Here is a 72,089-nt window from a genome sequence, read left to right as displayed (position 1 = left end):
TCACAAAATTTCAGCACTTCATTTGGTTCAAATCAACCAATTTTTCAGCACTTGTAACATATTGTGTTAGTTATTGATTTGATCTCTTCCTGAATATATAGACCTTAGACAATTAACTTAAAACTAATCAATTATTCAAATAAACATAATTTTGTATGAAAAACTTACAAAAAAATGAAAAAAACAATATGATGAAGCGGAAACAAAATTCTTGTTTGTGCTTCGTTTTCGAAATACCCTAATACACAAATAAGGATAAAAAACGAAACAGCAAAAATAAGGAAGAAACATGAGAAACAAGCATTACTTTGACTTATAATTGTTTATTTTTTACACATTGTGACTTGAATGGATAGTTGTCTCATTGGCATTCATACCACATCTTCTTATTTATATTAGGAAATCATAAAGTTCACATGGATTCTAAGGAGAATAGTGTTTTGAGACTAATAAATCAATAAATTCAATTTTCCTCCTCGTGAATCTCGTAGAAATCGTTAAGTTGCCTACGAGTCTACGTAACTGACATCTAGACCAAACATCGTCAAATTCGGGGACGTTCAATAGAGCAAAATCATTTGCGAATCGGTATATTGCTATACATATGAAACATATATCAATAATAGGATATTACTCAACTATAGTATAGAAAGATCTGGTAAATGTCACTCCATACAATAATAAAAACTACAAACCTTTGTTTTTGTTACTATGTCCTATGAATTCTCGTTCATACTTAAAAATCATGTTTGGTTTACTATTGCTGTATGTCCGTTTACTAGTGCCTTTTTATAGTGAAGACAAATTATTTGTGCGCTTATAAGGTACTTTTTCAAAACGATAAATCAATACGGAAATAAAAATCAGAAATTTATCCTGTATATTTGATAGTGGAACGTTTTTAAACTCCCAAATAACGGAAATTAATCAGGAAATTAAACGAGAAAATAACATATTTAATTGAACTATGAAAATAAGTACTATAGAATATAGAATCTATATCATTAAAAGAATAAGGGAATATTTCACATTGAGGCTTTGCATGATTAAATGAGGATTAAAAAATCAAAACCTTTAAAATTTCCAGATACACACTGTGACAGTTGTAACCGATTTAATATAAGGAAGCTTATTAACTGGAAAATATTAATATATTCCCTTATATCTCATTTCTATAGTTGACATTATTTGTAAATTTATAATGAAATCTTAGTTTCTATTTAGGGAGGATGACAGCTTTTGTGAATTTTATGTATTGAATTACTACACAATACCAGTTGCACAAATATTTGGTACAAATATATATTATAATTTTGAAAATCACACCTGGTACCGTAAGCCATATAATACATAAAAGTGTATAAAAATGTCATTCCGAGCGTGGAAATGATAAGTCGATAATCGATGCCTCTCATTAGCAATGGCAAGCGAAAATTTAGAGAGCTTGTACAATAAATGAATATATTTGTTTGTTGATATTTCTATCAAGAAAAATGGCAGGATAAAAATAGGCCATCTACCTACGTCATGATGTACACCTTAAACACATTTTGACGTTTAAATGTACACAACGATGGTGCATAAGCGACATCTAAATCAATCAACTAGCGAAAGTTATATTCTACATAACCTAGTTGGTATATTGGTCTAGGTGATTAGAGACATCGAAGGCCGAGCTGTCACATGCAGAATCCTGTGTTCATATCCCGCGGAGCGAAGAACAAAATTTGTTAGCATTGTTGGGCTGAATTTGAGTATAAAATAATTCATCAATTATTAATTTGATACGAATATGTTGGATCTGAGTCTTTGAACATAGAAAAGAAATTGTCGTTTATTTCTTAATTTATATTATTTCATATTTGATAATTTCTGATAATTTCTGATAGTTAATTTATTTGCTTTTAATTATGTACAAGTATTACCAATTATATATATAGGTATACAACTTTGATATTTTTTTCTTGTCGTAATTAAAATAAATGCCGCTGTTTCCTTCTCTTGATGGTCAACATAATAGGGTAGTACAGGGAGATATGCCATTATTGAAGTAACGTTTGCCCGAATAATTCAGTCGTAACATCCCACGGCGTTACAATGACGAGTAGGAGAGATCGTTAACAAAGAGGGTCTGAATTATTCGAGTTATTATTGTGTCGTGAATTGAGATCATTTTTAAAAGTTCTATACGACAAAAAATTACTTCATGTTTTTGTTTACGAAGACTAGAATGTAAAGATGCATTAATGGAATTTTGTCTGAATTAGAAATATGTTTCAACCTATTTGAGTTCAGCATTACTAGTTCATGGAGTTGTATTGCAACTGTTTACAATGCATACTTATATAAATTGTTTCAACAACGTGTAGCCGAATAATAAACCAAAGGATGCTTTGAATGTGGTGTTCAGCGCTTTGTTTTGGGGCACATAACGTCACGGTACCCAAATTGCACCGAGTTCCCAAATTGCAACAATTTAGAAAAAAATAGCAGCAGAAATCTTACAAGTTTTCTTAGAGACTAAACAATCAGTGTTTTTACGATTTGACGTTGTGCATGTCTTTCAACATAGCTTAATATGTTTAAAAATACACAAAACGGCCACAGTATGTATCAACAGATGATGTATTCAGTGAAAAATTAAAATCTACGGAAACGTCGCTATGCGACGTCCACAAAAAGTCAACTTTTAACAATTAGAAATTAAAATATGTCACAGACATTTATTTCTTAAGAAATGAATATTAACCATGGACTATTGTCAAATTGTTCTAATTATTTGGCAAAAATAAAACTAAACATTAGTTTTTTGATTTTTACGGATGTGAAGTTAGGCATGGTTTGGGTACATGCAATTTGGGTACTCCTCATTATGGAATCATGGGTCGTTTGGGGTCGGTTCAAACCCATTTTTCTATGATTCAATATGGATTCAAAATTAAATTGGTGGAACTATATAGTAAATAATGATACATCTACAAAATAAACACAGAATGGAAACTTATGTCTGGATCATAAACAAACGTAGGTGAAAAAACTATCAAAATAGGTGCAATTTGGGTACCCTCACGTTACCTGCATCAACACCTGATATGACTACGTGTAGTTGTTTCGGATTTCGTATTTCCTAAAATAACGTTTTTCAAGTTACAAATTAAAATGTCATTGAAATGCATTTCTGCACTGCTTTGGTAAGATAGATAATTTTTTCAGCGTTTTACTAAAAAAATCACCATTCGATAAAACACGGAAAGCTATATCATTGGCTTTCAAATATTCGGCTTTGAGCGTTCCTGATGAATGTAAATCAAGAAAAGTGCGTCGGACGCATGCAATTTATAAAGAGTCGATTTTATTTTTCAGTTACATTATTATACATCTGTCGGGAAAAGTATAAATGGGGTAAGAATAAGGGAAATTTTAATACCATCAGACGAAGATGAAATAAAAGTGAATTTATTTTATCCGTTATAAAGAGAAGGTTCAATTTTGGACAAAACTGGCCCAAAATTTATTATATTTCAAAATTTCTCCAAAAATTGAATATAATAACGTATGTCCTTCTGTAGAACATCTTTTTGTTTTTGTTTGGTTTTTAAACATTTCCTTTTCATAGGTTCTTTGCATAAAATGAAAGTCGATTGAATGAAGTTACTAATGCACAATATTTTTTTTACACACGGAACGTGTATTTGTCATTTTCTACAAGCTATGAACATTCTTTTTGGCAACTTTTGTTGTTGGAATGTCTTCCGAACAACATATCAATTTTTTTATTTGTAGCCTTGCACCGATCTCAAGTCATTTTCATTTTAAATTAACCGCTTCAACAATCGGCAATTCTCGGGTGAATCCGCTACTCTCCTTCTATGAAGGTACGAAATCGGCCGAGTTGTGACGAATGACCGCTTCAACTTACTATTCCAAGAAGTACAACTCTTGTTGACCTTCACAACAAGTACAAAATGTTTTTCCATAATATAAACTGCATATTTTGGCAAACAACAAATTAGAATATTTGTAAATTGATAACTTGGTAAAAGTGCACTTGTTTATCATGTTAAATAGGATAGATTAATGATTTTTATTAATTATTATTGTTCTGTGCATTTTGAACGTTGTTTACAATCACCACTTCCGGTTCTGCTTGACTACATGTGAACGATGTTGTTTATGCAGCTTTCTGCAAAGTAATTCAAGTTGCGGTCTTTACTTACGTCACCCTAATGACTCAACTTTTATTAAGCTTAGTTTGTGTCAATATCACTTGGAATTAATCCTGATCCTTATTAAGGAGCTGTTGGGATGAATGTGGAAGTACATCAGTACATTTTATCTGAATCTGGTTTTAATGAATCAGTGTGGTGTGAAGTGAAGTTAGAAGAAACTGATAAACTTTGATTAGGATTATTTATAGGAGTCCGTCGTCTGTACCATAAAATAATAAGAAATTGAACGATTTGATATGTCAAGCTTGTAATTTAAAGTATAGCCATTATTTAATTATGGGAGACTTTAATTTTCCTGAGATCAAGTGGGTTGATAATGAAGTATCAAGTGGTATTAACACAGATCCTTTTAAATTTTATGAGTGTATGCAGAACAATTTTCTCTTTCAACATATATGTACACCAACACGTTTTCGTACTGGTCAAAATGCTAATTTACTTGACCTGGTTTTTACAAATGAAGAAAATATGATAGCCAAATACTCAATAAAAACTGATTCACCAGTAGGGAAGAGTGGCCATTGCATGATAAATTTAAGAAAATAAGAAGGTAAAAAACAAAACAAATATTAAAATTAAGACAGTATTCATGCAATAACTACAACTTGGATACATTGATTGGTTGGTTGATTGATTGATTGATTGATTGATTGATTGATTGAACAGGGATTTGCTCATGTTACTCCGAACGAAAGTCATGTTTGTTGTTGTTATCATAATAATTATTTGTATTGCCGCCTTAATTTCACCAATGAAACTTTTCATTAAAGTTTGCCTTTGTATTAAATTAATTTATAAACTTCTTTGAACTCTACAACAGCCGTCTGATTACAATTCGACCCGCAATAATGTGAAATATGCAAATTCAATTGGCCTTCAATGCCTCAACTCTTCTAATGTGGGAATCCTATAAGAAAGAACATTGACATAATTTTCTAAACGTTTTTGGAACCCAATGACATTGCAAAGTGTTGCAACCTGTAATGTGAAGATGTGCATGAAATTACGGAGGGTATGGGAACTTCGGTCTGGTCAAACCAAAGATTTTAAAATTAGTTTGTGCTGCTTCTCTTCAAGCACGTGGCATTATTAAGTAAAATTAGAGACTGGTCGGCTCCGAGTCAAAATAATAAATCCGCGTAGGATGACATGTCTTCCTGCGAACTATAGCATCGCGAACTAGCCCGTCCGGCTCAGTATGTCGATCTAATACAAAGCAGGTTAATAATTCATATTAAAATAACATGTTATCGTCCTGAATATGCATTTAATTTGCCACTGGACATAAAAAAAGCCATTATTTGTTACCACCGCAGGAACAACATTGCATAACAGAGTGATTTTGCGGTCGTTTAATGGTATTACGTTTGTCGTCGTCTTCCGAAGACATTTGGTTTCCAAATAATAACTTGAGTATACATGTAAGTGTATGGATCTTTATAAAACTGTACCTCAAGGTTTTGTACCACAACAGGAAGGTTGGAATTGATTTTGAGGGTTATTGTCCTATCTTTGTAGGAATTAAGGACCAATAACAAGCGTTTTTCTTGTTTCAGGACAATAACTTAATTATAAGTGTATGAATCTCTATGAATGTGTACCACATGGTTCCATACTTCATGAGGAATGTTGTGACTGATTTTGGGGGTTATGACCCAAAACGTTCAAGAATTACGGCTTAAAAAATTAGGATTTTCTGGTTTCAGGACAATAAATTAAGTATAATTCTAAAATGAATCGTTTTAGAAAAACAGGCTCAAAACAATACTTTTATTATACTTTGCATACTTGCTCATTTCTTGACCAATTTCAATGGGGTTTAATTCAAAGTGTTAAATTCTTTTGTTTTTTTTATATGCATAATCTCACCGTGTATTTATACATTTTCAATTTGGTCCACATGAAGGTCCAAAGGGTCCAAAATTAAACTTTGCTTGATTTTGACAAAAAAAGAGATTATTAAGGTTCTTTGCTATGGTGAATTTAACCGTGTATTTTGATTTTTGATTTTGGGCCCGGTTTTCATATTGGCCCACATTAATGTTCAACGCGTTCATAATCAATTTAGTTTGATTTAAAAAAAAAAAAGAATTCAAGGGGTCTTTTTATTGCTTAATCTACACCTGTATTTGTATTTCGGGTATTGGATCATGATAGGTAAATATCCAATTTCATTGTATAAGTTCTTAGACCACATTCATTCTGTGTCGGAAACCTATGATATGTCATATTGTTGATCACAATCAAAATTCAGAGTTGTATTGCACACCTAATAGAAAGTGTAAGTAGATTTACAGTAAAATAGATACCGCATTAAATTTTAATTTTATATAAGAAATTATGTATAAGTATAGTTTGATATTTTCTATTCAATATTATATCTTTTTAAAAAATAATTAAAGGTACTAAGTTTTATGGATTTTTTAAAAATATATTGTATTAATGATGAATGATATTTTGTGAATTGTCTTTATTTTCATTTCCTCTGTAAAGATTTTTGAGAACTTGGTGGTAGGTTTGTGTTTATTCCATTTAAATTGATTTTCAGAATGCTATATATATATATATATATATATATATATATATATATATATATATAATTTTTTTATGAAGCTAACCCCTTGACAAACTAACCTGTTATTGTCCATTGATAAATACTAGTAGATTAAATTATTGCATTTGGTACTGAATCTAACCTTGTACAAATGTATTTAGATTTTGGATATTGGACCACATTCTGTATGTGCCTGTCTCAAGTCAGGAGCCTGTAGTACAGTGGTTTTCGTTGGTTCTTGTCTGTCATGTTTTCCGTTAATTGTTTTGTTAAAAATTAGGCCGTTAGTTTTTTCAACCGAATTGTTTCATATTTTTCATGTTGGGTATTTTTATAGCTGACACTATGTATGGGTTTTTCTTACTGTTGAAGGACTTATGGCTAGTACCTTTAATTGCTTATATCAACTTTATTTAAACATTGGTGGATAGTTGTCTCATTGGCAATCATACGGTTTATTACCACATCTTCTTATATCTATTTACCCAGATTACAAAACTATAAATGCCTAAAGAGTCTGCAGATAGTCAAAACCGGAAAATTTTGGAAAGATTTTGGCAACGTTTAAGTATTTATCGGATAAACAAAAATAAAATATTAAACAAACCACAACTCTATAAAATAGATATAAACATAGTGAAGCTGTTATATGTATTGTCTTTCGGATACAAATTATTTCATTTTGGTCAACGTCGCCTGCCGATGTAAAAGTCAAAAACATTTAAAAAGGGTAGAGCCGATTACCCCTTGATTTATTTCAAACCAGGGCCATTTACAAAAAGTCTTTCAATCTTAAAGTTTCCTAAGGGTTTTACAATAATTATATTATAATTATGATCGCTAAATTTTAAACGTACCACCAACTTATAAACGCCTAAAGCAAATTTTTGCTTTCTAGTATTTATTCCTAAAACGAATAGGAAGGTCATCATTAACCAAAACAAAAATTGTGTTAGAAGTAAAGCTATATATTGTCTTTCGGACATTAATTCATTTTGCCTATCAACGGCCTTCGATGCAAAATTTTACAAAAACATGTAAAAGCAAATTTGTATCTTCAACAGCATGCATGCAACATGTAAAGCTGAGTAGCATTTTGAGTTGATGGCAATTTATGTGTAAAATTGTTAAAAAAATTAAGAATTGAAATTGGGAATGTGTCAAAGAGACAACAATCCGACCAATGAGTCAAAAACAGACCAAGGCCACCAATTGGTTTTCAACACAGCGAGGAAATCCCGCACCCGGAGGCGGGCTTCAGCTTGCACATACACAAAAAATGTGTACTAGTTCAGTGAAAATGGGCGTCACACTAACTTCGAAACATATAAATGAACTAAAATTCAAAAATGATATTTTAAAATATATAATTTTAACTTTTAATATTACATTTCAAGCATGATAAATGTATGAAAAACACATGTTGGGCCCTGTGAGTGAAAAAAAAAGATATTGAGAACTAGGCTCCAACCGTTGGCAATTGTGTATTACATTGCCTTTAACAGAAACATATATATAGCACTTAGTATAGTATTTTGATTTCAGGGGAATATGTAAAACATTGTTGCAATATATAACATCATCTTCAATTTTCTATGTGCAGACCAATTTTAGATTTTTGACCCTATGAGTGAAATTTATAGGTCCAGGGAAAATTGGCCTCGACGCTTTCAAAGACCCCCCTTTTTTCCCCTTTTTTCCTCTAAAAATTGGAGGAAAGCCAAATGTTTATCAAGTGCATTTGGCTATTTCTGTGGTTGACCTTACCTGCTGCCAACAATTAGGTTTCGATGCTTTACTGCTTGAATGGTTAAACAAGTTCACGGTTATGAGTGATTATCAAAATATCTTTATTGCAATCACGCAAAGTTGAAACCAACAAAATATACCACCAATTACTGAGGCAAAATAATAAGAAACTGATCAAACTCAATAAGTCTCACAACCTTATGTTTTGTGATTTACGAATTCGTAGCAATTGTATCACATATTTTATATTTTGATATAAATCAAGTAAGGCGAGAAGTACAATAATGTGCCGAGCATCGTGATAGAAATCTTCTTTTGGACTGCTTCCTAGTGACTCATAATATGGCCTACTAAACGACGACTTGGAGTGGGACCTTTTTTAAAAATAATCTAAATAACGTATACATATTATCGTCTTGAATGTTCGTGTAATATGTCTAATATTGGCTGATTGGCCTCAGTCATCATGCAATTCTAATAATCTTTCATAACCAACCTTTCCAACTTAAAAGTAAAGATCATGCATCCTTATTGTTCAGATTGATAATATATTTTCCATTCGTCGACCTTATCTCCGAATTAAAAAATACTATTGATCTGGATAACCGCTGTGCATACTTTAATGACAGGGCTAATTTTCCTACTAGATAAGTAGTAACCTCCCTTGTTAATGTGATGTTGTAATTAATCGTTTAATTTTCACCATCTATATAATATTTCATTGTTTTATTTAAATTTGTGATTCATTTGATATTTAAATATAATAATTTTATATTTTTTTATAGATAAAAACAAGGAAATTTGAAAGTCTTTGATTCAGTAATCACCGATCAAATCATAAGTCAGGCGGTCTATTCTGTCTACATTAAGTAATAAATACACCGGGGTATCAATGGCTATCAAAAAGGAAAGGAAAACATTGTATAACGTAAAACGAGAATTAAAGAGAGAAAAATGCAGAAATCAAATGCAAATGTTGATTCTTTTCTTGTTTAGAGAAATCAAAAAACGAAAAACAAAAACACTTATGATATTCATTTTGGTTTTTGAAAAATCAAAAACGAAAAATGAAAAGACTTCCGTTTTCCGTTTTGGTTTTCTTGAAATCAAAAATGAAAAACGAAAACACTTTTGTTTTTCATTTTGGTTTTTAAGAAATCAAGAACGAAAAATGAAAACACTTTCGGTTTTTGTTTTTTGTTTTTTGTTTTTGATATTTCAAAACGAAAAACGAATGGACGCAAATAAATACGGACCTACACCTACGTGAAATGACAAGAATTGATAGTTAGCTAACAAAACGTCTTTTTAAGTCACACCATTCAAGAAAACTGCTGAGATTTTTTTATCCTTTTTATTAAACGTTAGTGTTTAACATTTATCTCTTTAACGTCTAAAAATGTACAATCATTGATGTGTATATACATAAAACCATCATAAATATAAACACTGACTGCAATGGAGATAACAGGAATTTATGTAACAATAGTTGCAGTAATACTATTTACCCTTTGTTTATGACGACACTAGTAAAGGTTGGGCAGAAATAATTCTCTCAATATTTGTTTATTTTTATACGATAGTATACTATAAATAATCTAAATAATTTAATAAAACTATCTGTATCGTATATAGATATGTTATCAGTTTCAATGCACGAATCTCTTAATTAGTATATAATTGATAACCTGATGTATATACATGTATGAGTCAATTAGAAATGTCAGATATAATATAACCTTTGGATAAGAAAAATACCAACCTGATTTACAACAATTGTGAGCCGGATTGTTGCCATCCTCTCCAATGTGGTTCACGTTTGCACCAGCCTAAATAAATTTTTCTGCAACCTCAAACAAATTGTTTTTAAGGGCTAAAATCAGGGATGAATCTTTTCCATCTCGACCCAGGTTAGGATTGGCACTTAATAAAAGTAGTTTTGATACTTTTTTGGCATTTTCAGTAGTTTAGAGCTTGTTAATGTCACTTTTAAAAGTGTTTCTAAAGTTGATACTCCATGCCTGGTCTCAATTTCATCCACAGAAATACCAGCTTTTATGAATAAACGCAGCTTACCTGAAATGTGAAAATGAATTACAGATAACATATGTATTAGCCATTACTATTTTTGTAATTGTTAAATTATCTTTGGAATTGGACAAGTTACAATGACTTCATTTTATTATATAAGTTTTGTATGCATCAAGCAACATTCCTCTTTTATTTGCATGTAAAGTTATATATTTTTAAAAAAATCCATGGAAGGTTGGTGTGTCCTGAGTAGTTCCTTCATCAAGAAAAATCAAAATCCCAAAAAGTGAAAGCTGATGATTTAAAAATACTTGAAGGCATTAGGAGCTATATGACCAACATGGAAATAAAAAGAAGATTATGAGCTTTTCTCTAGTTCTTGGCAGTTTAACCCTTTTTGACCCCATTGTTTAAATCAATTTAATCAACTTGTGGTTACCACTGATCTCAGAAGATGATTGGATGAGTTATAAGGTCATAACTTTTAATAGCTTACTGGTTGAAGCAAAATGTGCTAACAGGAGTAAATGAAATTGCCAACTTTGTTGAATCTGGAAGGCACTTGAATGAGATTTTCATTTTTCCTGAAGTACTCATCAGAGAAGCAGATTCTTGCATAGTTACTAATGGATTATCGGATTTATCAAATGTCGATATTTAAATTATGAATTTCAAAGTCCTTGCCGAGGCTCGTACTCTTAAATTTTATAATTTAACCATCTCGATTGGATAAATCCGATAATTCACTGGTACCAATGTAAGAATCTATATATAACATTTGTTGTTGCTTCTTTTTATATCCTGAGCTCTGCTTCAAGAATAATTTATACCTGCAAAAAAATTATCAAAAAGAACAGGGGAGGTAACTGCTTTATTCTAAATATCCGGTGTACAAAAACAGTGGTACCAAACATCACAAACAAATAAAGTTATGTCCAGTAAAAACGACAAAACCAAACAACTATTGAATCGTTTAGATAATTTAGCCTTATAGATCAGATATCCGTTTTTCATTCGAGGTCCGATGTGAATTTAATGACGGTTCAATTATGCGAAGCTAACAGCACTGAAGATCTCAAACTTATAATTATCTGGTGTATTTATTGGTAAAATTGCAAGAAAATAATAAATATAAAATTGTGTGGTATCGAAGAAATCAACTAAACTTTAATCGACTATTATATTCATACATCATATTTGTTACTTACTGTAAGATTTGCAGCACAGTATGGCTGTTTTGTCGTCCTTTCCTTTACCAGCACCTACCTTTATCAAAGCTATAATGTATTTTTTCGTTGCGCAGTTGTCAAAAGCAATCATTTAAAACAGAACTGTCTTCGTGCTCCACATTTGGGTTTGCTCCATGCTTCAGAAAATCTTGTAGTAGAGACGGACAGTAAAATCGTAGCCAACCAAGCAAAACAGTCTACCCAACCGATTTGTGTATCTCGACCGTAAAATGATATTGCCCCCTTCGCCAATAAAAGTCTGGCATTTTCACTACACTTATGTTTAAGAGCGATGAAAAGAGGCTGATAACCATACGGTGGTTTCCCCCAGTGTTCATTCACATTAGCTCCATAATCCAGCAGCAGTTTTAACATGTTTGTACCGCCTTTTTTCTGAGCCAAAAAATGAATGGGACGGAGATGTCGTCCATGAAAGCCAAGGTTTACATCTGCTCCAGACTGACACAATATCTTTGCTGCTTCATATTCATTTTCCTTCACAATTGTAAACAAAGCTGTACTCTTATTTGGAAATACCTCGTAAATGTCTAATCCCCCATTATTTTTTAAACATTGAACAATACTGCTATTACCAGATATAGCCGCATAGTAAAATGTATTTTTGTAAACTTTGTTGTCAAAGTTCGTTGTAAGTGCTGATTTAAATGAACTGTCACTAACGGTTTGCAGTAAATAGTCAACAATATTTACTTTGCCTTCTTCACATGCAATATGTAATGTGTTCTTACCAGTTCTAGTTTTTTCTCGTACATTAGCACCTAAATCAATCATTATTTTTAGCAGTTCAACAGAGCAAAATTCTGCAACATAATGAACTAATGTTTTATCATCGTCATAAGATCCTTTGAAATCTAATACGACAGTCTTCATTGTCGCTTCGTCACACAAAGATAAACGAGTTTCAATGCTTTTTGAATTAATTGCCTTGCGTATCTCAATTTTAAACGAATCCTCCATTTTGTCATATATATCAACAAAATATCTGCGCAGGTTTATTGAATGATAAAATTTGTTTGAATATTCAACGATTTAACTGATAAGTAAATGATTATAGGTTTCATAACTAGTGAGAATGGGACATTTTCCTATCACGCTTCCGTATTGCAGTTGGTATCTTATTGTTCGTTTCTGTGTGTGTAGCATTGTCGTTTCTGTTTTGTTTCACTTAAGTGTTTCTGTTAGTTCGTTGTTTTCCTCTTAGAGTTGATGTGTTTCCCTCGGTTTTGGTTTGTGGCCCGGATTTGTTTTCTCTCAATCTATTTGTGACTTTTGAACAGCGGTATACTACTGTTGCTTTTGTTTATTACTCATTTCAGTCTGAAGCAGGAAATATATCTACATGCAGGAAAAAGATAACAGGCTACAGTGATAAGAGAAAAAGTGTACAGTTTTATAATATTTATTGAATTAAACATACCCTGCATTATTATAATCAGCGAATTTATTTTTGTTAAGAATTAATTTTGCAGTAGTGAAATAGAATATTGATTTAAGATTAAACTATTTTAATTCAGAACTATTATACTATATGCAGAAGAACTCCGATCACAAACATAAAAAATCAATCTTATTAAAAGGATCATACATGTATTTTTGTATATTGAATCATGACTGCAGAACAGATTTAAAAACAACGAAAAGTAATGATTGATTGTTATCATGGTTATTAACCATACGCTTAGTGACAACTATTTCATGTATGTGTAAGTAATAGTTATCAATCTAATATATCTACGTTTTGGAAATTTTATATGGATAATCCTTTATGATTTCACCCCGAGGATTTAGTTAAAACATATTTTATTGTTCAAATTTACTAATGGATCAGACACAAATGTTACAACTTAGGTCGTGTTCACACCAAACGTCATGTACAGTAAACATGTTTACAATTAGTTCAATATAATGTACACTGGTTTCATAGAAATTGATCCAATATCCACCCATTTAGGTGCGAATCATATCTCTGACCTAATTACATTAAATTTGTTCACATCTATACACTTGGTTTAATTACCTGTGCATTAGATTTGTTCACACTTGTAAACTATATGTCATTTAAATGCTCATTACATAGAATCGAATTCAAATTTCTCGGATAACTTTTTAGCAGTTATGAAAGCCATTTTGATAATTAGCAGTACTTTAAAGTGAAAGAGAAGAGGAAACAGGATTATACAATATGCATGCTTAGCATACAAATATGCAAGCAAATTTTGTATATATACGCACGCATTCGCATAGACACAATATATATTATAGCGAGTTGATGAGTTGGTGAAACATATTTGCGAATTTTCGCAAATCATTACGGTTTTACTTGAATAAAACGGTCACGTTTTTGAACCAAGAGCAATGACCCATCACTTCTATGCAGATACTTCCTAACGACTACGAGTTTGGCTTAAAAATAACAGTTCGTTCGTTGCAAATTAATACTTTTTTATTTCTAAGTTCATTTTGCCGGATCTGAGATACTAGGCAAACAATATACCTTACCGCACAATATTTTAGTAATGCATTTATGATAAAATCGTTGATTGAGTAAAGACCAGTGGCAAATATTTCCTGCATATTTTAAACGATGTACTTATAATATCAGTAAAAGGTAAAAGTTTCCTTTCCTGAGTTAATCAAGGAGGGATGAACTGTACTTAGTATGGGTGGAATCTTTTACTGGTCCTAACTTGTCCCCAACACTTTATCCAGTTGCTAAAAAAAGGGACAGAATTTAGGTGAAGCTCCACTCTCTTTGTTTGCCTTAAGGTAGATTCATGGTATACCGCCATCTTGGATTGTACTATCGCAGTACACAATCAGTCTAGTTATTTGCCCAAAGCTGCAAATTTGTAGACAGATGTGCAATTTTATTGGTTAGACTATTTATTTATATGAAGAAAACTTGCTGATTTATTGCATTATTCAAAATATTTGAACAGATACCAAATATTTGTGTTTTAGAATCAATTTTTTCAACTAAGCCATTTAAGGGCTTACTCTTTTTGTAATAAATTTATACTGGACTGATAGGGAATTTTTTTATTTTTACTTGTAGCAAGGAAACAAGTTCGGTGACACCAATATTTCTTTTTATTTTCTTAAAACATATTATAATACCTATCTTCTCACAATTACTTTCAAAATTCTATCTCATAGATTTCTTTTTATGCACAAAAATGTGTTTTTTCATGATCATTCTAAGCAATTTTAGACAATTTTCAACGACCCATAGCTTGCAAAATAGCACGGTGACCCATCCTTTTTATTATATTTTTGAAAAGAGCATTGTGAAATCTTCATTTTGGCAAAGTATAAGAAAATTCTATCTCAAGAAACATATACCGATGATCTACCTTAACAATTTTCTGGTGCTTCGTTTTTAATGTAATAATTCTAACTTCACACTGTTTCCTGTTCTTTCAATGCCCTTTATTTTTAATTGAAAAAAAATAAGATATGGTATGATTGTCAATAAGAAATCTCTCCACAAGAGACCAAATGACACAGAAATTAACGGCCTTTAACGGCCTTCAATAATAAGCAAAGTCCATACTGTTGAACAGCTTCTGCATGAATAGGGTCCTGTTGCTATAGGCTTATCAAAGCGCTTGTTTCTGTGTACGTCCAGTCGATTCTGCAAGAGATTTTCAAATGAATTATGTGTTTGGCAATGATGATGCTTTGAGTCTTGAAAACGGGTTAATAAAGCTAACTAAAGTTTTTTTTTTTATATCAAAGCTATAAATCGAGTTAAGACAAATAGTTCGGTTAAGAACTTTATTAGTATCAATTTTTATACATGTAAATATCAATTTTATAAAGATCAATTTTAATTCAAAAAACGTTTCTTCTTTTAATATACATTGTAAAATTCATGTTCTAAGTACCTGGTTTTGTAAACAATTAACCCACACAAGGCCTACATTGACTATCGACTGCATGTAGACAAAACACGATTCAAACTACATGTAAACATTGAGTTTTATCAATGGGAACGTAATTGTGTTTAGTTTACGTGTGCATTACACTAACACAACACAGAGTTTAGGTCAATGCTAACACGGCTTTAGTAACGTTTTCTTCCGAACAATAAGAAATAAATAAATTAATTACTAAACACATCAAATATCTTAAAATAACAAATAATTTAAACATAAGGAAATGAAAAAGGAAACTTATAGAAAGTAACCACCGCGGATGCCAAAATTATGTAGCGGGCAATGGCTTGAAATGCCTGACCTAAAGTTTAACTCAATGTATGAGTAGTTTTGTAGATTTCTTAGTTAGTATGACAAGATATGATCTGGTCAGCATAATATAGGCATTTGTTAAACATATATATGTTTCTACATTTTTTCAATTTCGAGAATCATATATTTTAATTAATATTTTGACATTTGATAATGGAACTTCTGTTTTGAATTTTCCTCGGAGTTCAGTATTTTTGTGATTTTACTTTTTGTCAATATGTAATAAACACAATCTCCTTATTTGTCATATTGCAACTTATATTATTTGCAAAACTTAAAACTCAAATTGAACTAACTAAAAAGTTTATATTGTTAACAGAAAAGACATGCAATTCAATTTCCTACTTTAGAAACGTGAACTTTAAATATCCTAGTCAGTTTTGGTTTAAATTTTTGAGTGTGTCCAACTGCTCTGAAAGACGTTTTACAACCTAAAACCATGAGTTTAGTAAAAATTCATATGGGATTGCAATTGTCCCCATCTTTTTTCTTCAGGTGACAGTAAAGTACCACTAATCAAGTTGATCAGTAAAACAATTATGGTGATGCAAAATTCATCATTTCAATGATATTTTAAGTAAACTAAGGCTTTTTTTTTGTAGACAATTAGATGAGATTCGGATGCATTTATTCAGGTTTTTTTTTATATCAGCCTATGCTGTCTGGCAAATACGCGGGATGTCTCAGAAGTATAATAGGCAAAATTCAACTTAATAATTATTGTTGAATACTACAGAAATAACAAACTGTGCATTGCTTGCAATTTCTGACATTAGTTTTCATTTCATACTGTTATACTAGAAAGGCGCAAAATATCACACCAGTTCAGGTGCTGGAATCATGCAATATGTGACTTCTTTGCCATAACATTGAGATGTGGGTTCCTGTATTGCATACGATCAATCACGAAAACTGTATCAATCGATTCTTGATTTTTTTTTATTCACTGTTCTCTCAATAAAAGGCACGTTTAAACAAGTTGTAAATTATCTAGATCTTGTTTTTTTTCAAACATTTTTAATACAATTTCAAAGAAGTCTTCCAAAACACAAATGATATTATTTTTGCGCCTATGTTGTCTCATGGAAGCTTTCTGACCTTGAGAGCGGGAGGTCGTGGGTTCATACCTCAGCTGGGTCTAACTTAATACATTAACATATGTATATCTGCTACTCATTCTCCGTATTTGGGAGTACGAGCTAAAACTAGTCGAGTCGGTTTCATGATAATGTGTGCGGTTCTGGTAACTTTTTTCCTGTTGTCTGTGGTAAACTTGTAGAAGTTAACAATAAGATAATTGTTTCGATAAAGTACACAGCAGGGTTAATCCTCATATTAAATTACCATCTCGGCCTGAGATGCATGTGCAATTTGTAATTGGACGTTTAACACCAATTCATCATCATTATCATTTTAATTTTATTTTAAAAACTCCTAGCGAAGTTTTGGAGCTTCACCATAATATGTTTTATGTACCCTGTCGATTATTATGTAAGATTCATATACATACTACACTACTCTTACACATTACATGAATCTGATAAAACTATAAGCTTGGTAAACTTATTACATAAACAAATCAGTCTATTATCATTTCTTAATTTTTTTCCTTTAGAATGTTAACCATATTGTTTAAGTAATTGGAGATATCAAAATCATGTTTGAGGTTTGCGGAGACATGTTTAAAACTTTTACGATTTACAAGATTTGGGCATCAGTAAACTACTGTCAGTTTAGTTTGACAATATTTTGTTTTCGCTATAACAATATGATCGTCAAAGCAGATTCATAGGTGTACTTACTATGCGTCTTTGATTGTCGATTCCTTTTTCATGGCAAAAATTTCGAAATGCATTGAAGGAAAGCTACTTCTTCTGACACAATATTTGACATTATTTACAGCAGATTCCTTCATAATGAGTTTATTGATATTAATTCCTAGTTTGTTCATATGCTGAATGTATTTGATTTAAATATAAACCTGGTGTTTTAAACATGCTTTAACATTCGTTATCGGCATATTATCTAATAATATAATGCTTCTCATACAAAATTAATATGTGTTAAATCTCCTTACACAGTATTTTTCCCAAGGATTTTAAAACAATCAAACAATTAAAAAATTGATATATAAAAATTATATATTCTATCTCAGGAATTGTCTTACGTCTTTCAAAAGCAAAGTGATACGCACGTAGCTTCAGAAATTATTGCGTAGATTTTTTATCGCGATTTTTGAAGAATGGACACAAATGCGATATTGGATGGTGTGATTTCAGGGAAATCTGCATACAGATGTATGTTTCAGATATCAGAATGCGAGTTCTAATTATTGCGATACTAACTCAGTCGCAATATTCGCATTAATAAAAACCCAACAATAATATGTCATTTAAATGCTCATTACATAGAATCGAATTCAAATTTCTCGGATAACTTTTTAGCAGTTATGAAATCCATTTTGATAATTAGCAGTACTTTTAAGTGAAAGAGAAGAGGAAACAGGATTATACAATATGCAAGCTTAGCATACAAATATGCAAGCAAATTTTGTATATATCCGCATGCATTCGCATAGACACAATATATATTATAGCGAGTTGATGAGTTGGTGAAACATATTTGCGAATTTTCGCAAATCATTACGGTTTTACTTGAATAAAACGGTCACGTTTTTGAACCAAGAGCAATGACCCATCACTTCTATGCAGATACTTCCTAACGACTACGAGTTTGGCTTAAAAATAACAGTTCGTTCGTTGCAAATTAATACTTTTTTATTTCTAAGTTCATTTTGCCGGATCTGAGATACTAGGCAAACAATATACCTTACCGCACAATATTTTAGTAATGCATTTATGATAAAATCGTTGATTGAGTAAAGACCAGTGGCAAATATTTCCTGCATATTTTAAACGATGTACTTATAATATCAGTAAAAGGTAAAAGTTTCCTTTCCTGAGTTAATCAAGGAGGGATGAACTGTACTTAGTATGGGTGGAATCTTTTACTGGTCCTAACTTGTCCCCAACACTTTATCCAGTTGCTACAAAAAGGGACAGAATTTAGGTGAAGCTCCACTCTCTTTGTTTGCCTTAAGGTAGATTCATGGTATACCGCCATCTTGGATTGTACTATCGCAGTACACAATCAGTCTAGTTATTTGCCCAAAGCTGCAAAGGAGTAGGTTCAGTAAGACCCCTTTTTGGCCCCAAAATATAGCAGTTTTACAAAATTGTGAAAATGTAATCTTTAAGCTATTTATTGTAAAGAAGAATGCTTCTGCTACATAAATATGGGCTGTTTTTTACAATACAATGCACATATATCGGGTACTAACATCATGAAGTCATGCTAAATTACTGAAATCTTCAAAATTTTAGCATTTTAGTTAAATTTTAGACGGTTTTCGTCTTAAATGAAAGTGGCCGCATTCGTGTTCATTCATAATATTGAAATGTAAGTTGCATTTGATGATAATACATAATATATATAAAGGTTGAGGATGAACACGGATGCGGCCACTTTCATTTTTGACAAAAAACATCTGAAAAGTGACGTTTTTTGGCATATTTGATAGATTTTTCATATTTAAGCTTGAATCGGCGCGTTTTTAATGACTAAATCAGTTAAAATCTTTCACATAAACTAATCGAATCAATTGAAATAGACACTTTAGTGTTTAAAAAGTGTCTAAAATCTTTCGTAAGATGAACTTGAAATTTGAGGCCAAAATCGGCCCTTACCGGACCTACTCCTTTGTAGACAGATGTGCAATTTAATTGGTTAGACTATTTATTTATATGAAGAAAACTTGCTGATTTATTGCATTATTCAAAATATTTGAACAGATACCAAATATTTGTGTTTTAGAATCAATTTTTTCAACTAAGCCATTTAAGGGCTTACTCTTTTTGTAATAAATTTATACTGGACTGATAGGGAATTTTTTTATTTTTACTTGTAGCAAGGAAACAAGTTCGGTGACACCAATATTTCTTTTTATTTTCTTAAAACATATTATAATACCTATCTTCTCACAATTACTTTCAAAATTCTATCTCATAGATTTCTTTTTATGCACAAAAATGTGTTTTTTCATGATCATTCTAAGCAATTTTAGACAATTTTCAACGACCCATAGCTTGCAAAATAGCACGGTGACCCATCCTTTTTATTATATTTTTGAAAAGAGCATAGTGAAATCTTCATTTTGGCAAAGTATAAGAAAATTCTATCTCAAGAAACATATACCGATGATCTACCTTAACAATTTTCTGGTGCTTCTTTTTTAATGTAATAATTCTAACTTCACACTGTTTCCTGTTCTTTCAATGCCCTTTATTTTTAATTGAAAAAAAATAAGATATGGTATGATTGTCAATAAGAAATCTCTCCACAAGAGACCAAATGACACAGAAATTAACGGCCTTTAACGGCCTTCAATAATAAGCAAAGTCCATACTGTTGAACAGCTTCTGCATGAATAGGGTCCTGTTGCTATAGGCTTATCAAAGCGCTTGTTTCTGTGTACGTCCAGTCGATTCTGCAAGAGATTTTCAAATGAATTATGTGTTTGGCAATGATGATGCTTTGAGTCTTGAAAACGGGTTAATAAAGCTAACTAAAGTTTTTTTTTTTATATCAAAGCTATAAATCGAGTTAAGACAAATAGTTCGGTTAAGAACTTTATTAGTATCAATTTTTATACATGTAAATATCAATTTTATAAAGATCAATTTTAATTCAAAAAACGTTTCTTCTTTTAAAATACATTGTAAAATTCATATTCTAAGTACCTGGTTTTGTAAACAATTAACCCACACAAGGCCTACATTGACTATCGACTGCATGTAGACAAAACACGATTCAAACTACATGTAAACATTGAGTTTTATCAATGGGAACGTAATTGTGTTTAGTTTACGTGTGCATTACACTAACACAACACAGAGTTTAGGTCAATGCTAACACGGCTTTAGTAACGTTTTCTTCCGAACAATAAGAAATAAATAAATTAATTACTAAACACATCAAATATCTTAAAATAACAAATAATTTAAACATAAGGAAATGAAAAAGGAAACTTATAGAAAGTAACCACCGCGGATGCCAAAATTATGTAGCGGGCAATGGCTTGAAATGCCTGACCTAATGTTTAACTCAATGTATGAGTAGTTTTGTAGATTTCTTAGTTAGTATGACAAGATATGATCTGGTCAGCATAATATAGGCATTTGTTAAACATATATATGTTTCTACATTTTTTCAATTTCGAGAATCATATATTTTAATTAATATTTTGACATTTGATAATGGAACTTCTGTTTTGAATTTTCCTCGGAGTTCAGTATTTTTGTGATTTTACTTTTTGTCAATATGTAATAAACACAATCTCCTTATTTGTCATATTGCAACTTATATTATTTGCAAAACTTAAAACTCAAATTGAACTAACTAAAAAGTTTATATTGTTAACAGAAAAGACATGCAATTCAATTTCCTACTTTAGAAACGTGAACTTTAAATATCCTAGTCAGTTTTGGTTTACATTTTTGAGTGTGTCCAACTGCTCTGAAAGACGTTTTACAACCTAAAACCATGAGTTTAGTAAAAATTCATATGGGATTGCAATTGTCCCCATCTTTTTTCTTCAGGTGACAGTAAAGTACCACTAATCAAGTTGATCAGAAAAACAATTATGGTGATGCAAAATTCATCATTTCAATGATATTTTAAGTAAACTAAGGCTTTTTTTTTGTAGACAATTAGATGAGATTCGGATGCATTTATTCAGGGTTTTTTTTATATCAGCCTATGCTGTCTGGCAAATACGCGGGATGTCTCAGAAGTATAATAGGCAAAATTCAACTTAATAATTATTGTTGAATACTACAGAAATAACAAACTGTGCATTGATTGCAATTTCTGACATTAGTTTTCATTTCATACTGTTATACTAGAAAGGCGCAAAATATCACACCAGTTCAGGTGCTGGAATCATGCAATATGTGACTTCTTTGCCATAACATTGAGATGTGGGTTCCTGTATTGCATACGATCAATCACGAAAACTGTATCAATCGATTCTTGATTTTTTTTTATTCACTGTTCTCTCAATAAAAGGCACGTTTAAACAAGTTGTAAATTATCTAGATCTTGTTTTTTTTCAAACATTTTTAATACAATTTCAAAGAAGTCTTCCAAAACACAAATGATATTATTTTTGCGCCTATGTTGTCTCATGGAAGCTTTCTGACCTTGAGAGCGGGAGGTCGTGGGTTCATACCTCAGCTGGGTCTAACTTAATACATTAACATATGTATATCTGCTACTCATTCTCCGTATTTGGGAGTACGAGCTAAAACTAGTCGAGTCGGTTTCATGATAATGTGTGCGGTTCTGGTAACTTTTTTCCTGTTGTCTGTGGTAAACTTGTAGAAGTTAACAATAAGATAATTGTTTCGATAAAGTACACAGCAGGGTTAATCCTCATATTAAATTACCATCTCGGCCTGAGATGCATGTGCAATTTGTAATTGGACGTTTAACACCAATTCATCATCATTATCATTTTAATTTTATTTTAAAAACTCCTAGCGAAGTTTTGGAGCTTCACCATAATATGTTTTATGTACCCTGTCGATTATTATGTAAGATTCATATACATACTACACTACTCTTACACATTACATGAATCTGATAAAACTATAAGCTTGGTAAACTTATTACATAAACAAATCAGTCTATTATCATTTCTTAATTTTTTTCCTTTAGAATGTTAACCATATTGTTTAAGTAATTGGAGATATCAAAATCATGTTTGAGGTTTGCGGAGACATGTTTAAAACTTTTACGATTTACAAGATTTGGGCATCAGTAAACTACTGTCAGTTTAGTTTGACAATATTTTGTTTTCGCTATAACAATATGATCGTCAAAGCAGATTCATAGGTGTACTTACTATGCGTCTTTGATTGTCGATTCCTTTTTCATGGCAAAAATTTCGAAATGCATTGAAGGAAAGCTACTTCTTCTGACACAATATTTGACATTATTTACAGCAGATTCCTTCATAATGAGTTTATTGATATTAATTCCTAGTTTGTTCATATGCTGAATGTATTTGATTTAAATATAAACCTGGTGTTTTAAACATGCTTTAACATTCGTTATCGGCATATTATCTAATAATATAATGCTTCTCATACAAAATTAATATGTGTTAAATCTCCTTACACAGTATTTTTCCCAAGGATTTTAAAACAATCAAACAATTAAAAAATTGATATATAAAAATTATATATTCTATCTCAGGAATTGTCTTACGTCTTTCAAAAGCAAAGTGATACGCACGTAGCTTCAGAAATTATTGCGTAGATTTTTTATCGCGATTTTTGAAGAATGGACACAAATGCGATATTGGATGGTGTGATTTCAGGGAAATCTGCATACAGATGTATGTTTCAGATATCAGAATGCGAGTTCTAATTATTGCGATACTAACTCAGTCGCAATATTCGCATTAATAAAAACCCAACAATAATATGTCATTTAAATGCTCATTACATAGAATCGAATTCAAATTTCTCGGATAACTTTTTAGCAGTTATGAAATCCATTTTGATAATTAGCAGTACTTTCAAGTGAAAGAGAAGAGGAAACAGGATTATACAATATGCATGCTTAGCATACAAATATGCAAGCAAATTTTGTATATATCCGCATGCATTCGCATAGACACAATATATATTATAGCGAGTTGATGAGTTGGTGAAACATATTTGCGAATTTTCGCAAATCATTACGGTTTTACTTGAATAAAACGGTCACGTTTTTGAACCAAGAGCAATGACCCATCACTTCTATGCAGATACTTCCTAACGACTACGAGTTTGGCTTAAAAATAACAGTTCGTTCGTTGCAAATTAATACTTTTTTATTTCTAAGTTCATTTTGCCGGATCTGAGATACTAGGCAAACAATATACCTTACCGCACAATATTTTAGTAATGCATTTATGATAAAATCGTTGATTGAGTAAAGACCAGTGGCAAATATTTCCTGCATATTTTAAACGATGTACTTATAATATCAGTAAAAGGTAAAAGTTTCCTTTCCTGAGTTAATCAAGGAGGGATGAACTGTACTTAGTATGGGTGGAATCTTTTACTGGTCCTAACTTGTCCCCAACACTTTATCCAGTTGCTACAAAAAGGGACAGAATTTAGGTGAAGCTCCACTCTCTTTGTTTGCCTTAAGGTAGATTCATGGTATACCGCCATCTTGGATTGTACTATCGCAGTACACAATCAATCTAGTTATTTGCCCAAAGCTGCAAATTTGTAGACAGATGTGCAATTTAATTGGTTAGACTATTTATTTATATGAAGAAAACTTGCTGATTTATTGCATTATTCAAAATATTTGAACAGATATCAAATATTTGTGTTTTAGAATCAATTTTTTCAACTAAGCCATTTAAGGGCTTACTCTTTTTGTAATAAATTTATACTGGACTGATAGGGAATTTTTTTATTTTTACTTGTAGCAAGGAAACAAGTTCGGTGACACCAATATTTCTTTTTATTTTCTTAAAACATATTATAATACCTATCTTCTCACAATTACTTTCAAAATTCTATCTCATAGATTTCTTTTTATGCACAAAAATGTGTTTTTTCATGATCATTCTAAGCAATTTTAGACAATTTTCAACGACCCATAGCTTGCAAAATAGCACGGTGACCCATCCTTTTTATTATATTTTTGAAAAGAGCATAGTGAAATCTTCATTTTGGCAAAGTATAAGAAAATTCTATCTCAAGAAACATATACCGATGATCTACTTTAACAATTTTCTGGTGCTTCGTTTTTAATGTAATAATTCTAACTTCACACTGTTTCCTGTTCTTTCAATGCCCTTTATTTTTAATTGAAAAAAAATAAGATATGGTATGATTGTCAATAAGAAATCTCTCCACAAGAGACCAAATGACACAGAAATTAACGGCCTTTAACGGCCTTCAATAATAAGCAAAGTCCATACTGTTGAACAGCTTCTGCATGAATAGGGTCCTGTTGCTATAGGCTTATCAAAGCGCTTGTTTCTGTGTACGTCCAGTCGATTCTGCAAGAGATTTTCAAATGAATTATGTGTTTGGCAATGATGATGCTTTGAGTCTTGAAAACGGGTTAATAAAGCTAACTAAAGTTTTTTTTTTTATATCAAAGCTATAAATCGAGTTAAGACAAATAGTTCGGTTAAGAACTTTATTAGTATCAATTTTTATACATGTAAATATCAATTTTATAAAGATCAATTTTAATTCAAAAAACGTTTCTTCTTTTAATATACATTGTAAAATTCATGTTCTAAGTACCTGGTTTTGTAAACAATTAACCCACACAAGGCCTACATTGACTATCGACTGCATGTAGACAAAACACGATTCAAACTACATGTAAACATTGAGTTTTATCAATGGGAACGTAATTGTGTTTAGTTTACGTGTGCATTACACTAACACAACACAGAGTTTAGGTCAATGCTAACACGGCTTTAGTAACGTTTTCTTCCGAACAATAAGAAATAAATAAATTAATTACTAAACACATCAAATATCTTAAAATAACAAATAATTTAAACATAAGGAAATGAAAAAGGAAACTTATAGAAAGTAACCACCGCGGATGCCAAAATTATGTAGCGGGCAATGGCTTGAAATGCCTGACCTAAAGTTTAACTCAATGTATGAGTAGTTTTGTAGATTTCTTAGTTAGTATGACAAGATATGATCTGGTCAGCATAATATAGGCATTTGTTAAACATATATATGTTTCTACATTTTTTCAATTTCGAGAATCATATATTTTAATTAATATTTTGACATTTGATAATGGAACTTCTGTTTTGAATTTTCCTCGGAGTTCAGTATTTTTGTGATTTTACTTTTTGTCAATATGTAATAAACACAATCTCCTTATTTGTCATATTGCAACTTATATTATTTGCAAAACTTAAAACTCAAATTGAACTAACTAAAAAGTTTATATTGTTAACAGAAAAGACATGCAATTCAATTTCCTACTTTAGAAACGTGAACTTTAAATATCCTAGTCAGTTTTGGTTTAAATTTTTGAGTGTGTCCAACTGCTCTGAAAGACGTTTTACAACCTAAAACCATGAGTTTAGTAAAAATTCATATGGGATTGCAATTGTCCCCATCTTTTTTCTTCAGGTGACAGTAAAGTACCACTAATCAAGTTGATCAGTAAAACAATTATGGTGATGCAAAATTCATCATTTCAATGATATTTTAAGTAAACTAAGGCTTTTTTTTTGTAGACAATTAGATGAAATTCGGATGCATTTATTCAGGTTTTTTTTTATATCAGCCTATGCTGTCTGGCAAATACGCGGGATGTCTCAGAAGTATAATAGGCAAAATTCAACTTAATAATTATTGTTGAATACTACAGAAATAACAAACTGTGCATTGCTTGCAATTTCTGACATTAGTTTTCATTTCATACTGTTATACTAGAAAGGCGCAAAATATCACACCAGTTCAGGTGCTGGAATCATGCAATATGTGACTTCTTTGCCATAACATTGAGATGTGGGTTCCTGTATTGCATACGATCAATCACGAAAACTGTATCAATCGATTCTTGATTTTTTTTTATTCACTGTTCTCTCAATAAAAGGCACGTTTAAACAAGTTGTAAATTATCTAGATCTTGTTTTTTTTCAAACATTTTTAATACAATTTCAAAGAAGTCTTCCAAAACACAAATGATATTATTTTTGCGCCTATGTTGTCTCATGGAAGCTTTCTGACCTTGAGAGCGGGAGGTCGTGGGTTCATACCTCAGCTGGGTCTAACTTAATACATTAACATATGTATATCTGCTACTCATTCTCCGTATTTGGGAGTACGAGCTAAAACTAGTCGAGTCGGTTTCATGATAATGTGTGCGGTTCTGGTAACTTTTTTCCTGTTGTCTGTGGTAAACTTGTAGAAGTTAACAATAAGATAATTGTTTCGATAAAGTACACAGCAGGGTTAATCCTCATATTAAATTACCATCTCGGCCTGAGATGCATGTGCAATTTGTAATTGGACGTTTAACACCAATTCATCATCATTATCATTTTTATTTTATTTTAAAAACTCCTAGCGAAGTTTTGGAGCTTCACCATAATATGTTTTATGTACCCTGTCGATTATTATGTAAGATTCATATACATACTACACTACTCTTACACATTACATGAATCTGATAAAACTATAAGCTTGGTAAACTTATTACATAAACAAATCAGTCTATTATCATTTCTTAATTGTTTTCCTTTAGAATGTTAACCATATTGTTTAAGTAATTGGAGATATCAAAATCATGTTTGAGGTTTGCGGAGACATGTTTAAAACTTTTACGATTTACAAGATTTGGGCATCAGTAAACTACTGTCAGTTTAGTTTGACAATATTTTGTTTTCGCTATAACAATATGATCGTCAAAGCAGATTCATATGTGTACTTACTATGCGTCTTTGATTGTCGATTCCTTTTTCATGGCAAAAATTTCGAAATGCATTGAAGGAAAGCTACTTCTTCTGACACAATATTTGACATTATTTACAGCAGATTCCTTCATAATGAGTTTATTGATATTAATTCCTAGTTTGTTCATATGCTGAATGTATTTGATTTAAATATAAACCTGGTGTTTTAAACATGCTTTAACATTCGTTATCGGCATATTATCTAATAATATAATGCTTCTCATACAAAATTAATATGTGTTAAATCTCCTTACACAGTATTTTTCCCAAGGATTTTAAAACAATCAAACAATTAAAAAATTGATATATAAAAATTATATATTCTATCTCAGGAATTGTCTTACGTCTTTCAAAAGCAAAGTGATACGCACGTAGCTTCAGAAATTATTGCGTAGATTTTTTATCGCGATTTTTGAAGAATGGACACAAATGCGATATTGGATGGTGTGATTTCAGGGAAATCTGCATACAGATGTATGTTTCAGATATCAGAATGCGAGTTCTAATTATTGCGATACTAACTCAGTCGCAATATTCGCATTAATAAAAACCCAACAATAATATGTCATTTAAATGCTCATTACATAGAATCGAATTCAAATTTCTCGGATAACTTTTTAGCAGTTATGAAATCCATTTTGATAATTAGCAGTACTTTTAAGTGAAAGAGAAGAGGAAACAGGATTATACAATATGCATGCTTAGCATACAAATATGCAAGCAAATTTTGTATATATCCGCATGCATTCGCATAGACACAATATATATTATAGCGAGTTGATGAGTTGGTGAAACATATTTGCGAATTTTCGCAAATCATTACGGTTTTACTTGAATAAAACGGTCAAGTTTTTGAACCAAGAGCAATGACCCATCACTTCTATGCAGATACTTAATAACGACTACGAGTTTGGCTTAAAAATAACAGTTCGTTCGTTGCAAATTAATACTTTTTTATTTCTAAGTTCATTTTGCCGGATCTGAGATACTAGGCAAACAATATACCTTACCGCACAATATTTTAGTAATGCATTTATGATAAAATCGTTGATTGAGTAAAGACCAGTGGCAAATATTTCCTGCATATTTTAAACGATGTACTTATAATATCAGTAAAAGGTAAAAGTTTCCTTTCCTGAGTTAATCAAGGAGGGATGAACTGTACTTAGTATGGGTGGAATCTTTTACTGGTCCTAACTTGTCCCCAACACTTTATCCAGTTGCTACAAAAAGGGACAGAATTTAGGTGAAGCTCCACTCTCTTTGTTTGCCTTAAGGTAGATTCATGGTATACCGCCATCTTGGATTGTACTATCGCAGTACACAATCAGTCTAGTTATTTGCCCAAAGCTGCAAATTTGTAGACAGATGTGCAATTTAATTGGTTAGACTATTTATTTATATGAAGAAAACTTGCTGATTTATTGCATTATTCAAAATATTTGAACAGATACCAAATATTTGTGTTTTAGAATCAATTTTTTCAACTAAGCCATTTAAGGGCTTACTCTTTTTGTAATAAATTTATACTGGACTGATAGGGATTTTTTTTATTTTTACTTGTAGCAAGGAAACAAGTTCGGTGACACCAATATTTCTTTTTATTTTCTTAAAACATATTATAATACCTATCTTCTCACAATTACTTTCAAAATTCTATCTCATAGATTTCTTTTTATGCACAAAAATGTGTTTTTTCATGATCATTCTAAGCAATTTTAGACAATTTTCAACGACCCATAGCTTGCAAAATAGCACGGTGACCCATCCTTTTTATTATATTTTTGAAAAGAGCATAGTGAAATCTTCATTTTGGCAAAGTATAAGAAAATTCTATCTCAAGAAACATATACCGATGATCTACCTTAACAATTTTCTGGTGCTTCGTTTTTAATGTAATAATTCTAACTTCACACTGTTTCCTGTTCTTTCAATGCCCTTTATTTTTAATTGAAAAAAATAAGATATGGTATGATTGTCAATAAGAAATCTCTCCACAAGAGACCAAATGACACAGAAATTAACGGCCTTTAACGGCCTTCAATAATAAGCAAAGTCCATACTGTTGAACAGCTTCTGCATGAATAGGGTCCTGTTGCTATAGGCTTATCAAAGCGCTTGTTTCTGTGTACGTCCAGTCGATTCTGCAAGAGATTTTCAAATGAATTATGTGTTTGGCAATGATGATGCTTTGAGTCTTGAAAACGGGTTAATAAAGCTAACTAAAGTTTTTTTTTTTTATATCAAAGCTATAAATCGAGTTAAGACAAATAGTTCGGTTAAGAACTTTATTAGTATCAATTTTTATACATGTAAATATCAATTTTATAAAGATCAATTTTAATTCAAAAAACGTTTCTTCTTTTAATATACATTGTAAAATTCATGTTCTAAGTACCTGGTTTTGTAAACAATTAACCCACACAAGGCCTACATTGACTATCGACTGCATGTAGACAAAACACGATTCAAACTACATGTAAACATTGAGTTTTATCAATGGGAACGTAATTGTGTTTAGTTTACGTGTGCATTACACTAACACAACACAGAGTTTAGGTCAATGCTAACACGGCTTTAGTAACGTTTTCTTCCGAACAATAAGAAATAAATAAATTAATTACTAAACACATCAAATATCTTAAAATAACAAATAATTTAAACATAAGGAAATGAAAAAGGAAACTTATAGAAAGTAACCACCGCGGATGCCAAAATTATGTAGCGGGCAATGGCTTGAAATGCCTGACCTAAAGTTTAACTCAATGTATGAGTAGTTTTGTAGATTTCTTAGTTAGTATGACAAGATATGATCTGGTCAGCATAATATAGGCATTTGTTTAACATATATATGTTTCTACATTTTTTCAATTTCGAGAATCATATATTTTAATTAATATTTTGACATTTGATAATGGAACTTCTGTTTTGAATTTTCCTCGGAGTTCAGTATTTTTGTGATTTTACTTTTTGTCAATATGTAATAAACACAATCTCCTTATTTGTCATATTGCAACTTATATTATTTGCAAAACTTAAAACTCAAATTGAACTAACTAAAAAGTTTATATTGTTAACAGAAAAGACATGCAATTCAATTTCCTACTTTAGAAACGTGAACTTTAAATATCCTAGTCAGTTTTGGTTTAAATTTTTGAGTGTGTCCAACTGCTCTGAAAGACGTTTTACAACCTAAAACCATGAGTTTAGTAAAAATTCATATGGGATTGCAATTGTCCCCATCTTTTTTCTTCAGGTGACAGTAAAGTACCACTAATCAAGTTGATCAGTAAAACAATTATGGTGATGCAAAATTCATCATTTCAATGATATTTTAAGTAAACTAAGGCTTTTTTTTTGTAGACAATTAGATGAGATTCGGATGCATTTATTCAGGGTTTTTTTTTATATCAGCCTATGCTATCTGGCAAATACGCGGGATGTCTCAGAAGTATAATAGGCAAAATTCAACTTAATAATTATTGTTGAATACTACAGAAATAACAAACTGTGCATTGATTGCAATTTCTGACATTAGTTTTCATTTCATACTGTTATACTAGAAAGGCGCAAAATATCACACCAGTTCAGGTGCTGGAATCATGCAATATGTGACTTCTTTGCCATAACATTGAGATGTGGGTTCCTGTATTGCATACGATCAATCACGAAAACTGTATCAATCGATTCTTGATTTTTTTTTATTCACTGTTCTCTCAATAAAAGGCACGTTTAAACAAGTTGTAAATTATCTAGATCTTGTTTTTTTTCAAACATTTTCAATACAATTTCAAAGAAGTCTTCCAAAACACAAATGATATTATTTTTGCGCCTATGTTGTCTCATGGAAGCTTTCTGACCTTGAGAGCGGGAGGTCGTGGGTTCATACCTCAGCTGGGTCTAACTTAATACATTAACATATGTATATCTGCTACTCATTCTCCGTATTTGGGAGTACGAGCTAAAACTAGTCGAGTCGGTTTCATGATAATGTGTGCGGTTCTGGTAACTTTTTTCCTGTTGTCTGTGGTAACCTTGTAGAAGTTAACAATAAGATAATTGTTTCGATAAAGTACACAGCAGGGTTAATCCTCATATTAAATTACCATCTCGGCCTGAGATGCATGTGCAATTTGTAATTGGACGTTTAACACCAATTCATCATCATTATCATTTTAATTTTATTTTAAAAACTCCTAGCGAAGTTTTGGAGCTTCACCATAATATGTTTTATGTACCCTGTCGATTATTATGTAAGATTCATATACATACTACACTACTCTTACACATTACATAAATCTGATAAAACTATAAGCTTGGTAAACTTATTACATAAACAAATCAGTCTATTATCATTTCTTAAATTTTTTCCTTTAAAATGTTAACCATATTGTTTAAGTAATTGGAGATATCAAAATCATGTTTGAGGTTTGCGGAGACATGTTTAAAACTTTTACGATTTACAAGATTTGGGCATCAGTAAACTACTGTCAGTTTAGTTTGACAATATTTTGTTTTCGCTATAACAATATGATCGTCAAAGCAGATTCATAGGTGTACTTACTATGCGTCTTTGATTGTCGATTCCTTTTTCATGGCAAAAATTTCGAAATGCATTGAAGGAAAGCTACTTCTTCTGACACAATATTTGACATTATTTACAGCAGATTCCTTCATAATGAGTTTATTGATATTACTTCCTAGTTTGTTCATATGCTGAATGTATTTGATTTAAATATAAACCTGGTGTTTTAAACATGCTTTAAACATTCGTTATCGGCATATTATCTAATAATATAATGCTTCTCATACAAAATTAATATGTGTTAAATCTCCTTACACAGTATTTTTCCCAAGGATTTTAAAACAATCAAACAATTAAAAAATTGATATATAAAAATTATATATTCTATCTCAGGAATTGTCTTACGTCTTTCAAAAGCAAAGTGATGCGCGCGTAGCTTCAGAAATTATTGCGTAGATTTTTTATCGCGATTTTTGAAGAATGGACACAAATGCGATATTGGATGGTGTGATTTCAGGGAAATCTGCATACAGATGTATGTTTCAGATATCAGAATGCGAGTTCTAATTATTGCGATACTAACTCAGTCGCAATATTTGCATTAATAAAAACCCAACAATAATTTCTGAATTTACATAGTCTACTAAATCATTCAGTAAACGATGTTCTTTCTTCCGATATTCTTTTGACTTTAAATACATACTTGCCCCTAACTGTCCATTATAATAACATATCATAATTAGATTTTAGACACCTGTTATTTGTTTCTGATCTTTTGTCTTCTTATATTTTAAACAACAGCTTTGGCCATCTGAGATAGCTTCCTGTGGTAGCGAGTACATTTGACAAATTTACAAATTATGTTAATTAAAGTTAGTGGTCATCATGTTGGTATTTACCCCTTTACCATTTGGAACCTTTAAATGCTATTATTCTTACAAGGAAATAATGACAGGAAACGAAATCCCTGGAATATGTTTTCAATAGAGAGATATTAACTCCATATGAAGGCGATTATAAAATGTTGCTACATAGAAATCATTTTGTTATTTGTCTTGAAATTAAATTGTCTCCCTTCCTCTGCCGTCCATTGGGAGCAAGTCAAGATATAAAACAGACTTTCCTATGCATTGGGTATCTGCATATCAAGTTGATGGGGATAAATCCAGTACACATAGTCAACAAACAATGAATTGTTCAGTGAAAAGGATATCTTCTGTATTTGGAACGTGAAGTTGATGAATAAATAACAAGCCAGAGTATCTGGACCATGTGCTGTTTCCTGTTGTTTTTAGTTGTTTGTGTGTCTATTTTTCTTTTGGAGAAGTAAAGTTTTGATGAATGTTGTGTTCAATTTTACAGTTCAATATTTTACCAGTTACTGTTATCTTTTGTATATAAAGCATGACTTTTTATTTTACTTTACATTTAAGCGAACGCTTTTCATGTACGTTTTTTTATCTGTGTAGTATGATACTGTGTTTGAATATCATTAGTTTGTCATTATGAAATTGTATTATTATTAAACACAGTAAATAAAAGTCAGCAAGAATGAAGTTGGTAACGATTAAATTGCAGAACAATCAGTTAAGGTGACAAAACATTCTATAAGAAATGTAAAACAGAGTTGTAAAATATCAAACCGATTTATTTTTATTTTAGGAAGAAACTTGAAACATGTTTTTTTTTTGCATTTTTTCAGAGAACGAAGTTCTTTACGCAAAATAATATAAGCTTCAATTCGGAAAAAATGGAAACTTCCAAAGATGAAGCACTATGTTTTATCCTTAAAATTTACAATTCCTATTTCAGCCAAAATTTACAAAAAAATAACACTTTGAACGTTGTTGTTTTTAATAGTAATAGTATATTACATACAAGTGAGAGGTTCGGCTAACTATAAAACCAGGTTCGATCTGCCATTTACTACATAAGAAAATGCCTGTACCAAGTCAGGAATATGGCAGTTGTTATCCATTCTTTTGATGTGTTTGACCTTTCATTTTGCCATTGGATTACACAGGCAAAATTTGCTCACGTGAATTTTACATATATCTCACATGAAGTTCATGTGAAATATTTCACATGAGATTCACCTCAAACGAGCGTATACATGAAACTCACGTGAAAATGTTCATGTGAATTTCATGTGAATCGAGATGCACATGAATCTCACATGAAATTTTTTACATGAATTTCACGTAAACTTTAAAAAAAAATGAATTTAAATTCACGTGAAATTGATGTGAGTGAAATTTGCCTGTGTAGGGACTTTCCGTTTTGAATTTTCCTCGGAGTTCAGTATTTTTGTGATTTTACTTTTCATTATTGTCTTCAAAATTATTTCAGACAAAACAAAACAGAAGTACAATTTGCAAAGATAATTGATTTCTGCATTTTGTATCGGTATTGTGTGTCAATGGTTATGTCGTGTAAAGTAATATAGGCTTGCAGGTTCGAATACTTGTTTGTGAGTTAATATTTAATGTTCATGAAGTTAAAAGTACAGACAGTGGAATAAAACATGCATTTCCCTTAAATACCCTTTCAAAAATCGAAATTTCATATTTTAATCGGGCGAAGTCCTTGGAAAAAAATAAATGTTCTCGAGTGAAAAAATCTTCATATCTTCTGCATGCAAGGGATCTACTTGTACAATATTCTCATTTATATTGAATTACCTTTTTTTGAATGTTAACCTATTACTTTTTAATATATGTCTGACTTAATGCATCTTTATATCTCTTGGCCATTTCAGCAGAGATGGTTATGTTCCAAATACATTATATACCACTTTTTTTTTCATATATAGTAATTAGTGTTGTCAACGGTTAATCGATTAACCAGTTAACCGTCTGAAGGACCGAATATCGAATACCAAAAACGCTAACCGGTTTACCGGACTCTTTTTTCAGTTTTAGTAGATTTGATATAAATATGTATTGAAATCATTTATAATTTTGTTCAATTTAAAAATTATCGTCGTGGTAATTAAATTGACAGATCAATTATCTAGTATATTGATTATTATCGTCAACATAATTTTTGAGAATATCTAATTTCTCTATTTCCATTAACAGATCACAGGCCTCTGCCTCAGCATTGTGGTCCATATGATACGGAACAATTTCTTTGGTCATTGTTTAAAAACATAAGTATTAAAATTAATTAGAACTTAGACAACTTGTGTATCATCACGGGGCAAGATCTTAAGTAAACATGATTAATTAGTATACATGTTTTTAAAAAGTAATTTGAAATCAGTAATCCGATTAAATTTCCCGATTTACTTCATTATTTATTTTTTTGGGGTCAAATATTACGTAAGAAAAAATTAAAGAATCATCATCATTATCAATTCGACGAGATCAAGAAGGGTTTTATTTTTCAGTCTGAAGTTATTACAAACGTCATAGTAATCCACGGAGTATTGGATTATTAAAAGTAAAACTGTGCCAGGACTCCCCAAAGACAAGCCTTATAATGCCAAAGGACAAACTTCTACTCATTGTATAACAAAAACGTACATTTGAAGGGTACCATAGAAAGGACCTTCAAACATCAATTTAAACTACCGATTAACCGGTTAATCGGTCGAACGATTATCCGAGTAACCGGTTAGGCAAATATGTTCGAATTGACAACACTAAGAGTAATCAATAATCTTGTCTCTAATGGTTCTGTTCCTTATTTCACTTTCACTGTCATAATTCATATCTAACCTGAAATTAATTAAAATATAAATTTTATTGAAAACAATTAATTGAGTTTTAAAATTTTCTGTTGATTATAGATATATTGTGCAGTACTTTATTATGACTAACTTTAATAGTTTAATCATTGGGTCTTTATTGGAAAGCTTCATCTGACATAGATGGTTTTAGACTAGTTTGACTTTCGTGCCAATATATTTTATGTTTAAACGAAATGAAGACAAGTGATTATTATAATGCATGTATATCATTTGCTTACAATTTATTGTCATACATTGAAAACGACACTCAATATTAACAAGATGTATTGTCAACTAACTTTTTCAGACGAATTAGCACTTTTTTTTCTAAAAGTATAAGTGTATGTTTTGTGTGCACGAGCACTGCGAACATTGATTACTTTCTTTGTAGTTAATAATTTTTTGTTTTTTTAGTTGTTTTAAAGTGGCATACGTTGCTGTCATGCGACAATGAAGCATATGAATTATTTTTTTTTACTTCCGTATCAACAGATATATATTGTTCCGGGTTAAATTAATCCCTTGTATAGATAGATATATAATTTTTTTTATTTTAAAGTACAACTTTGAACATATACATGAAATACAATACATTACTTTAAACATATGCAGTCAATGAACATGATTGTATATTTATACCAATCAGCCTTTAGAGGCTTATGATGCACTATCATTTATGTACGAAATATTATATATCAAATACCAAAATATATACCAAATCGGACTCAATAATTGTCTGAATCAGTAGCCATTGAAAATATTAACCGTTGCTGATCATCGTATATTCACTTATTTACATTAATAATCACGTGATATATATTAATGATTGGTTGAGGATTTAGAGCGTCAAACGTCAATTCCATGGAATAAAGATATAAAGCTGATGCAATTCAAATCATCGAACATTTCTATAAATTATTGTGTTGTGTGTCGTCTCTTCCACTTTTTTTTATAAAGGCTATTGAAGTACCACTTACTTACCAATTGCTTGTGGAATAAAGAGAGCTAAAATAAAAGAGTGTAATCAGTGATTATTCGGGTAGTTATTTCAGTAACTTTCAATTTTATTTTTATTGTTATCTATCATAAACCATAATAAAACTTTTACAAATTTAGTTATAAGAAAAAGAAAACGCGATGATACCTGCAAGTAAACAAATATATCATTTCAAATAATTTGAGTAAAAAACGTCAAATGAAACGAAAATAAATTGAGACATATTTTTTTTTATTGTGTATATTGTATTTACTTTCACTTTTGTAAAATTGTTTTTTGCTGAACATATATCACTTTTTCCGTTATTGTATAAGTGCCGTCTCTTTCACTTTTTTGTATTGAGGCCATTAATGACGACTAACTTAACTATTGCTCGTGGTATAATGAAATTATGCTGTACATATTAACAAATAGTCTTGATAATCTATTATAAATAACAATACAGACCAATAACAAATTTATTTTTGCCACAAAAATGGGAAGATGTTGATAATTTCAAGTAAACACTTCATACCACATGTTCTTTTATCTATCATTTTAAATAATTCGAGAAATATTTCTGTTTTTATGCATATATTGTCTGTATAAATTTATTTGTTTAATGGTTCGATTGCTGAACACATCGATGACAAATGCACTGAATTAAGGCGACATTAATTCACCGATGTTTATATCTCGATTAGGCAGTGACGAAATAAGGTACATAATACAAAAAACATAATAAGTTAAGCACTGGCACATCGAATAGAATCCGTTTTTCGGCCTTAGATTATACAATTCGTGATTGTGATCGTAACATTTAAATAAATCTTCTGGTCCCCAAACGTAAACAACACATAAACCAGATCAGCAAAGGTATAAAAGAGGGGCGAAATATAACAAATAAATTTCAAACGACGTATCTGGTGCATTCAATTAATTTCAATATCTAGCAATCTTGTTTTTTTAAATATGCATTACAATTTTGCGAAAGTCTATTTACAGAATAATTGAAAGAAAAAAACTTCATCTGATTATTTATAAAATTTGGAAACCTTTAAACGTGTACAGCTCTAATATTTATATTTAGATCTCCCTATTTGAAATCAATCATTTTTCATACCTATTATTGTTTCGCAGTTTTATAATTTCGTAATCCTGGAAAAAATCATGTAAGGCCAGGAATGATTGTATTATCGGCGGGACAGGGAGTAGGTTAATCCTTGTCTTGATCTCTGCCCCTCTTGATGCTTTTACAAGCTGCTGTCTAATGCTTTTCCTACATATTATTGATAAAGATATTGGTCCTGTATCTATGTTGTCAACAAAATCTTGAAATTGGTCTTTACAATTTTGAACATCTAGTTTTCTATATCTTCCACAGATCTCAATGCTTGATGTATCAAGTTTTGCGATTTTGTCAGTACTGAACCATTTTTCACTTTCTACCTGCCAACCGCATCGAATGAGACATTCGGCCGTTTCAAACAATCCTGTTTGTAGTAAATTGAGTAAAACGGATTCATTTGAACGATCTTTGCTGTAAAAGATAACAAAAATCATCATTAATGTTAAAAAATACAATTATAATGGAGTAGAAAGTATATAGTGTTTTGATTTAATACGTAATCAATCCGCACACAATAAAATATCAAAGGCAAACATATTAATGTTTTATATGCATTGTGATTGGAAAGATTTACGGTAGAACGGAAAAAAGTAGTTTTTTCCCTATTTATACCCTGACTTTGTTCATATAAACTCCATATTTTTGTACATTCAAACTGGTTTTTTGAACAAGCCTATGCTCAAATTTATGTTTTAGTAGTTTAAAGAGTGGCGAAAGATATCAAAGGGACATCCAAACTCATAAATCGAAAATAAACTGACAAAGGCATGTAAAAAATAAGTAATAAGACAAAAAGACAAATATAGCTAAAATGTGTAGCTAGAACTAGCAGGCACTATTCATCATTTTCGTGCAAACTTAAAATGTTAAACAGGAAAACAATATCCACTAGCTAAGTCATTTTAATAATTGTTTGCATATTTATCTTCGTCGATATGTGTTGTAATTTTAACAGTATATTGCAAACATTTTTTGCAATTTTTTGTTATGATATCAAAATATAAAATCGGTCACTTTGTTTTAGACATCGTGTTTTTGTTAAGAATTGTGCTACTTATATTGGCTATCTACTCATACAATAAAATCTTCAAATAATATCAATTATACCTTTGACGAATTGATAAATATTTTTAAAAGTTTGTCATACGTTTGATTATAATTAAGAAGATGTGGTATGAGTGGTACCATCCAAGTCACAATGTATAAAAAGTAACATTTTTATTGGTCTTCAATGAGGCGACTTTTTTTCACACCGAAAAGCATGCTATAAAGGGCCACAAAAAGACAAGTATAAAACAATTCAAACAGGAAGACAAACGGTCTCATCTATATCAAAACCTAGTAACGTGAAACACCTATGAACCATACCAACAAAAGACAACCACTGTACAACTTGTTCCTGGCTTAGGATAGGTGCATAAAATAAACAGAGGGTTTAACCGTTTTGACACCAAAGTCCACCCTAACCTGAGACAGGAGTGTAACATTACATCATGAAAAGATACACTATAAAATATCAATTAAGATGGCTTAACTAAAAGAGACGTTTAAAAAAGGTTATTTTTATTTTACCAAATAAATAATAAGTGAAAATTTATCGTCCTTTCAAAATCTTATCAAAGGTGGTAGATATTAAAAATAGAGGGACGAAAATAACACAAAATAAGTAAACATTGAATTACAGAAATGCATTACAAATTTTGTCAATAGGTCAAATCAACACGAACGTACGATTTGAGTGTATTCGCAGTTACTGAAAGCTAGTGAAAATCCAAAAACAATTAATATTGAAACATCATGCAACAGAGACTAAACTCAATTAAAACAGTTCCCAGGGATTAAGTGTTTTAGCGCCATGGACAGTCAAAGAAAACAGCATTGTGCAATGCCAAAATTAAAGTATCGACAGGCAGTTAGTTTGAGGTAATTTGAAATTCAAATTATAGAATGTTTTTAACATTAAATTTTGTGAATAAGAACAGACTATTGACATGTATTCGTCAATTAGACAAAACAAGATAAAAATAGCACAATCATACATACAGCGTTCTATGAGAGACATGTATTAACACATAAAAAAAAGCGCGCTCTCAATACTTATGCAACTAAAACTGTTATGCGTGTATAAACTTTGTCGAATTATAATATTTCTAATCTGTTGTGTATAAAAACTACACGGGAAGACAAACGTACAATAATTATCTAAAATCAACTAACCTCTCTACAATTAAATTTGTTGACCATTCAAACATTTCCTTTTGGAACGGTATAAACATGTCTTTCTTTAGATCTTGAACTGGAGTTAAATCACACCCTCCACTAACAAAAAGATTGAATGAGGACAAATCAACTACAACTTTTTGACAATATGGATCGTTTAGGTCATCCCAGATAGAATAATTGTTTCTTATATCGTGTATCATACTCTTCATCAAAACATCCAGTGGTTTTTCTCCAGTAATTGATGGACAATTAAGGTCTGCACCGAATTCAACGAGTTTATTAATTATTTCATCCCTATCCATCGTATTCTCTACAAATACACACATATTCATACACTGTTAATATTTACATTTACTTATTGGAAATAAATCAATAAATTGTGAGATGTCGTATGCTTGCTCTGTTTTGTCCATTTATTTGTTTCTTTGTGACAGATGGTATGTCACTGCTGAGAAATGATTAATTGACAGATCGACAGTTGAAATTATATGTTAGTCATATTTTCTAGAAAAATAGACGTCCATCTATGTCAATATGGAGGACGAGATCAAGATAAGATGTAAAGCTTTTAGTTTTGCTTATATTCCTAATTGCAAGTTGAGTTTGATATATGCCATGCTAGTACTCACTGAAATGTGGGCTTGTGAGTGAAATCATCAATAAACATGAAAAGGAAATTCAAGAAATTAAAAATCTGTTTTTTCCCTTTTCTCTAAAAGAAGTTGTATCAGTTTTGCTTGACATAAGTACAAAAAAAAATGGTGCACAATTGGAAACTTTTGAAATAAAAACTGTAAACCAAAAAAACTAATCACTACAAAGACACGTAATTTCCAGACGGGTTGTTATGATGGGCATACAAGAGAAAAAACGTTTTAATTTTTAGTTCAGTTTAGAATTCACTTCAAAAATTGCAGGCAGAAATGAAAAATGTTTTGAATAATCAATCTCATATTTATATACCTATATGGAGTTATTTTCTTTCAGAACGATAGGTCATTCTTTCGATGAATCAACCCGGACGATACCATGTTTCAATGAAATATGCTACAAGGCATAAAATAATGTCCTGTGTGAGGTCATTATTTTCCTTGATAAAAATGCAAACTATAATTTACTTCAAAATTAAATTCATCTGAATGTTTTATGTTGCCGACTAGGGAATTTATTTTTTTAAAGTTCAATCTATGATAGGTGCAACTGATCAAATGATCATCTAATAAAATATTCTTATATTCTATTGAATAACATTCACGTACCTGACAATGGGGTCGGAATGGGGGGAGGGTATATAGTTATATCCTGATTATCTGTTAAAAAAATATATATTCCTATTCAAAAGAAAATCATTCTAAATATTTCATTCAATTCAATTAAAATTGTTGAAAAAATATTCACTTTTCCGCGATATAAATGGCATTACAGATAGACAAAAACATTGCACCCCTCCCCCTTTTTCATAAACTAAGTTGGTACAATAAATTACTTACAAAGTGTCTTGTATTCTTCATACACCGTTATCGGATGGTAACAAATCATTTGTGTCTTACTTCATGCAGTTACAGTAATATTTTTATTGTGTATGGATAATAATTTCTAAGGTTTATATCTAGATTATTGAGTGAGTTTTATTTCACATTCTAAATGAGCCGTAGTTCTTATTAGACATTTTTGAAAAGTCATCTACACAGACACTTACACCGACACCGACACCGACACCTACACTGACTACAATAGGGACCGTATCAAAATGTCAAAACATACTGAATGAATGACCTCGTAAAACTTGGTTGCAGATATCAAAAAAATACATTCTGTATTTTTTCAATATGATTTTTTATTCGGAATCGGAGCTAGAAACACCGAATGCTCTCATTAGTTTTGGATTATTTTAAGTAATAAATTTGTGACATTCCATCTGTTTTTTTTTAATTGTCTCCTTTTGCAACCAATCAAACGGAATACAGTTTTGTGGTAGAATATACAATTGGCGAATTGAATTTCTAGAAAGCATTCGGAACATAAATAAAGTATCTTATTTCTTATGAAGCAAGCAAATATATTTTTAACAATATAAATCAACAGGTCTTAGGATTTGTAATGGACGTTTCGGTGACTCGGTATAAAATAAAAACGGTTGTAGTGTAAATTCCACCAAAAATAAAATGCCAAAAGTAAAATATAACTGCTAAAAGTTAAAATAAAATGCAAAATGTAATAAAAAAGAATCAAAAATTACAAAAAAACAAAAATTTCCCAAAACTAAACATAAAGATAAAATGTAGAACCCCACCCCCCTCTTTACAAAAAAAAATATATATATCAACGTTATATTTGACAACGCGCAGCAACACCAGTGTTGAATTGTGAAGTGAAAGTTCTTTATAAGATTTTTTTTAATTTTATACCCAGGTATAATAAACTGCTACTTCGAGCGCAGTTGGATACGACCGCAGAGGTCCAATCCTGAACAGTTGGGGCAAAAATGGAAACAATATTCAAGCTTGATACAGGTCTGAATTTGGATTGTAATTAAATATTTGACACATTATAGGTTTCTGACACAGAATAAATGTAGTCAAAGAACTTGAAATTGGTTATATGATTTGAATTTATATTCAATTGAAAATGTCTTGCTGTTGTGCAATACACTGTGCTGTTGCGCAATACTTAGTAAATCTGTTTTCAAACTATATACAAAAAATTAGCAAAATAAATTGTGACCCCCATTTTTTTTTTTGAAAATTGATAATTTCTTAAATCTTGAGGAAAAAAAATTGACCCCCCCCCCCCCCAAAAAAACTGTTTTTTTTTCTCCCCTGAACGGTTTGGGCAATTACCCCCAAAATGAATCCCAAACTTCTACTGGTGGTATTGAACCTTGTGGTATAATTTCAGAGCAATCAAAATACTTATACACAAGTTATTGTCCTTAAACTAGAAAAATGCTTGTTTTGGGCCTCTTGTTGGCCCCTAATTCCTAAACGGTTGAGACCATCATCCCCAAAAACAATCCCAACCTTTCTTTTGTAGTATTGAACCTTTTGGTCAAATTTCATAGAGATCCATACACTTAAACTAAAGTTATTGTCCGGAAACCAAATGTCTTCGGACGACGACGACGTGATAGCAATATACGAACGCAAATTTTTTGCGGTCGTATAAAAATTAGTAAAGGCTTAGTGTTATCAGGGGTGTACGGAATTTTACAATGCATTTTCAACACCGGTGTAAAATTCCGTACCGCCCTGATTACACAAAGATAACACATACTAAAATACGTTCTGTTTCACGCTATAAAAGACTTTACACATTCTTGTTTCTGATTGAAGTTTTACTAATTTACACAAAGCCCCCCCCCCCTTTTTTTTCCAAAGTACAATATTAAGATCGGTCAATTCTCAGCTACTAAACAGTGCTAATAAAGTAGCAAATCATTCAAAATAAAAGTATTATACAGTATTTAAAATGTAAGATTAGATAAAAAAATATATAATATAAATGCCTGTGGTCGTTGTACATATTGAGATGACCCCTTCTCAAAAAGGTTACCTGTAGGCATAGGCGTAGGTGTAAGCGTCGGTATCGAATAGTTTTCGAAAATGTCTATTAAAACCTGAACGCATTAGAAAGGAATATCCAACTTTAGTGTGGTCGGTGAAATAGGATTCTAAATTTTGCAAATCTTTTTAAAAAATAATATTTTTTTGACGGTATATAAGTCAGATAATGCATATTTTAAGGTTTTTCTAGTCGTAGAACACACCTCGGGATGTCAGGATTGCCCAAAGAAAGACCTCCCTACGGTCGGTCTTTCATTTGACCAATTCTGGCACTCCTCGGTGTGTTCTACGACAAGAAAAACCTTAAAATATGCATTATCCATAACATAAGTTATTGTTATACATTGTTCTCTCTCAAGTACACATATATAAGTGAGAGAGAAAAAAACAAATTTGTCTGACATAGTTTGTTCATACATTGTTTCCAATACAATTTTTGTTTTGTCGAAAGGAATACATTTTTCTTTTTCAAATTTGATTGATTTTTGTTGGTATTTTAAATGTTCTTTTCTTGAGGAAGGATATTTTGTTCAAATGATACCTTTATTTAGAAATATGACTTTTTGAATGTGAATGAATTCAACACATCAGATCTCCATGAAAACTTAAATGCAATTTAGACTGTACAAATCCGTAATCGGGAACTAATCATTAATGCATTTTCCTGTAAATAAATCTGCAATAAGTTTTTTAAACCTGCAGACATACCTAAAGCTGAGAGATTGCGAAAATGATAAATAAATAATAATAATACTGGCTGTGATAAAAAGTATTTTTTCCCTTCACAAACCAGTATTTTCAATTTGTCAATACTCTAGAAAATCTATTTCAATTAACAAACCAGAAACTGTCTTACACACATTTTTCTATAGAACTTGCGTGTATAAAATTTCAATATCTTACTTAAAATACAGGCATAATGCAACGCAGTTCTTTTTGTGTTGTCTGTAAAATTTACATCCCCTCCGTGCTTCAATATCTTCTCTACCAGGAGTATATTTTTCTTTACAGTAACTTCAATTAAATTTGATACATGTCCTTTAAAGTCATTTGGAGATGCCCCTTTATCCAAAAGCAGACATACAAAATTAACCCAGGGTTTGCTCCTACTCCGTAATAATCTATTTCTTACGGCAAAATGTAAACAAAATCTGTCATTACATGATTTTGGATCGGCACCTGCTTGTAAGAGATCTTCTATAAACGCATCGGAACCTGCAAATTAAAACAAACAACAGCCTTGAAGACATTGTGCGATTATAATTGCAACAGAATTTATATACAATATTTCATGCCTTCAACAGTTTTACAGGTGTCATTACAAGCTGGTTGGTGTTCATTGGCTATCTGTGTTACAGATGCTTACAGTTTTGTTCAAATAGTCATAACCACAGTCCTATCACCTTTTGCGCGATTGAAACATCAAGGAATAAGAATTATCTTGTAATTTGTACTTTGATGATATCTCTATCTTTAAAAAGTGCCGAATTCTTTGTATCATAAAAGGATGCTGATATAAAATGTAAGCAGTTTATCCAACAGTTTTAAGCGAACAATATATAAATAATTCATGGCGGTCGTAGATTTGTTTTTATTCAATTATGGGTGGGGTATTTATGCGTCTTCCTAAAGTGTCGAATAAATAATATATGTGTAGCTCAAAGAAAAAACTTACCTGAGTGACTGAACGTTATTAAGGCTGTGTTTCCTGAATTATCTTGTAAATTGACATCTGATCCATTTTGAATCAGCTCAAGTACAATTTCTCTGGATGCATCATAATATATTTTTGATGGAGAATCGAATTCCATTTCATCGCGGTCATCAATTGGATCACGAGAACACGTCTGAATGGCTAAAAACAATGCAGATCGTCCGGACTTGTCGACCATATCTACATGTATACCTCTTCCAAGCAATAGTTTAACCAATTGCAGTTTCTTTTCTTTAAGAAAGGTAAAGTACTAACAGTTAGACAGACAGACAGACAGACAGATAGACAATAATTTCTTTATGTATTCTGTAATTGTACATAAATTAGCCCATTAGTTTTTCTTGTTTGATTTGCTTCACATTTGTTATGTCGTGGCCATTTACAAATGTAAAGATGACTACGCGGTATGGACTTTGCTCATTTTTGAAGGCCGTACGATGGCACACAGTTGTGAATGTCTGTGTCATTTGGTCTCTTGTGGAGATTTGTTGTATTGGTTATCTACCACATCATCTTTTTTTTTTACAAATAGAAGATATTTGATTTTTTTAGTGTAGTTCTAGTTCAACCAATATCTGACGTAAGTGGAAGAACGTTTAAGCTATCATACACATGATTGACCGAGAATCAATTTGTGTATTTGCCTTGCAAACCGACCATTTTGACAATAGTAGGCATATTAGTTGAGTTGAGCTGTTACACCGTTGTATAATAGAAGATTTGTGAAATAAAAAACATGTTTGATAGTGAACTTTTTTAATGTTCCTGTCTTTAGTCAGTCGATGGTTTTCGTTGTAAATTTCGTTTTCATTAAAATATTAAAGCGATTAGGCATACATCATAATGTTGTTTCTTTTGTTTCAATTGCCTTACACGTTGTTATGCCGAGTCAAACACATTTAAACCAATTTTGATCTGAAAAGCTCCTACAATATATTCTAAAGTTGTATTTTCGAAGTTAAAATTATACTTCGGTGTTTAATGACCTGCTAAGACTACAAACCCGTTCCCTTTTCATGAATGTGACGTACCTAATTAGACTATTTACCGGGTGTGCGATAACATGATCAACACGACGGGTGCCACATGTGGAGCGGGATTTTCTTATTCTTCCGGAGTACCTGAGATCACCTCCAGTTTCTGGTGAAGTTTGTGTTGTTTAGTCCTTAGTTTATATCTATGTTGTGTCTCGTGTACTATTATTTGTCTGTTTATATTTTTCTTTTATAGCCATGGCGTTTTCAGTTTATTTTCGATCGATGAGTTTGGATGTTCCTCTAGATCTGGTATCTGTCGCCCCTCTTTTGCCCCAGCTGTTCAAATGTCAGTAAATTTTATGTTTTCATTAAACATTACATTGGACATAAGGAAGACACGTATAAATGAGGCCATCTATTGAAGCAATTCCAGAATTTAAGGCCTTATTTACATGATAAGTAAGAACGATATACCCACATAAAAGAGTACTTTGAACACATTTCATATATATAGTAATGAATATATCAATATAGCACACTGATTCAAGATGACACTTGCACAAAATAGCTCTTGTTCAAGACTCTGACTACATTGCATGAATTTAACATGATAGATATATTAGGAAAGATAGAATATAAAAAGGTGCATTTTAAAACCATGTATCAAAACAGATAATAACATCCATGCTAAAATAGATAATAGACAAATATAAGTCGACAAAATACAACAGAAAAACCAATCAATGAAAACATATTTGAAACATAATTAGCTGTGGTAAATGTACAATTTTCCGCCGAGTGGATTGTCTGGTGCAATTCTATCTTCCTTCGCGTTGCACATGGCTAGTTAAAACTGATGATAAATCATATTCGGTATTACCACAGGTAAAAAATACAAGATTGTAGTAGCGACAAGTAGAACATATACACGGACACCGTTCACTCAAATATTTAATGATATTAAGAAAATTGTTATTTACATCATAGGTATCACTGGTGGTAAGCGGATGGTCGTAACGTAAATGTAAGGTTAGCCAAAAATGGGAGACAACTCTGGAGGTCAGTTTTTCTTTTCCGATTTTCGTGCAGTAAAAGTTTTATTTGAACCAAACCGCTTGTCTCATACATACTTATCGTCAGTGCGTTGATATTGAAATAAAATTTGATACATAAAAACATTCCAATTTTCGTAAAATAGTAATTCAAAAATTCGAGCATGATGGTCGTAACTTAAACAACAAAAATGTTGAGGGTGGTCGTAACGTAAATTGTGATGGTAGTCACTCTTTATTAAATAGGACCGAATAAGGCAAGTCAAGAGTTTTAAACGTGTCTTTTATTATATAAATATATCATTTGATATATTTGTGAAGTTTTTTTATTTTTACATACAACGTATAATAAAGCAATTGCGGTCCGTGTAACACTTATCAATTCAAAATTTTAAAAAGTTTTAAAATATTAGGTTTTTATTGGAATTTTTATTAAAGTTTTGAAATATCAAAATTCCTAATTTTTTAAATGTTTTGGACCGAATAAGGCAAGTCAACAGTTTTAAACGTGTCTTTTATTATATGAATATAATATATGATATATTTGTGAAGTTGTTTTCACCAAATAATAAAAACTAAAAGGGGTGAAGAGAGGGGTACCTGTAAAGTGCGAAACGGAAGAAATTGGAACGAATCGGACGAAACAATACAAAATGAAATGAACAGTCACTGTTACTTAAAATATAATGTATAAAATTAACCAAGAGGCAAATAGTTGTAGGCGATTAAATTCAATAACAAAATAAATTTCTCAAAAGTTGAGAATTCATTTTAAAACGAGAAACACAGCTCTGGTTATTATCATTCTTAGTAAGGAATAAAAAGGCACGAAATGTATCAAATCATTTTTAATTACAAAATAAATTATTTTAATAAAAGGTGTTTTTAACAAATTGGACATCACATGAGATAACAGTATCTTGATTTTTTTTCTTTAGATTTTGCATCTATTGAAAAGATCAACTTTTTTAAAACTATTTGAGGATGTACCAACTAAGTGGAATTTTAAAAAAAATCTACAATTTAAAATTGATACTTTAAGTCGAAAGAGCATTAGTAAGGTATCAAAATAAGCTAAAAATATTGATAGGTTATGGACGTCGTTATCGAGACTAGACCATACCCGCGACATCGCGGGTCCGTACCTGAATTAAAGAACATACGCCTAATTTTTAGCCTGTATTTTTAGAAGTTGTATTGTCATTTGGTAAAGTCAAGCTGATTATAAGCTGCTCAAATTTTCCCTGTACAATGACAAAGTTCAGGTAGGATTATTACCCGTTGTTATAGCAAATCCTGAATACGACTATTGGTACCATGCCAAATTGCCTTCGTTGAAATTATGCAAACATCCCGTAGAGCAAATAACACGGATGATTAATATCAAAGCCGTGTTCTCAGCGACACGTACATGCAGGTCATAAATTAATTTGTTGAATGAAATCAAATCGGTAACTACTGATGGGTGCCGTAGAAGGACCACAAGAATTTTGAGCGAGGATTTCTTAGCATGGGTTGGAATACTGAATCCATGGGGTCGCAATGAACCTTGTGTTAGCTTCGAATGAAGGAGGTTGTTGATATCTATTCTACACTGCTATCCGCTATACACACTGAACTTAAGAATGGAATCAAATACATTTATGAGCCAGAGTAGCTTGTAGCCAGGATAATATTAAAAGATAGAACGTTATGCTTCAACTCAGCCTGCTGGTCTTTTAAAGCTGAATACATTCATACAATATAAACATATAACATTAACATTATTTTTAACCTGCATATGTATGTGATAGTTGCCGCTGTACATTTAGTTCTACCTTGTAATATTATCCTGGCTACAAACTACTAATATTTGATCTTACACTTAAATTCAGCGCGTGTAGCAGTGTAAAATATATTTCAAAAATATTCCTACTTTCAAGGTTAACACAATGTTCATTGTGACACCATGGACTCAGTTTTCATTCCGTGCTAATACTTAGAACTAATATCAATGATATACCGCAACATATGATCGTCATGCAATCGATAAAAAATAAAGACAACACTTTAAAATTCCATGACTCCGATGCGCATTTGTGGATTTACCTTCATCATGAACGACCAAAAACCGAATATTTGAAGACTAATGATTATAAGAACTGCAATAGCTGATTAAAAGTTGAAGATGATTGTTCAAAATTGTACGTTCAATTATTTCATCTCCCTACTTGACTGCAGATAATAAAAAGTCGTAAATAAAAAAAATCTAAAAAAAAATATGAGGGAATACACGTGCATTGAACAATTTTATGCCTTATCGTACAGTAAATAATATATTAATACTCAACCCTAATATACTATTTGGCTTAATGCGAGTTGATTAGTTTTTATTGTTTCTCCTAAATGATGGGCGTTTGGAATACATCAGAACTGTGTATGGTTAATAATTCTTTAATTTCTGCATACCATTATCAGTGTAACAAATAATATTGTTTGTAGTAAACCATATATGACATCTGATTTTATTAACATGGTTATGTGCACATTACTTTTAAAATACGTTAATACAAATTCGTCTAAATACTCAAGTTATGGTCATCTTTCAAAGTTACGACCATCTTGAGTCGGTTACGACCATCATCCAAAATACTATAGTTGACGTTACGACAATCACACATATAAAGTTACGACCATCATGCTCGAATTTTTGAATGACTATTTTACGAAAATTGGAATGATTTTATGTATCAAATTTGGTTTCAATATCAACGCACTCACGATAAGTTTATATGAGATAAGCGATTTTGGCTCAAATGAACCTTTTACAGCACGAAAATTGGAAAAGAAAAACTTATCCCTAGAGTTGTCTCCCATTTTCGGATGGTCGTAACTTTACGTTACGACCATCCGCTTAACACCAGTGAGGTATTAGACAATTAAAAGTTTTATTTCAAATCTTACCTTTGTCCGAATAAACAGAAAACAAAATATGGAGAATAGAACTTCCTTCACTGTTTGTTATATTTACATTTGCCCCATAATCTAATAAGAGTGTTGTCAACCCTATGTTGTTTTGTCTGCATGCTGCTATCAATGGTATTTCGTCACCTACGTGAGCGTTGGGGTCTGCACCATTTTCCAAGAGTATTGCTGTTAGCTCAGTTTGAAAATTTGCCGAATCTTCATCTAAATGTGTAGTATATCCTATCATTGATGAGAGATATAGAAGCTTTCCTCCCTCTAGCGATTTTATATCTTCTTTTAATAGTGCAAAAGTTAGTAGTTGTGATAAAATCTCTGGACCATTTGTTTTATCTAAGGATATAAATCATTCAAAAATACAGTCTAACATAGCACTTTGTAATAATTAATAGCTGCAACTCTATAATATTGATACTAGCAAAAACCACATCAAACGGAAAAATAATTCAATTAGTTTCAACGGAATTGAAAATATTTAAAAAAAAAATAAAAATAGGACCAGTTGGAAAGTAATGCTAGTGCCCATGTTTGAAATATAAGGATGTTTCATATTCCTTTCATTATAACTGTTTGGTCATATCACATTTATTTTCACGATAAATATCATTTTTGGTTGAATCTAAATGTAAGGTAATCTAGTACATGTAGGTCCTCAAATACGACAACAATTCAACAAATACCAATGTACACAAAAATGAATGTAAGCGACAAAACTTTCTTTGATTATCAGAAAAAATTATGTTGGATGACCGTTGCATATTATAAATCTTTATAAAAATAGAAAATGACAATAAATGTCGTTTTAAACAACTCAGTTTAATTACTGTTAACAAGATTTGTAAGTTTTCATCGAGTCCTTACATTTTCGATCACAGCTATGTTCTATTTATCTTCTTTTACAACAATCTCCTTCTTTCCTTCGCGTTTATGACCATTACAATTTTCCTTTAATCCTTGATTTTTACATTTATTAACAACACGATGAGTACTAATAGTACATCAGGATTTTTTTCTTTGTTTTTTCTTAGTAAAAAATGTAGTCATATTTACCTGGACTTTCCAAACAATAATGTATAGGTGTCAATCCGCTTTCATTTCGACAGCATACATCGACCCCGTGTTCTATTAATGCCTCTATCGTTCTAGGATATCCTCCTTTTACTGCGTTATGTAAAGGGGAATTTTTATATTTGTTCTTTACAAATTTGACATCATTTTCAGCGAAAAAGTGAACAATTTCAGCAAATTTTTCATCCCGTTCATCCCTTTTACTGCTGTTGTAACTAGCTAACATTGCCATCAAAATGGAATCTTCGTCATCATTAACAACGCTTAAATCAAAACCCCTTCCGTGGACCCACTGCAGAAATGGCAATGATTCATTAATACCTACAACAAAAAGTTGTGTTGAATGTTTCATAGCAAAATATTTAGAAAATAGCGCAAATATTCCGATACGATGACATTCTACATCCGTCAATACTTTACGTCACAAAGGTTGTTTTCTCAGCTTATCGAACAAAATAAAACCTACTAATATGAAATAAAAATTCCGTGACAAGACATGCCATGTAGATAAAATTGGGAACGATTGCTTTCATGGAACAAGATTAATACGTGAAATATTGATACTTAATTCAGGAATCTTTTTCAACTTAATGTAAGGAAAAAGTTTTCATTTCACGTGTAAAAATTGTTATTTTCGAATTGTTCTTGAGTGGCAGTATGCAACCGACAGATGTAGCTTGCTTCTTACATTTTGTCCCTCTACTAAGTCATGTTATATGCAACATTTGTTTTTGTCTACGTTTTGTATATTTGATTTTTCGGAGAATTGCATTGGTGGTTGGTGTTATCCCTTAAAATCTTCAATCACATATACTGCTTTAATCTTTATCTTTTACCTCAGTTCTAATAACTGATTAATATTAAATAATAGTAAATTTTATGTTGATAACTTTCCGTATATAAAAAACATCAATGCCTTACAGTAGGACCAGCATAAATGAAGTACTGAATTTCCAGATTTCTCACGATAACTCATATCTGCCCCATGTGAAATCAATGCTTTCATTTCATTGAAATCTCCCGCATGGGAAAAATTGATTAACGTGCTGTTCAATGAAGCAACTTCCGTTGTTGCCCCTGATTCTAAAAGACGAATCATCAAACGACTCAGCGTCATCAACTTCACTCTTTCATGTTCAGCAAGATAGGTCTTTCGTTCATTGTACCACATCGACTGTACGAACTGAGCATCTATATAACACATAGCTGTTTCTAAAGAAGTCTTCCCTGCTATATCTTTAAGATGCAGATTTGGTTGTCTTCTTAAAATGCAATCGAGCATTGGCACTGCCGTACATGAATCTTAAAAAGATAAACAAATACAGAATTATCTTAAAAACAACGTATTCTGTTTCAACGTCGAAAGCTATTTTGATTGGCCTTTTTAAAATGTTTATCCAAATTGATAAAAGGTCAGTATATAAGTGTTTTATTTGGGTAGTTTTTGTATATGATTAGGTAAAGCGTTGCCCGGAGCTTTTTGATTTCATAATATAATACTCACATGGTGAACAATGAAAGATCTACTTCCTCGATAAAATATTTAATTTCCTTATGCGAAACAGATGAAGAGTTTTACAAAGACCGATTATGTTTCCAAAAACTTAATATGGATAAAAGTAATCGAATCGCACGATGTAAAAGAAAAAAGCACATTGGCTTAAGCATACTTCTCCTGATTAAAATAATTGTTTAGGCAAGAGGGCAAAAACTATGTTACAATAGTTTAACATTTTTACTTTGCATTTCCTTACTGTGAGTTTCTTGTTTCATACGATATTATTCATTGTTATTGTTGGGTTGAACAAGTGTTATATCTATGATACCGTTATTAACGATTAACTGTTAATGTTATTGTTTTATAAGCTTATAATTTATATTGTTCCGACATCGATATCCACCCGACATCGATATCCACCCGACATCTCCTATGATGTTATCAAGATCATCAGATCAAAACATTTTCTTAATAGAGATAAGAGCAGTGCAGCTTGTATTCTTTACAGAGTGAAAAGTGCTCTTTTTTTTTAAATAATACGTTTTTTTCAAGTAAACACTTGAGAATTATTCTGTTACGGCAATAATTATCATCAAATACACCATCAGGCGTATAATTTGGTGCTATAGACTCACGTTTGTCTTCATATAAATCATCAATGGCACTATAACCTAAACAATGTCAATTACGAAGAGGAAGATCATTGAAATTAAATTTCCAATTTTTGCCAATAAAAATACATATATGTTAGAACTTAATTAATAAAAATACACAATGCATTACCATTTATCTCTATAACATGATGTATTGCAGTCTTCCCTTTCTCTCCAATGGCATTAACATCTGCGTCATATTGTATTAAAAGTTTGACAGCATCTAGACATTCAATTTGGCAAAAGTAAATGAGTGCAGAATCATGAAGTTCACTTGTAAAATTTGGAATTACATAGGATTTCGACAAAACCATTGATGAAACTTTTCCAATAAGCTTTTTGTTAATTTCCTTTTCTAGAAAAAAAGAGGACGCCTTCAAATCATACTGTTTCTGCATGTACTCCCAAAATTGAGGAACGAAAACGTTGATTTCTTCTCCGAAACTTCTATTACTGAGTAAAACGTTCAACATTTCAAAGTTCGAACTCGTGTTATCTGAAATTATATTAATTCAAGCGTAAAAGAAAGAAAAAAAATACTTATGTTTTAGAAGATAAGTCATCGTTTTTACGTTTTTAATTTTAAAAATAATCAAACAATATGTTACATTGTCATCCAATCATTTATATTATGTTCATCGAATTTTATCAGAGCTTGATAGTATATTGTTAAGTGTTACTTTAAAACGCTTATCCGAAAAAAACATTAGCAAAATCTGAAAGATTATTATACGAACATCATATTGAAATAGATATGTTTTGCTCAAAGACTTGTACATTTCATGAATATTGTGATACGACATAATTAAATCAATCAATTAAAGTAAGCGACAGAATTAAAATTACAAAAAAAAAATATATCTCGGAATTGTATGAATCAATTGTTATGGAACTATACTATAATGTTAACAAGCATGTGTAGATTTGCAATCGGGGTATTGCATCAACAAGATGGCTGCCGTTGCCATGGAATCTGCTTAAATGTAAAAAAAAATGCAAATATAAATCTTTCATTATAAGACATTACTGGATGAAACTTTATGGAAATGTTACTTGGCTTGCCTAGATGTGCAGACAGTATTTGGAAATTCCAAAATGGCCGCCATTGTAATGGAAACAGGGCGACAGTTTAACATTGACCCTATGGGAAAATACATTAAAGCTGCATTTTCTTGGAGAAAGTAACATCAATTCCAATGAAACTTTATATATATGTAACATGGCATGTACCAATGTGGTACCTGTCTTTGGAATTTTGGAAAGGGTCACCGTAACCATGGAAACATCAAAATTTTTCCAAAATTTAAAAATGCTCCAAGTTTCGTGAAACGTTACAAAAATGTTAATTGGCATGTGTACATGCGCTCTTCGACTTTGGAATTTTTTAAAAATGGCTGCCGTTAACCTTGCAATGGGGGAAGGGTGCCATCCGTTATTGCTAGCAATTACAAATCTAGTTATTTTTTCAACGCAGCGAAATTACGAGGAATTAATTGACAGAATTCAAATATGGTAAGAAGAAGAGAAATTACTCCGTCGTGCGTGTTTAGACTACACGTACTCCATTAATATGGGTGTGTTCCTTACACAAATTTACTGATACGAAATGATATGACTGATTGACTTGTTGAATGTCAATAATATGAAGGAGTTCACCAACAAACTGCAGATAATTGTAAATGTCTTACTTTTTGTTTGTAAACATCTTTGTAATATTGACATACAATTTTCTCCAACATGATCAACACTTGCATCAAAAACCAAAAGAATTTCGACTACTGATGGCAACATATTTTCAACAGCTAGAATTAAAGCAGAATCCTTCCCAATGTCCTGAATATTTGGATCTGCTCCTTTCTTCAGCAACAACGATACTATTTTCTTCATTTCTGAGTCACAATTATCTTTCCGTTGGAAACAACCATTAATGATGGATATTATCAATGGTGGATTTCCATTTTCATCTTTTACATTAACCGATGCTCCTTCATTTAAAAGTGTTTCCATTATCTCCAGGAGTTTATCTGAAGTAAAAAATCTTAATATTCTTACCTTGTATGGTTTATGATTTTTAAAGTGTGTACTAAAAACATGAACGTTGGAATCGATTTTTAAAATATGCATTGAACCAATTTTTCGTAACCATAGTATTGTCAAAGCGATATTTTGCTTCTATATTCTTCATTCGCAATATGTTTTGTTGATGTGTTTGGTGCTTCAGATTAAATTTGGTATAATTTTATTAAGTATTACGAACGTCCAAAACAGCAATTTAAAAGATATGTCGTGCAGAAATCACTAAATAGGAACATTTAATTGTGAGTAGTGTATAATATAGAAAATTAACTTTATTGTTTGGCGAAAGTAATTCTAGTTTACAAATAAAGGCAACAAGAGTATACCGCTGTTCAATATTCATACATCGATGAGAGAAAACAAATCCGGGTCACTAATAAAAAAACGAGGGAAACACATCAACTATCAGCAGAAAACAAAGACACACACAGAAACACTGAATTGCAACAAAAACAAACACAACAAAATCCCAGAGAAATCAACTATTTGATAACAACTTCCATATTCCTGACTTGGCAACGGACATTATAAGAAACAAATTAGATGGTTGAACCAGCTTTAATGCTTGCAAAACTTCTCCCTATTGTTAAAAAATCCGGCTAAAATGACAACATAATGTGACAGGAAAACAGTACAAAAAACACAAGAACATTCAGGACATCACATTAGAATTTAACTGTGCGTGATATGTATCAAAGCCACAAAAAGTGACACATTTTGTGTGACACTATTTTTATCAAAGGTGCAACACATACCTTTATCTTTAAGGAAACACATTCGCGAAGCACCTATAAGCGGAGTTTCACATCTTTTATTTTTTATATCCACTTTAGCACCGTACTTGAGCAAGGATTTAACCACTGCCTGATGTTGTAGAAGTGTTGCAATTTCCAAAGGTGGATAATGACCTATATTAGGATCTGCTCTTTCATCAAGAATGACTGGCAAGAGTTTTAGGACAATATCACTATGATGTCTTGATAACAGTAGGTAAAGCGGTGATTTTCCATTTTCTGTTATGATGTTTACATCTGCTCCAGCAGTCAAAAGAGTCTTGATTGTTTCTACAACTGTAAAGGAATGGCAATGTAAATATATTTATGATCGACAAAAAATGCATACACATAATAAAACAGATAATACCAAACAGAATATGATTATCATCTGGCGAATTTAGTATTCAATGTCATTGTTAAAGACAATATCAAAGGTATTTTTAAATACACGAAAAAATACTAGTATACCAATTGTAGAAATAATTTGTTAATGCCATTCTCAATTCTCATTTTTTCAAGGATAGGCATTATACTTCTCAGTATTTTTATACCGCGCGTTAGCATGATAGTATTACCTAAGCTCTTATAGGATTTGCAGATAGTGTCTACTAAAAAGCTAACCTGAAAGACGCTTTTGAATGACAACCATTTTAATTTGACGAAGCACAAATCTTCTAGCAACAACTGTTTTACGATATAAAAAAAATGTAAACTGACTTTGAAATTAATTTATTTTGATTTCCTTCCAAGCAGCACAGACACAAACAAATGACTAATATCAATCCGGCGTTGTTAACAATACAATTGTACTTGAAATGACTATTGTAAAGTCCCACACATCTATCCCATGTTTTATTGGAATTTAAAAGTGGAGAATAGCGTCACATTAGAATTTGTCTTACTATTAAGAAGGCGGATCATAAATAATTTTATATCCATATGATTTTGAACATTGGAAATATAAACTCTAGTGATATGCGTCCGAACGATGTTAACACATTTAAGATTGTCGAAGGGTGTTTGTTTTCCGGTGTGATATTCGATTTCATTTTTTTTAGCTTAGGACAACAAATAACAAGAAACTGATATTGTGTAAAACAAAAGGTTCAAAAACGATGCGCACACACACAACTTTCAAGTCATGCACATACATCATTTTTTGGTAATATGACTCAGTCGCTCTGCATTTGTGTTGACATTTATCATCATAGAAGAAGAAAACAATAAAACATTTGTCAATTTATAACATCATTCTTATTCACCTTTACCAATGTACTTATCCTCGCTCTTGCTCTTTGTAGTCGCAGAGGAAACTGTAACTGCTTGTTCGGGCCAATCGTATGAGCTAGTTCTTCTCATTTTAACCAGAGATTGTTCATTTTCAAAGCAACAATACCTTTTTCTATAGTTGACGATTGGGTCTGTAACATAATCAAAAATGTAGAAATATCAGTTTATTCCTAACTTAATAGCAAAACGCATTCGATTTACCTTTTTATGTCATAGAAATATATATTATTCTCGAGGGAGATTACAACAAATTACAGGCAAACGATACATTAGTAGGGTCAAAGTACATGTAAAAGCTTCAAAATTAAATGCGTTATTTTCACTCCTACCGCTTTTGGTAAGTATCAAAAATTCGCTAAAAATTCAATGACGTTATCAAATCATTTGCGTGAATATGAAAGTAGTTTTCAACGAAAAATTAATATGCTTTTTTTAACGCAAACAAAATCTTCTTAGATTGCATAAAGTTCGAAGAAAGGACCTTGACGATGACGGTAATGCACAGTTACCGCAGTGGCAATTATATTTTCAAAATGAATACCGAATAGCATTTGCTTACCATTAGTTCTCCTTTCAACAGATAAAATTACGAGCTGTTAAAGAGGGGCGCAAAATATCACGAGAAATTCAAAATCTCACTATTCGAAAACAAACTGAAAACGCAATGGCAAAAAAATAAGAAACCCCACGAAAATATATACAAAACTCAACATAGAAAACCAAAGACTGTAACATATCAGTACTTTCATATGACTGAGCACAAGTTTCAAAGACAATGATTTGACTAAGCAGTGAACCAATATATTTGCAATACCATTGTAAGCTGCATATACTAAATATTATACATTATGTATAAGTTGCGGTTCCCTTCAATCTGTAATTTTCAGAAACTAAGCAATTGTCGCCGCCATGACATAAAAAAAAGAGCGCCAAATTATTGCTTCCTTGTCATCTTTGAATACAAGAAATTAGAGAAACAATTAAACTCATCATGCTTTTACTATTCACTAATTATATAATGAACCTAATCATAATAATTCTGAAGGAAAGACACCTCAACAAATACATCTTATGTTATAATTACCTGCTTGCAATGACGATTGTGTTGCGTTAGTTGCCATTTGTTTTATTATTGCTTCTATAGAAACATCAAATCGATATTTTCCTGCAAGTGAACATAATAAAACAGTTTTTATATATGATATTTAAATGAAACTTTGTATTCAGGACAAGTTTAGAGTTCAGAATATCTTTAACTTATTCCAATGGTTAGGACGTCTTAAGATGTTACATGTTTTAACAATATGTGTATCTGACTATAATGTTTCACGCAAAAATATATATTAGCTTTTGTCTCATATTTCATTACGTATACGTTGTTCAGGTAGCATTTATGTTTTTTTTTAGTTTAATGATTGAACGTGCTGAAATTATTATTCCTCTGTGTTAAAATACAGATATAAAGAAATTGCAAAGAGTGCTAAATTACCTTTTAAAAGTGCAACATGCAAAGCTGTTTTCCCTCCTTCACCAACATGGTTCAGATTAACCTCAGCACGTATAAAATAATGAAGTAATGAAAATTTATTTTGTTTTATCGCCACCATCAATGCTGAGCTACATCCTTCACTACTGCTATCAAGATCTGCGCCATTTTGCACCAGAAACTGTATATCGTCAAGAGCAAAATGTCTTCTTTTGATAAATCTAATCAATGGTGTTTCGCCTAAATCATTATGAATGTTCAAACTGGCGCCGTATCTTAATAAGATTAAAACTATTTCTCTATCAAACCTCTCTGAATCTTCAAAATAATATAAGTAAACAAATGATCATCTAGATATATTAGATTGGGTTTTGTTAAATCTTATTTGTGTTTTCTCTATTATTGCTTTATTGATTGATTGCTTGATTGACTGGTTGATTGCTTGATGGATTGATTGATTGATCTTCAATTGTCTGTATGTGATTTTCTATTGTTTTATCGTTTCATTTTTAGTTTTTGTGTTTCTGATTTGTCGGTGGTGGGTTTTTTTATTGTTTGGATGACAAATATAATAAAAAGGCAAAAGAGTCATTCCAAATACAATAACTGTGGATAAAAAAGTGTAGAAAAGTATAAGAAAAAATGCCGAGCTCCAAGGTAAAATTGAAAAAGATGATTGATGTCTATGACAACTGTCCAAAGCAATCGAGAGACAATACCAATCAACGGAAATAATGAAAACAACTGTCATATTCCTAACTCGGTACAGACGCTATTTTATTACTTAATAAGTTAACTTTCTCCAAATTATGTCAATTGGCGTTTGGAGCTGTTTCAAAATAACACAAATAATTAACCTATAATTTAGGTTGGGAGAACATTTACAACTTTAGAAAAACTCTATGATGTAACTTATAACCAGATTAAACCTACCCATGTGAGTATGAAGAGCTGTATTTCCTTGATTATCCTTGCGTTTAACATCAGCTCCGATTTCAATCATTTTTTTGATAACATCGATAGTACAAGACTGTGCAGCCGAAATGACGGGTGTTTTGTCGTTGCTGTCGGGAGTGTTAATTTCCGTACTGTGGTTTAGCAGTAGAAGTACATCTTTGATATGACTTTCGATGTCATCAGATTTCATTCGTAATGCAAGATGTAGTGGTAAGTCCCCATGAAGTGATTTTGCATTTGTGCATGCTTTTTTATCTAACAACATTTGTAAGATTAAATGTTTTCCAGCATCGATTCTCTTTTTGTATGTTTTACATCCTACAAAAAAACTTCCTATATATGTTAAGTAAAAGTTAACATTAAGTAGGACGACAAGTGATAACACTACTGTATTCCCTAGCGATTTCAACTATCTTGGAACTTGTCAAAACCATTCCGTTGTCTTTCCGTAACGACGTTGTACATGACAATGTAACAGTATTAAACAGGTTTGTATCAAGAATCAAAGTACATGTAACCCTCTGTTATCTTTTTCGTGAATGATTTTAGGAAAAGATCTTTAAATCAAATGTATCAGTTGATAAAAACTCTAGTCAAATCGTTTTTAAACATACAGAACAGTAACCAGTACTTGCTGTCCCAAATGGATCATATAACCATTTTCTATCTGTAATTACTTACCTAATCTCGACAAAATTATATTTCATTCGGCTATATTCAGACGTATATAGATATTGTAATATAGCTTCAGTATGTTTGTTTTATGTCAAAATGTACTTGTTTTATTAAGATGTAGTAAAGAGTTAAAAAGAATGTTATTGAAGGTCAATTTACGATTGGCCCCAAAGTAATGTTTTATCGTTACATATAAATTTTTTTTAAAAGAATGAAGGCATCAAACAAAACAAATCACACCTTTTATGTGATATTGCTGAAAATAAATATGCAATGCGGTCAAGTTTCCTTCTCCAACATAATTAACATTAGCACCTGCTTCTATAAGAGTTCTAACTAATACATGAGATTCAAATAAGATAGCATGCATCAATGTAGAATATCTTTCCCTTTCCTCAAGATTTGGATCAGCACCAAACTCCAGAAGTAGCCTTATATATACATCCTTTCTTTCTACTGACATCAAAGGCATGTCAGTTATAATTCTTGTCAATACGGTATTTCCATACTTGATTACATAGCTATTTTGTGGATTACAACTTCCGCAGACATTTGAAAGCTTCATGTATTTTGCACTTGATGGTTCTATAATGAAAAATTGCGTTAGACAGATTTACAGAAGTACCCAACTCCAATGAAAATTCAAAACGGATTTTTTTTTATCTAAAAGCAAAATCAAAAGCTCAAACACATCAAACGAATGGAAAACAACTGTCATATTCCTGACTCGGTACCGGCATTTTTGTATTTAGAAAATGGTGGATTAGACCTGTTTTTTACCAAGCTTAACCTCTCACCTGTATGACAGTTGAATAAAATTTCATTACATTGACAATATACTATGTGAACAAAACAAACAGATATAATAGGTAAAATAAAAAAAATAGAGGTACATCAGTCAACTTAGTGATATAATTACTATAAAAACAAACAAATATGGCAACAAAGATATACAAAATGGCACATCGGCAAAAATGATAGATAAGAATACAAAACTTTACCATAGAACAATACATTTGAAACACAATAACAGGACGTATAAGTACCGAGCCACGCCAAAGGAATATTACTAAAAATGGACTAAACAATAAAGGTAATAATTTGCAAAGACAAATAACAGAACACTATAACTAGTAATTATTACGATAAACAAATTCAATAAGTAGAATCTGGTGCTTTGGTTTTGCGCCAATTGGCATTTTATTTGCGCCAAAATAATCTTTCTTTTGCGCCACAAACCATTTTTCATTTGCGCCAAAATAAAATATTTCTTTTGCGCCAATGATACAGGTAAGTACAGGTTAAAAGTATTCAAAAAAAGTTTTATTCAAAAAAAGATTGTAATCGCCTTAAACAAGTGAACACTATATAATTTTAATCCTAAGTTACTTGCAGTTTTATATTACACATACTTACAATACTTAAAACAATCATCTTATTCACGATGTAGCAATGAATATTTTAAACTTTTCCGTTTTATATATGAAATACAACCTTGAGGCGCAAATGAAAGATTAAAGTTTGTCAAAATTGGCGCAAATGCAATGCACCTAGAATCTTTACTTCAGGACCATGATGTTTTATTTGTAAAGCAAAAACGGAATATCTATAAATTAGGTCTTGGAATCTTCTGATGAACCTTATTGTTTTTAAATCAATCGGTGTAGATCTTTAATGAAATGTGCAAACTTTCAGAGAAGAATGTCATTCATTTGTTAGAATTTTCAACTGAATAAAAGAAAATGTGTTGTATGTTTGCGACTGTTGTTTACAAATACAGAAACTGAGTCCCGTGAGCGTAATTTTTCTTTTTTTATATTTTGAAAGTCTATTACAAATGTATAAGAGATATCTTCTCATAAGTTATCGTACAAATTTATGGTTTAGTGTTCGTTCTATTACAAATGTGTATTACATGAACATTCTATACAAAGTATGACAATTTAGCACAACCTGTAGCTTGAACAAAAGAACCGTTACCCACATTTTTGTTTATTTCAGAGAGCAATGATAGGAACCGCATTTGGGAAAGTATAAAAAATTACCATAGATCTTAATTTACAATCAGTAAAATGAGAAAAAAAAGTTTTGAATATTTTATGTGAATTTTTTTAAATGGATTATCTTAATTTACGACTCCAAAGTCCCATTTTTAATAAAGAGAGATGCGGTATAATTGGCAATGAGACAACTGTCAACCAAAGACAACAAATGAAAGGAATATATACAAATACATTTCACTGTACAGCATTGGGCAAAATCCATATCATACAATAATTTAAAAAATCAGAAACCATCTAAAAGGAAAAGCGATCTCGTGAGCCTTATCACCTAGTATCACCAAATTCACTTATAGTATACCTCCATTCTCAACAATCCATGGTACCAGTTTTTCACCTCCTTTATGGTTGACATTTACTTTTGCTTTCAACAGATCATTAATTATTTCTTCAAGGTCAAACTCCAGTGCAGTAGTCAATGGTGTGTTGTAATAACTATCCATTATATTCACATCTCCTCCCTCTTCCAATATCAATTTAACGGTATCGTCACTTCGAAGCCATACCGCTATGATCAAAGGATATATTTCTGACACAGTACACTTGTTGACGTCAATTCCGGTCGCCAAGAAAGCCTTAAAGACTTTCAGCTTATCCACTACAAACAATACAGACATGTTATTTGCTTGATCATCTGCTATAGATTGCTATGGCTAGGTTATTTATTTCCATCTAATTTTCTAGATGCAGCCGTAATTATCTGACATGATTTTAATCAATCAATCAAAATCAATTATTATATAAAAAAGAATTGTTTTGTTTCTATCAAAACTTATCCTCTGTTATGTGGGGAAAATAAAATTGTTATGTTGGTCTTTTTTCGACTTATGCGTCGATTTTGGTAGATGGAAATGTATAACTTTTCACCCATGTCCGGTCAAAATCGGGAATATAAATCCTAAACGTCATTTTGTGCTCTCTGTGAACATTAACGAACCCTTGAAATTACTCCTTAAAGGGTGCAAAGGTGGCCTGCTAGAAGGTACCTCGAACACATACCATTGCTTCTATATGGTGGTCAAAATTTTCCACTGCATCCTTGGCGTCCAACCTTTCAGACCCTACCTTTACAATCAATTCTTAAAATGTTAAGTCCTATGTATGCAAAAAAAATTAAATGAATATGGATATCTCAACCATTTTCAAGATATGTGAAGATTCTGAAATTCTAAAGAGGGAATGGGGGTCAAATCAACCTTAGATCCTCAGCATTCATATCATTCAATTAAACATGACACGAGAAAAAAGAAAATGCAAGGTTTTTGTGAAAGTGGTCTCAACCATGTTCACGTCATTTTTTATCAATCTCAACCCAACAGGGGTGTGTATAATCCTTTGGTCACACCCTATATATGTATATCATTCAATTCATCATATTGGGTAATGAATAGTTAAGAGGGAATGTCACAAATCTCCAAGCTTGACTTAGAAACTTTTTATTTTTTTCATTTTTTCGATTCAAAATTGACCATCTTAATCTGTTCTTTTTAATCATTTTAAGTACCTTTGTTTACAAACTATTATACATACAATTTATGTCTGATTCTTCATGTTTGCAATTTTCTGTCTTTGATTCCAGAAACAAATCTGTAAATAACAAAGAAGATAGTCTTTTGAAGTGTCTACAGCGTTTATAGTTTTTTTTTCAAATAGTCTTCAAATATATATGGTACAAATTTCTACCAAGATTACAACGTTCTAACGATTTCAGGGTAACGTTTCCTTCTCAAGAGCAGGTTAAGAAAATAAAACACATCTTTATTATGCATTTGAATGAATTACTTATAACAGCATGTATGTTTTCACATTTATGAAACGCTAAGCTTGAAATCTTACCACCATAAATGTCAAAAGCAGTCTCTCCTTTTGCATTTCTGTATGAAACATCAGCCCCTCCTTCTATTATAGCACAACATACTTGATAACGTTTTTGTTTGACGACTTTCATCAGTATGCTATCATTCCCGTCTTTTACCAGATTTAGATCTGCACCCTTTTCAATCATTAATATCAGCACGGAACTGTCAAAATCTGCTTCAGCTATAAGATCGATTAGATGGTTACCACATGGATGTTGGTAATTAAGAAGCAAGCCTCTTTCAATCATCGCTTTCATGGTAGCATTTTTATTGGCAGACAATCCTACAAAAACATTAATGAACAAGTTTAATACAGTTAAGTTTTAAAAGTTATTTTTGTATTTTTCTAAAACGATTTCAATGCCAGATAGTAGCCACTCAAACGGCGTGATTGAAAATGTCGTATAATGAGGTAATATACGATATTAACCAATTTCCAAGTAAATTTTCAAGGGCAAGACCATTTTATATATCTTATTAATTTTATATTTTTGTTTATATGTAACTGTAGTTGTTTTGTTTTTATAATTTTTTGTTTTTGGTTCCTGTCGATCTGATGAGTCTAGCCATTTAAATCTGACTTTTACATAGATATAAGAAAAGAGGGACGAAAGATACCAGAGGGACAGTCAAACTCATAGATCGAAAACAAACTGACAACGCCATGGCCAAAAATAAAAAGACAAACAGACAAATAATAGTACAGATGACACAACATAGAAAACTAAAGACTAAGCAACACGAACCCAACCAAAAACTGGGGTGATCTCAGATGTTCCGGAAGAGTAAGCAGATCCTGCTCCACATGTGGCACCCGTCGTGTTGCTTATGTTATTACAAATCCGGTAAATAGTCTAATTCGGTAGGTCACATTCGTGAAAAGGGAAGGGTATTGTAGTTACGACATAAGGAACATATGCGATATCATCTGTGAACCGGTTATTCCATAACGGTCAACCAACTCGTGATGGCGTCCGTAAAATTTACGATGGGATGATTTCAACTTCACCATTTGGAACTCTTGGTTTAATAGCTTCCTTGTGAGCAGCAATCCTCTATCAAGGAAATCATGATAGGAAATACAAGCCCGGGAATATCGTATCAATGGGGAGATATACTCCGTATGCAGGCGCTGCTGGAATGTTGCTACATAAAAATGGAAAGTTCACAATTGGGAAGCTGAAATCAACTTTTTTGTCGTAAAGTTTTGTTTTCAACCGACCCTCAATGTCAATTTCTAGATGTAAGTCAAGATATGAGGCAGACTTAACTGTATCTGTAGTATCCTTTATCTCTAGTTCGATGGGATAGATACGTTCGACACAGTCACCAAATTTTGTATTATTTAGTGAGAGAACATCATCTGTATAGCGGAACGTAAAGTTAAAGGATATTACTAACTGCTTATCTTTCTTCCTAAGAAGTTCCTGTATGAAGTCAGCCTCATAATAATAAAGAAACAAGTCGGCAAGAAGAGGGCACAATTGGTTCCCATGGGAATTCCGACAGTCTGTTGAAAAACACGTCCTCCAAACGTAACAAATATGTTGTCAATCAAGAAACAAGCATCTTGAAAATGTCAGTTTCAGAGAATTTTTTGTTTGAATCATAGTGATTCTTTACAAAGTAGGAGTTATCCCTCCCCAAGACAAGATACTTGTATCTACGTTCGCCATTCTTTTGAATGTAACAAAGTAATACCAACTCTTTCAATTTGTCTTTTAGTTTGGAATGGGGAATGCGTGTGTAAAGTGTAGAAAAGTCAAATGTTTTAATACTATTGCAAGATGAGAGAGTCTTAGATTGTTTGTACTCTAAAAGATCTCTGGAAGTTTTTAGTATCCACATCTGATTCACGCCACCTCTAGAATAGGCAGTTTCACAATAACTTTAGAGCCCGGTTTTAATTGCTGATAAAATAGATGTTAATAATTTACAAAAAGAGGTTTCGTGGAGCACTTGGAAGACCCAGCAATATACCGTTGTTTGTAAAGACACTTATGTAGTTTAGGTATCCAATACAGTGAAGGAAGATCCAGTTCTTCATCTTTGGTTGAAATTCCAAAGGAACATAGAACAGACCTATGATTATCCAGGATTTCCTCTTTGATAAGTGTCGTGAGGGTATATGTTGACTTTCCAAATGAATTGTAAATACCTAATTCATTTATCAAGCAGTTTATGTAGTGATATTTACACACAAAAACGATGTTGTTTGGGGCTTTATCTGCGGGGACAACAACATATTTGTCATGGAGGTAGGGCAAGTGTTTTGCAACATTTGGGTCTTTAAAAATTGACGTAGCGTGGGTATTGATAGACCCATTTAATTTCTTAATTCGGATTTGTATCAACGACCTCACAGCCTTAATCCATTCGAAAAGAGTATCTACGTTGTCTTTCTCGCGTTTAGCCCATTGCCTGGCATAATCCTCGTCTGAATCCATCAGTATTTTGAAGTTGTATTTCCAATTGATCGATTTAGGCTCACGATATTTTGGACCTTTTGATATCTGATCTATGATCGCACATACGTTTGTTTAGCCTTCCTTTCATTTTACCGACGTAAACCAATCCGCAAAGGTTACCCTCTAATCCGTAGACGACATTTATAGATTTACAATTCAGATCATCGTAATTTCTAGTAAAATAAGACTTTTTAGTTATATTGCTACTGAATTGAGCAGCTAAGATTATCGTAGGATACCTTCGATGTACAGTCTGAGATATATCATAAGACAGTCCTAAGACTGTCCTATAATTTGTCCTAAGATATATCTTAAGACAAATCTTAGGACACTTTCGATGACACGGCCCCAGGACGTTGTTTTTTCCGTTTGAATTGTAGCTGTTTATCTGGCATGGGTTTGAGCAATCTTAAAGAATCTTAATATAATTACTTAATTGAATCTGCGTTAATTGGACTCATTTGGACTGTTATATCATTGGCAATCATGTATGTACTACATATATTTATACATTATTACCATATGAATTATTAGCGTTTACTCGCTATACGTTTTTCTTTCATTTTTATAATGTTTTACTCTTAAAACACGTCAAATGCGAATTTCTTAAAAACCAAAGGTGTAAAACTCCCCAAAAGACGACACAATGTAATTGTTGAGTAACATGTATTTTTCTTGATAAAGACAGAAAATGGAAAGGTAAGTTTATCACGTGTTACTCCTGTCCTTCATGAAATGGTAAGAATAGATAAATTAGTATACGAATTCAACGTCTTGTTACGTCACACCCGATGTCCGCTCAAGAGATAAGAAAAACAACTGTTTAGAAATGTTCATGTAGATAAGTAAAGCATAAAGGCGTGCTTATATCATTTCTTTTTATCAATTATCAATGCACATCTATGTAATTGGACACAAGAACTTGAAGAAAAAAAACTACTATTTAACTTATATATTTCAAAATCTCTATCATAAATTTCATGTCTCATTTGCTTTAAATGTGTGCCCACAAATTTACTGTATGAAGGTAAAATATTAAATAAAAAAGAGCTACACAATCTAATTTAAGACGCCTGATTCAACATTTTTGTGTGTGCTTTTCGTAAAATATTGACCAGTGCATATCTACAAACAGAAAAGAAAATATACGGACCCGAAACACAACATGAGCGAGCAGAATTGGTCTCGTTCTCTCCCACATGGTTCACATTTGCACCTGCTTCAATTAATTTGTCTGCAACTTCAAACAAATTGAGTTTAATCGCTAAAATCAAAGGCGAATCTTCTCCCTCTTGAGCCAGATTAGAACTTGCACCAACCGAAAGTAACTTTAAAACCTCGTTTTGAATTTTGACTTGTTGAGAACACGGAAACTTTGTTCTTAAAAGTTTGTCTAAAGTTGATACGCCATGTCTTGACTCAATTTCATCCACGGAAATACCAGCCTGTATGAATAAATATAGCTGATCTGAAATGAGATTATAAATAACATTTTTTTTATTATCGTTGACCTATCTTCGAATTCGATTTTAGACAAGTAATGATCGTTTCCTTCATTTTCAATTGGTTTACTAAACATTTTAAGTATATTGTGTATATTTTGTAAAATAAATTTGAGTTTTCATATCGATGCTGTCATACGTTTTGTAACCGTAATTTACACGTATCATAATATCTGATATAGAGTTTAGCTCAATTTTGTTTCTGTTTTATTCGTCAACTAGAGTTTAAAACAGAAGTATCCAGTTGTATCTAACATCAAATATCAGTAGTAAACTAATTAAAAGATGTATTTATATAAATGACAATCTATTCTTTACCCTAAAAGAAGTATCCAAACTGTTATGTTTTATCCTCCTTAATGATTTTCCATTTTGAGTACGTTGGGGAATAAAATAATTTGAAAAATGATTTCTGGATGACCTACTCCATTACTGACTGTTTCAAATTGTATGCTTACTTCTTCCCATCTAGGTATCATGAATAACCCTCCAGCGTGTTAGCACATAAACCGAACTGTGTTTTAAGTTAAACGGAATTAATAGACTTGTATGCACAATGAATTAGAATAAAGTAAACAGGAACGTTACCTGCGTTATTACGTCAAAATGCAGGGAAATCATACGAAACACAATTTACAACATTTATCTATATATTATGTTTCTTTTAATATTAGAAGTAAATACAGTAAGTTGAGATAAACGTAGTTTCGAATGGACATGAAACTGAGGAAAATGTTGCGTGATTATTATACATTCTATAACATAGTATCTTATCAACGCATTTATACATATATTCTAGTGTATGAATACAAAAGCTTTGTCGACTATAAGAAAGAAAATGCCCTCTTTTATCTGAATATAATGTCAGATTTAATTTCAGCGTTACAAAAACGATAAATAATATACCGATTTTAGACGCAATGTTGTACATAATGTTATAGCCTCGACTATATTACTTCAAAATTTAAATTAAATTTTTAGGTTAGGTTTACATTTTTCCCAACAACAATGTGTTTGTAACTTATACATGATTAACATGACTTTCTTTTCACAGCTTGATGCAAATAAACAACAAAGATATTAGACTACAAATATCCAAAGCATAGTTTTGTTCAGTGAAAATCTGTAGCACGTAACAACATCTGGGTGTAACATTGAAAAATGATTACGGGAAAAAGAACAAAAGCAACTACTGTAAACGAACTCAGTGATTACTGTGCTAAAGGTGCAATAAAATGAACAAGTTTGAGCATTATGACTGACAAATCCATAGTCTTACATCCGCACTTTCTTGAAACTTAGGGGTAGCAAGTTGTAAATAAGCATCCAAACATAAAACAATACACAAATCTAGGTTTTTTTAGAAGGATATAAGGGATTTCTGCTCCACTATGAAATAGTAGAATAGTACAAATCTATGCAAGTAGAACAGAGACTTATTGCAAGCAGAGAAAACTGTCCATCTAAATCACTGCGAGACTTCATCAGATGACAGTACGAATAAAAATAGACTAACTAGAAGTAATAATTTAATTCAGCAAATATGATTTGTGATATAATACATTTTACTTACTGTAAGATTTGCAGCACTGTATTGCAGTTTTACCATCTCTTCCTTTTCTTGCGCCAGCCTTTATCAAAGCTATAAGGTCATTTCTCTTGGCATGGTTCTCAAATGCAATCATCAAAACTGAATTGCCGTCGTTCTCAGTGTCTGGGTTTGCTCCATGATTCAGAAAGTCGGGTATTAAAGATGGACAGTTCATTGCAGCCAAGCAGAAACAATCTATCCAACCAATTTTGGTAATTCGACCTTTAAATGAAACATTAGCACCCTTTTCCAATAGGATTTTTGCATTTTCTTTAAGCTTGTGTTTAAGAGCAAAAAATAGAGGCTGGTGACCATAAGGTGGATCTCCCCAGTGTTCATTCACATTGGCTCCATATTTAAGCAGAAGTTTTATCATTTCTGTGTGGGTTTCTCTCTCGGCTGAAAAATGAATGGGTCGAAGATGTCGTCCATGAAATCCAAGATTTACGTCTGCTCCACATTGACACAATATGTGTGCTGCTTCAAATTGGTTCTTCTTTACAAGTGTAAATAAAGCTGTACTTTTATTTGGTAAAACCTCGTCTATATCTAAACCCCCATTTTTTTTTAAACAATTAATAATATTGCTATTACCAGATATAGCCGCATAGTAAAATGAATTTTTGTAAACTTTTTTGTCAAAGTCCATTGTAAATGCTGATTTGAATGAACTGTCACTAACGGTTTGCAGTAAATAATCAACCATTTTCTCATTACCTTTTTCACATGCAATATGTAAAGTGTTCTTGCCAGAACCTGTTGTTTTCTGTACATTGGCACCTAAACCTACCAACATTATTAATAGATCAACAGATCCAAATTCTGCAGCATAATGAATTAATTCTTTTTTATCATAAGATCCTTTGAATTCTAAAACAACAGTCTTCTTTGTTGGATTGTCACATAATGATAGAAGAGTTTCAATTCTTTTTGAATTTACTGCTTTGTGTAACTCTCTTTCAAATGAATCGACGTCGTCCATTTTGAAAACAATCTCAATCTAAATTTCTGCGCAGGTTTCTCGACTGATATAACATATTCTGCTTAGGTTTACAGAGAGATTTGATCCGTTCAAATTTCACGATATACTGGATAACAAAAGAAAGGGTGCACTTTTTAAAATATTTATTGAATTGGATAAATACTGCATTATAACAATATTTGTACCGTTGTTTAAACAATAATGTCTCGGTATATTGATTTAAGGCCAGAATATTCAATCCGGAACTATTTTACAAAGCAATTTGTAACTTAGTATGTCATACTGTAACGTGTGTAAGTAATACTTGATTACTGTATACCAAACGTTCATTGACAAATATACCATGCATGTGTAGGTAATGGATATTAATGTGTTTAGGTTATGGGGGAAAATATTTTGAATCATCATTAATGCTTCGCTGATTTACTTGTTGTATAAAACAACACATTGACGTACATTTTGAAAAATCTAAGTTGTATTTGCCAAACCCTTTCGTAATTATGGGTCTTCAATTCTCTCCAACTCCGATCTTTATTTGACCTTTTTAACATTTTTATATTCGAGCGTCACAAATGAGTCCTTTCACTGTTCAATAAATGTTTGGACGAAAGGTAAGCATTTTCCGAAATAGATATAAGAAGATGTGGTATGAGTGCTAAT

General features: G+C 31.5%; 2 protein-coding genes across 2 annotated transcripts; both read right to left on the bottom strand.

The window, feature by feature from the left end:
• Positions 1-34,633: 34,633 nt before the first annotated feature.
• Positions 34,634-44,974, bottom strand: LOC127705459 (uncharacterized). The gene is made up of 5 exons (XM_052209785.1): positions 44,685-44,974; positions 40,213-40,528; positions 37,990-38,406; positions 36,872-36,895; positions 34,634-35,879 (listed from the first exon to the last, which is right to left on the bottom strand). The coding sequence occupies exons 2-5, from the start codon at positions 40,518-40,520 to the stop codon at positions 35,804-35,806; spliced, it is 825 nt and encodes a 274-aa protein (XP_052065745.1). The 5' UTR covers positions 40,521-40,528; positions 44,685-44,974; the 3' UTR covers positions 34,634-35,803.
• A 5,482-nt stretch (positions 44,975-50,456) lies between these two features.
• On the bottom strand, positions 50,457-71,434 carry LOC127706705 (serine/threonine-protein phosphatase 6 regulatory ankyrin repeat subunit C-like). The gene is made up of 16 exons (XM_052211362.1): positions 70,430-71,434; positions 68,508-68,822; positions 64,864-65,169; positions 64,558-64,614; positions 63,329-63,625; positions 61,208-61,552; positions 60,269-60,610; positions 59,339-59,653; positions 58,934-59,014; positions 57,822-57,980; positions 56,539-56,853; positions 55,396-55,731; positions 53,838-54,203; positions 52,478-52,858; positions 51,539-51,877; positions 50,457-50,821 (listed from the first exon to the last, which is right to left on the bottom strand). The coding sequence occupies exons 1-16, from the start codon at positions 71,427-71,429 to the stop codon at positions 50,457-50,459; spliced, it is 5,319 nt and encodes a 1,772-aa protein (XP_052067322.1). The 5' UTR covers positions 71,430-71,434.
• Positions 71,435-72,089: the final 655 nt, after the last annotated feature.

The sequence above is a fragment of the Mytilus californianus genome, unplaced genomic scaffold (assembly GCF_021869535.1).
Source record: "Mytilus californianus isolate M0D057914Y unplaced genomic scaffold, xbMytCali1.0.p SCAF_6, whole genome shotgun sequence".
NCBI lineage: Eukaryota > Metazoa > Mollusca > Bivalvia > Mytilida > Mytilidae > Mytilus > Mytilus californianus.
Note: the sequence above shows the minus strand (reverse complement) of the source record. Positions and strands in the feature narration are given on the sequence as shown.

Excerpts from the sequence above, each read along its gene's own strand:
- LOC127705459 (XM_052209785.1), bottom strand. The coding sequence starts at position 40,520 with ATGGATAGGGATGAAATAATTAATAAACTCGTTGAATTCGGTGCAGAC. Across the intron at positions 36,896-37,989 it reads AAACTGCGAAACAATAATAG|CTCTCTTTATTCCACAAGCA; the intron begins GTATGAAAAATG and ends CTTTTATTTTAG. Across the intron at positions 35,880-36,871 it reads CTTTATTCCACAAGCAATTG|GTTAGATATGAATTATGACA; the intron begins GTAAGTAAGTGG and ends AATTAATTTCAG.
- LOC127706705 (XM_052211362.1), bottom strand. The coding sequence starts at position 71,429 with ATGGACGACGTCGATTCATTTGAAAGAGAGTTACACAAAGCAGTAAAT. Across the intron at positions 60,611-61,207 it reads TCAGCAATATCACATAAAAG|GATGTAAAACATACAAAAAG; the intron begins GTGTGATTTGTT and ends GTTTTTTTGTAG. Across the intron at positions 55,732-56,538 it reads GTGTTTCCTTAAAGATAAAG|ATAAACTCCTGGAGATAATG; the intron begins GTATGTGTTGCA and ends TTTTTACTTCAG.